This window comes from Acomys russatus, chromosome 1, assembly GCF_903995435.1.
Source record: "Acomys russatus chromosome 1, mAcoRus1.1, whole genome shotgun sequence".
Taxonomy (NCBI): Eukaryota; Metazoa; Chordata; class Mammalia; order Rodentia; family Muridae; genus Acomys; species Acomys russatus.
Window position 1 is genome coordinate 87,933,744 of NC_067137.1, and position 72,089 is coordinate 88,005,832.

The 72,089-nt window shown below is 41.9% G+C and overlaps 1 long non-coding RNA gene across 1 annotated transcript; it reads right to left on the minus strand.

Moving 5' to 3' along the window:
• Nucleotides 1-4,825: 4,825 nt before the first annotated feature.
• LOC127190762 (uncharacterized) lies at nt 4,826-59,778 on the minus strand. Its single transcript, XR_007830800.1, has 3 exons — nt 59,717-59,778; nt 26,783-26,917; nt 4,826-4,896 (listed from the first exon to the last, which is right to left on the minus strand). It is a non-coding gene; the product is annotated as an uncharacterized LOC127190762 (long non-coding RNA).
• Between the last annotated feature and the right edge of the window lie 12,311 nt (nt 59,779-72,089).

Below are 72,089 nucleotides of genomic sequence, written 5' to 3' on the forward strand. Positions count from 1 at the left end.
ACCTAATCATCTGTTCACCAATTCAGCCATGAATCCTATCAGCTTTTCAGGGGGGTATTCGACAAGAGGATGGAAAAGGGCCCTTCTAGCCCAAGGGACAAGAAAGGGTGATTTATTTGGAAGAAACCACATACCTTCCTCTATTTAATTTTTCATTAAATGAAGAGTAAATGGGGCCCAGAATTACATGGCCATCTTTGGTTACAACACAGTCTGAAAGGTTAAGGTGCTTAGCATACAGTGTAATAGAGTAGCCTATGTCTTTACTGCAGAAAGTTTTAAGAGAGATTTGAAAACTTTTGGCCGTCATTGTACTGAGTCCTGGGAGAGGAGCAGAGGAGTACTGTGACTGAGTCTGGCAATCAGAAAAAAAAATGAAGATTAAAAAACCTAAATGGACCTATAATTTTACTGAGTTCCTCTTTCCAGTGTAAGAGAAAAGTGTAGATCTTTTCAAAAGCTGAAATTGCCATTAAAAAGGGATTTTTTTTTTCTTTTTCTAAACATGGTCTTTTTTAAAAACTCTGCCCTATTGTCCTTTAAGCCACTATACTTCCTTTCTAAAGCTGTCCCACTAGGGCACATTGCCCATCGACGGAGAGGGAAGCTCCAGCAGAGAGTCCCCAAATTTTCACATGTAATGGCACAAAACAATGTGAACCAGAAGCAAGATTCACTCAGACTCAGGTTTCTATTGCTAATTCCATTCACATCCCAGGTCGATAATACTTTTAAAAGCCTTGCATTGATTTCTATATTCAATGCTATCTATAGGTGCGCAGTGTTTTGCATGTAGTCCTTCAGTAAATCTATTCCTCCCCCCCACAGAGCAAAGCAGGGGAAGGAGGACAAGTGGATCCAATAGGCACCACCTTTGTACAAATAACTGCAAGGTAAGAATTCTTCGGTTTTTCCATCCAGAGGCAGAGTGAACAGAAAAGGTAATATGCGCACTCTCGAGCAGAACACAGAACCAAAACCACACAGGTCCACATACTCTGAGGGCTGAGTCTCCAAGAGGCCAGGGGGCATGGTAGTGGGGGTGGGGTGTGTATCTGGAGGAGTCACAGAAAGAAGAAACTGACAGAATGTGACATGGGGAAGAAGAGAGAGAAATGGAGATGGCCTTTCAGAAAGATAGGTCCAAAGGGAAAAATCAGTGGCAAAGCAGAAAGAACAGCAGAGGAGGTACTTGAGGGGCAGACCAAAGGAAACAAAGAGGAGAGGACAAAAATAATCACTGAAGTCAAAAGGAAAGATGAAATCAATTCATCAAAGCCAGGGGTCCACAGAGACGCTGAGAACCCATTGCATGAGGTGAGGTGCCTCATCCTTTTCGGCAAGTCCTCAGGGGGCGTGGCAACTGCTAGGCGCTCCCTAGGTTTGCTTCCTAATAACATTGTGAGTTTGGAGGCCAAGCAGATCGTGATTCCAATCCTTGGGCAGGAGACTTATCTCCAGTTTTGCTTTGTACAGTCTGCTTCACTGAATTGATGTGATGACTAAATACGACAAAAAATGAAAATTCTGAGCACAACGCCTGATCTGCTTTGGGCGTTGATACATGCTGTCTTCTCTCTTTCCTCAAGTTAGGCATTGCTATTAAGGATTACTAATTTGATGCTGCTGCTGCTGCCGCCTCTGCCTCCGCCACCCACACCTCCAACGCCGACGCCACCGCAGCCACCACTGCTACCAACGCCTGCCTTGCCCTCTCCCCAGTCTCACTCTGGTTTTCAGTTCTCAGGGTCAAATATGAACTGTGTCTGTCTTAGTTGGGGTTGTATTACTGTGAAGAGACACCATCACCAAGGCAACTCCTATAAAGGAAAACATTTAACAGGGGCTGGCTTACAGTTTTCAGAGGTTCAGTCCATCATCATCATAGAGGGAAGCATGGCAGTGGGCAGGCAGACATGACATTAGAGAAGGAGCGGAGAGGTCTACATCTTGATCTGCAGGCAGCAGGCGACTGCCACACTGGGCATAGCTCGAGCATCGGAGACCTCCTCAAAGCCCGCCTCCATCGTGACACACTTCCTCCAACAAGGCTACGCCTCCCAATAGTGCCACTTCCTGTGAGCCAGGCATTCAAACACATGAGTCAATGTCGGCCATACTTACTCAAACCACCGTAGTCTGGTTCGCCAGAAAGTCCTCAGTTTCTCACACAGTGCCTGGCAGATGGCCAATGTGCAATAACTAAATGGAAAACTAGACACTCATTGGATAGATAGATTGGTACGTAATGTATAAATGACTGAATGAATAGATTAATAGACAATCATCATTCTTTTAGAAGAATTAAAGTATTCTATTTTTTTTATATTGTATGTCTCTATGAATATTTGTGTGTGAGAGTGTGGGTCTGTGTGTGCCATGACATATGCGTGGAGGTCAGATGATAATCTCCAGGTGTCAGCCCACATCTTCCACTTCTTTTGAACCAGTGTCACTTGCTGCTGTGTATATCAGGGTAGCTGGCCCATGGGCTTCTGGGAATTCTCCTGCTCCCTCCTGCTGCTGGAGGAGTGCTGGATTACAGATACACACTACAAAACCCAGCGTTGGTGGGTCCCGGGGATCTGAACTCAGGCCCTTCCCTTGCAGCAAACATTGTATCCATTGATCTGTCTGCCTAGTGCTAGAGAAATTCATTCACTATTTATCATTATGATTGAACGCAGAAAATAGAATCTACTCCAGGCAATTAAAGCAGAGTTTAGTTGTGAATCTGAGACATGAAAGACTTTAAAAGGCATTGATAAGAACATCAGTTGGAGATGCCACTCGACTAATGACATCTAGGTCACTCCAACATGACTCGCTAAAAGGGGAGATTATTGTCAATTAACTCTTTGGTTCATTCACTTACATATTTATGCATTCAAAATGTTGATTGTAAATCTAGTCGCAACAGGATCAGAAAGCTGATGCCACAGCTTGCTTTTACGCCCACAAAGCTGGTGGCTCGACAGGGATCATGGTACCATCCCTCCATCTCTTCCACACTCACATGCTATGCATAGCCTAGCTTACCAACAACAGCATACATAGAAAAATGGCATCTGCCTTCTTTCTTCAAAATTTCATATAAAATGTTCCAAACTGGCAGAACAAAATGTGCATCCATAAATCTGACACACATGGCTTTTTACAGATTTCTAACTACCAAACTAGAAAGAGGTAGAACGAAGGCAGAAAGAGCTATACAACATGGCAACACTTTTCTTTTTATTTATTCATTCATGTATTTATTTATTAAATTTTATTATTCAGGTTACATCCTGATTGTTATTCCTTCACTTGCATCTTCCCATTCCCTCCCTCCCTCCCTCTTTCACCCTATTTCCCTCCCCTAGACCTGTGACAGGAGGGGACCTCCTCTTCCATCATATGATCACAGCCTATCAGGTCTCATCAGGATAGCCTGCTTCTTCTTCTTCCTCTGAGTGCCACCAGGCCTCCCCACCAAAGTGAAGTGGTCAAATAGGGGGTGCCACAGTTCATGTCACAAGCAGTCCCTGCTCTCTCAAAACCATGTAGAATGAGATGTCCATTGGCTAGATCTAGGTTTAAGCATGTATTGTTCTTGATTGATACAGCAGTTTGTGCAGGTTTCTCTGGGTCCAGATCCGCCAGCCTTGACGGTCTTCTTGTAGGGATCCTGGACCTTCTGGGTGCTTCTGTCTCCCCATTCTCCCATACCACTCTCACCTGGAGTCCCAATTGCAAGTCCCAGCATCTGTCCCAATCCCCCGCTGAGTGAAGACTCTCAGAGGACATCAATGTTGGGCTAGTATCCAATTATAAGTAAGTATATACCATGTGTATCTTTCTGGGTCTGGGTTAACTCCTTCATGATGATCATTTCTAGTTCCGTCCATTTGCCTGCAAATTTCAAGATTTCCTTGTTTTTAATAGCTGAGAAGTATTCCATAGTGTAAATGTACCACAGTTTCTTTATCCATTCTTTGACTGAGGCACATCTAGACTGTTTCCAGGTTCTGTCTATTACAAATAAGACTGCTATGAACATAGTTGAACAAATGTCCTTGTGTGGTAGAGCATCTTTTGAGTATATTCAAGGAGTGGAATAACTGGGTCTTGAGGTAGCCCTATTGCCAATTTTCTGAGAAAGCACCAGATTGCTTTCCAAAGTGGTTGTACTAGTTTGCACTCCCACCAGCAATGAAGGAGTGTTCCCCTTTCTCCACATCCTCGCCAGCATGTGCTGTCACTTGAGTTTTTGCTCTTAGCCATTCTGATGGGTGTAAGACGGAATCTCAGAGTCATTTTGATTTGCATTTCCCTGATGACTAAGGATGCTGAGCATTTCTTTACATGTTTCTCAGCCATTCGATACTCCTTTGTTGAGAATTCTCTGTTAAGCTCTGAACCCCATTTCTTAATTGGGTTATTTGGTTTGGTGGTGTTTAATTTCTTGAGTTCTTTATATATTTTGGATATTGGCCCTTTGTCAGATGTAGGGTTAGTGAGCTTTTTCAATCTAACAGGGGAAAAGGCTTCAGTTGTGAGAGCACAGACAGAAGGAGAAACAGGAAAACATAAGAGGCAATCATAGCCACACTATACTCTTTGGGGAGGAGGTTTAGACAGGGTTTCTCTGTGTAGCCTTGGCTGTCCTGGCCTCACTTTGTAGACCAGGCTGGCCTTGAACTCACAGCAATCTGCCTGCCTCTGCCTCCCACACCTGGTTTGCCACACTATACTATTAATTCTCTGGTGTCTTTCCAATTTCATGAACTGAACTGAACTCACATAGTTTTGGGGGCCTATAAAACTTGCCCACATTGATAGAGAAGAGCAAAATTCACCTCATTCTCCAAATGCTGTACCTTCCTGATTTCACCCTTATAGACGGCAGCCTGTGCTCTGTAAAGAAATTGCAGCAATTAGGGTTGAGCTGTCCTACCAACTGTTTCCCTAGAATCTTGAAATGTTTCCCATCTGTTGTACAGAGTATGCATGTTTTTCAAACCAACTTCTGAGTGAACACGTGAGCTGAGGAAGCCATGGAAATGTGTGACCAGGGCATGCAGTGACCAACAATTTCAAGCTGCTGCTGAGCCCAAACCTCCACTGAAATTCATCAGTGCTGTGATGCCAAGGCCACTCTTCCCACAAGCCACTCCTGGATAATAACTAAGCATGTCAGAACTCTAAAGCACACCCTTCCTGGGGTAAAGAGGGTTCCTCTGATGGGTGACTTTGACCACAGGCCTCCTCCAAAAGCCTTATTAAACCTCCCTTTGCTGGGTGAACAGTGTAGACTGTTTCACCTTACCTTGCTTTCTTCTTTTCTTAATTTACCATTGGGTTTGCATCATGATCTGATAGCTCTCCCGTCTTTTCAATTCAACTATCTCTATAAAATGTTATCTTGTCATCCACTTCCTGGAGGACCTGAACTAATATGTGTCATACTGAGGGGAGCATTATGGTCACCTTTAAATGTCCTAGTACAGTGTATGTCAATGGGATGGAGAGGGGGGTGGGAAAGATATGGACAAAAGCATCACTGTAAGACTTTCAGAGTAGATGCTTCGAAAGGCAATGGAGCCATATCTTATATGTGTCTAGCAACAAGGAAGTTTTCCATCATTTGGGAGGAGGAACCCAGAGTAGAACTAGGAAAATTGAAGAATACTGTTCTCCAGGGTTATTCCAATTCAAATATAAAATGAATTATGTTTGTCTATCATCAAACCTAGTTTACATTTTTGTATTTTAAAAACATATTAGCCTCAAAATAAAACCTTATTGCATAAACACCGTGTGTGTGTGTGTGTGTGTGTGCGCGCGCTCACACGCGTGTGTGCACGCGCACACACACATGTATTTGGAACAACTGTTAAAACAAGGACATCCCTACAGTTCGGCCAGTTGAGAGTTTCTGTTGAAACTAACATCCACTGCATAAAGAGGTTTCTTTGCTCTTCCATAAATGGGACATTTATATCATACTCTCTCTATGCCAAGGCTCAGGAATCTCATAAGCGAAATTGAAGAAAGATTGTAAGAGCCAAAAGTCAAGAACGACTGAGTGAAACATGTCCTTTGGTCATGACAGGAGTTCTATGTTCATGAACTCACAGCAGCTTTGGTTGCCTGAACAAGACCTGTATGCATTCCGTGTTCCAGCACAGAGGGACTCAAGCCAAAGGCCAAATGCTCAGGACACCCAGCATTCTCCTTCTAAGGAGTTCTGGGATAGTTTCTGTACCATTGACTCAAGTCTGGAAGAGAAACCTGGAAGTAGAAACTCCTTTCTGCCCAAAGAAGGTTCCGCTTTCTTTAGCTCTGACAACAGCAGTTCCTTTTACCATTGTCACGCTGAACTCTAACCACAAGCAGAATGCAGGGTCTGGCACAAACAGTCCTACAACTTAATCATGACACAGTCAGGTAACTTTGGCTACTCAGGCCAGGAATAGCATTTTTTTTTCTAGTGGCCTAAGATTTGACCAAGAAGAACAAGTCCTTTTGAATAATAAAGATACAAGTGGAGAATGAGCTGTTTCCTTTCTTGTAAATTTTTAATTCTTTGTTCCTCCTACCATCTTCCCTAAGATTCTGAATCTTGACTTTGCCTAAGAACAGTTATGAAGTAGAATGATCTAGAGCCTTGTGAATTCAATCAAAATATCTACTGCCTGCATATTACATTTCATCTGTGAAGTATTAGTCCTCTGCAGACCATGATATGAATAACTGATGTACTTTCTACCATCATTAGAACTATAGGTTTGCAAAGTAAGTTCTCAGTAATTAAACCATCCCACGACCAATATCTAAATATATATTAGAAAATGTGCTCGGAAGGGCAGGAGGCTGTGATGCACCTCAGATGAAGTAACGGACTGAGCTGAGTTCTGAAGCATGAATAACGATTAACTAGGCAGAGGCACTTAGAGAAAAACTGGGGCAGGAATGGGGGCACTGGTTCTAGGCAGGTGGATCAGCATGTGGAAAAGCAGAAAGAACCACAGAGACTTCCAGTAACAGGAAGATGGCCAAGAGAGCGGAGCCCCAAATGTGAAGAGAAACGCAATGAGATGAGACCACAAAAAGAGATCACAGCTGCATCAGCAGGTACTTGTTCATATGCCAGGCCCCTGTGGGCAGCCTTAATCCACTCACATTGAGAGCCTTGTGTTCTCAGAGTCCCTCCAAGTTCGCATGTGACTCAGCTCTGCGTTATTCAGCTCCTGTATCCAGAACTCCTCCCTCATCCCTCTTCCTTCCTCATGAGAATGCTCAGGCTTTCTTCCTGGGCTAGCCTCAGCAAGACTACACCCAAGTATTTTCCTTCATGCTGTCACTTCTCCCTCTTTGTCTCTGCTGCGTTTTAGCTGCAAGAGTCTTGATGCTTTTTTCCCATCTTTGAGTTTATTCTCCGATCCTTCCTTTGATGATGTGACTGCAAGGGAAGGCAAAGTCTCTCCAGTTTTATCAAACACCATGAAATTCCCAATCATGCTCTCCAGGGATGTATTTGGAAAAAGAGACACTTTGTGGCTTGATATTCCTGAAGCTCTTTAAGCCTGTTAGGGAAGCACTTGCCATTTTTAGAAAATGAAACTTGTCTAGCTTTTAGTAGAAATATAAAGCAGAAACTGTCATTACAGTTTCACTCAGCAGACTGGTAAAATGGGGTGATTTTACCCCCAGGAAAACAAGAGGGTATGTCTGGAGATAATTTTTAATTTTGCACAGGAATGAAATGGTGATGCTACTTGGAGCTGAGAAATAGAAGCCAAGAGTGCCAACAGCATCTGAGACATCCTACAGTGCACAAGATAACCCAAATAACAAAGACATATCCAGCCCCAAATGTTCTTAGTGCAGAGGCTGATAAGCCTTGTAAGATATATAAATGACAACTCAAGGTCTACACTGTTCATCACTGATTAGCCCCACTCAGTCACTAACATTTCCACAATGCATTCAAATACATTTGTATGTATTTTTGTTGATTAAAGGTTCATCCTTCTTGTCTCTGCAAGTATTTAAAGCCTTCAAAGAAATTAAGGATCCTTACAATATAGCTAGTGATGCAATAAACTGGCTCAGCAATTGGATCTGACGTTCTTCTATATTGAGAAGTTCTCAATTTCTTAGTTTGTTTTGAATCACCCCAATAGCATTTTTTAAACTGGGTGATTTATAAATAAAAGGATTTATTTCTCAATGCTCTGGAAACTGAGAAGTCCAAGATAAGGGGCTACATCTAGTGCAGAAACTCTTACTACATTGTTTTACGTGACAAGAGCTTAGAGGCATGCAAACTCTGGTTTCTCTCTTTATAACACTACTAACCCCGTCTTGCAGCCCCACACTCATGACTGCATCTAGTCCTAATTATTTCCCAATACTAATACCTCCAAATACTGAAAACATATGAATCCGGAGATGGCATTTCCATTACAAGAACTTTTAGGGTAAACATCTAAACCATAGCAGTCTGCACTTTGCTGCCAGGGATGCCAGAGCAGCTCTGTGGGGTGAAAGCAGGCATTATGCATAGTTAAGATAGATTTGAACTTGTAGCAGTGACAACAACCCCAAGTCTTAATTTCTCTAAAACGGTAAGATTTTTCTCAGTCCTTATACAACCACTTAGTTGTAGACCAGCAAGGGTTCTGTTCTACTTAGTCATCCAGGGGCCCAGGACTCTGCCGCGTTGTGATGAGGCTTCAGAATTCATCTCAAGACACAAGAGATGATGGAGATGTAGAACTCAACCTGGATTTCATACAAGTCACTGCTGCTCATGGCTTATGGGTCAAAATATTCACATAGCCACAGCCAGACCAGAGAGAAGACTGATCAAGTAGACTGTTAGCCAGGTTTCCAGGCAAGTAACCTGTATACAAGCCACCACGTCTTCATCTTTGAGGCAACAAAAAGAATAAGTATTCTGCATATAGTGGCTGTGACACATCAAAGGAAATATTTTACATGTGATCCTCAGCACACTTCAGACATATTGTATAGGCACAGTTAGCGCAAACTGTTATGATTACAGTGATGGTAATGATTATGCTGTTCTTAGGTCACATGGTATATGTGACTCCATTCAATCACAAGACAAGGTGGGCTCAACCAGAACCTTCTCCCTGACTTTTTCCCCTCACCTGTGGTGATGCAATGATTGGTCAAATTTTATTTTGTATTCTTGAGAATAGATAGTATTTAATCTTGGTATAACTATCTAAAATCAATTTTGAATGCCCATGTTTAAATCAATATATGGGTGGGATTCCAGGCTTAAATAGAAAGATAAGTGAGGTCTCAGTGCTCTTCTTCATGAGTTCACAGCCAAGCCAGGTGTGGTGATGCACGCCTTTAACTCAGCACTAGGGAGGTAGAAGCAGGTGGATCTCTGTGAGTTCAAGGCCACCCTGGTCTACAAAGCAAGTCTAGGACAGTCAGGGCTGTTACACAGAGAAATTCTGTCTTGAAAAATCAAATCAAAACAAAACAAAACAAAAAGCCAAAAATCAAGAGTTCACATCCTGGGACTGTGGGAATCCAGAGGAACTCAGGAATAGTACCCAAGAGCTTGAAAAGGGAAGAATCACACTGTTTTGTTTTGGGTTTTGTTTTTTGGGTTTTTTAAAAACCTTTTTGGAGACTTGTTAGCTGTAGTTCAAATGGATGTTATCAAGGAATTGGGTGATCTGACGAGGGGGAACAGTCGAGCAGAGGAAAGACCACTTGTAAAGGCTCAGGATGAACGTATAATTGTGCAATTTAGTAAGGTGGGAATATTGAACAGAAAAGGACAGGAAGTGGGAGTGGAGGGGGTCTTGTATATGAAGAAGTTTAAGCAGGACAGTGTCATGATCAAATTTGGTTTTGAAATAATCTGTTTTGTGTATATTAATCTGCTAATGCCGCTGTAACAAAACAGCCAAGCACTATATAGCTTAGACAGTAGAAATGTATTTCTCACAGGTCATGAGCCTTTATATGCAAGATCAAAGAGGTGACAGGGAATAAGACTACTCTCCTTGGAGTTTAGATGGCTGTCTCCTCTCTGTACGGCCACATGGTCTTCCTTCCTGGGGCTAGTCTACTCCTGCTAAGAGCACTGGTATTATCAGATGAGAGCTCGACCCTTATGATGTGATTTAACCTTAGTTAGCTCCTTAATGGTTACCTCTGGACATAGCTTCACTGGGTGTGAGGACCTTCGTAGGTGAGGACAGCTAAGTCTAACAGTGGCAAACTTGCAGGCAGGAAAGTGGAAGGGGAGAATGCTGCCACATCCAGGGAGTCACTTGGTGACTTGCAGCAATTTAATAGATGTAAGAATGAAGGAGAAGAATCTGAAAAAAAAAAACCCAAAAAGTTAGTAGGCATAGGTATGTGGTCTAAAACCTAGACTAGAAATACAAATAACAGGTCCATCAGCATGGACAGAGTTAGCTAAGGACATGAAAACAGATGCAGTGACCCAAGGAAACTCAGTAGAGTGAAAAGAAGAGGTGGCTCGAATCCAAGCCTCAGAAAATGCACAGAAAAGACTGAATCTGTGGTGGCCCTGTGTGAAAAGAGGAGAAAGAAAGACAAAGGAAACTAAAAATTTCATGATCTGGTTGACCGGGAAGGATATGAAGAAGAAAGGATGGTGAAACAGAGAAGCCGGCTAACGATGTGGTTTTGTTCTGGCGAAAGACTGAAGTACATCTTTCTGCGGAGAAGTACATGCCATCAAGAGGTAGGTTGAAACTCTAACAGAGTATGGGAAAGCAGTGGCCTAGGGATCCCAAAACATCAGAAACCCTGACCACTTAGACGCCCAGTACATAATTTATCCCACGTGGTAAGCTTATGCTGTGCAGAAGTTAAAACACGGGACGATGAGGTTTCTGCTTCCCCCTCCTCTGTCCACAAAGGTCTGGGGCTGAATCTTCCAGGCTTCTTCTGCTTTCTCAGATGCCTTTTCCCTGTTCATACATCTTCTGTTGGTTTTTTTTTAGGGCAAACATATTATTTTTCTGGGTCAGGCTATTGTTACCTAGATATCTAAGGCTTAGCACAGTCCCCAGCACCTAATAGTTCAAAAAATAATTGCCAAGTAAATCATCCTGAGGCAGCATCTTATCCTGCACAGTGAGCATCTTCCTGTGTACATCAGAGAATGGACTGTGTGGTAGTCAGGTGTAGAGGAAAGGCAGACACACTTGCACGGAAGCACTCTAGGAAAGATTCATTATTCATTCCACAAACATTTACTGAGCGTATGGTGCTGCCTTCAGCCACGGAACAGATGGCCCAAGGCAACCGATACACGAAGCCTCCTCCAAACTGGAGGATTCCCTACTCCCCACAAATGACAAATCAGTAGCTGCTACACGCACCCATCTGCTGTGATCTGGAGCCCAGATATTCTCCCTGCCTCTTTAGCATGGAGAAGCAGATCACGATCAAGTTTTCTTTCTGTCAGCAGGAGCTGAGGAATAAAGTACTCCGAATTGACATAAGCAGCTCCAATTGCCTTCAGAATTTGGCCTGGAGCCCAATTATATTTTCCTAGTTTGTGGCACAGCACATGAAAAGTACAATTTGTCTCATTTCCCCTCTCACTTTTAAAAATATCCAAAAAAAAAAAAAAAAAAAAAACTTGGCTGAGTGAAGCCAGCCAAGCACACTCTTCAAGAGTAACTTTGAACGTAATCCATAGCTATGTTATTATAATATAAACTCTAAGACAGATTCAGCTGAAAGAATCTGGATATATTATTTAAAAATTATATGCACATGAATAAAGTGTTTTGCATAAAAATAATTTAAAAATATTGTTGTTAGGTTAAGGATAAATCAAGGTTATAAGTATATTCATATGCACAGGCATGAGTGTGTACTCACACATATATAGAAAGAGACAGACACAGAGAAAGAGACACAGAGAGACAGAGAGACAGAGACAGAGACAGAGAGACAGAGACAGAGACAGACAGAGAGACAGAGAGAGGTTCTCCAATGCAATGTTTTGTGAAAATTATTTTCTAAGCATGTTGTTTGACATTTAGATTGTATGTTTCCAGGAAGGATGTATACACAGTAAGGGGACACTCGAGGGAATCTCCAAAGGCCTACCTCACCAAGTCAGGCAAACTAGGTAACACTGGTCTGGTTTTCAGGGGCAGAATAGGCAGGTGTTGTGGTTCCTGCCTGAAATGTCATCACCAGACTGGCTGAATCAGAAGGATCACCACAGATTTGAGGACAGCCTGAGCTATTAGTGAGTTCCAAGACAACCTGGGCCAGAGAAAAAAACCCTAACTCTGCCTGAGGTGGTGACGTCCCTTCCTCACACTGAGGCCTCTACTCAATGCCATGTTCCAACTGTATTCCCACCTTACCTACAGCTTAGAGCATGTGTCTAACTATATACTATATACTAACTATATAGTGCCACTCCCCATGGGCCTATGGAAGCCATTTTCATTCAAACCACCACAATAATGATTAAAATAGTTTACGAATTACTTGAATTGCGAATTCATCCTGAAGGTCTTTCGTCTTCAGCAACCACCAGTAGGCAGCTAAGGAGCCCAGTTTCCCTCAGACTGAAGCGAGCGCTGCCCTCCTGTTGGCTACAACCTTACTGTTCCCTACCATTGCTTTCTTGTTATTGTATCAATTGCCGCTTTCCATTGTGTCTCTGCTCCTGTCTTTCTTTCTCTTACCCTGATTTATTTGTTTATATTAACTGCCTGGCCCCAGTAGCTTGTGAGACTGCCAACTTTGCTATAAACAAGTCCTATTACTCAGAGCTACCTTTTAATTCCATTTCTAAGCCTTTAAATTATAATCTGTGTGTGTTCTCTCAATTGCTCCCTAGGTAGCTGGAGGTGATAATGGAAGAGTGAGTATTTTCTAGCTTAGGGTTAATAATTACTTGTTTTTCCTATTCGCTTTTAATGCAAAGTCGTAAACACACTTCAGAGGCAATTTAAAATATATGTTGAAAACATAACATTACAAATAAAAGTTTATATCTATTTCAAAGTATTTTGTATTCATGATAATTCCAACATGTAGGTACCACAAACATTATCACCATCTCTTTATTAATAAAAAACTAAAGAAAGATGTAAAAAAAAAAGAAAGAAAGAAAGAAAGAAAAGAAAGATGTACCTTTGGCTCTAGAACTACAGGGGTAAAAAAGAGATAAGATGTATATGTCTTAGAACTCTGAGTTCGTGCCTAAAATTCCTATACTTGGGGCAGAAAGAGGAAGATTCAGAGTTCAAGTTCATCCTGGGCTATGTATACCAAGATTCCAACTCAAAACAAAAACAAAGAACACCACATTCTCTTAATGTATATATTTCTGTTTCCTTGTGGGAAAAATGAAGTTATGTGCTAGGAAGTGGAAATTTCCAAGTCTAGTTTTACAAGTTTTACAAGTCTAGCGTAGACGCTTTATTCTAACCAAAGTTCAATGGAGAAGCCAATCTAGATATGTGGTTCTGCCCTCCAGAGCCAGGGAAGGGACATTTCAACACAGGAGAAAATACAATCCATTCAACTCTCACCTTTTTTGTTGTTGTTGTTTTGTTTATATTAATTTTCTTTTAATTACCAAATGTAGTAGGAGGAATTAGCCTAGCCTCCCACAAAGATCCCTCTCTATCTCTTAGTTCCCAGAGCTATGACTACTACCTATTACTAAATGCTACCTTCTTTGGAAAACAATCTTTGTAGATATAATTAACTATTTTTTGATGATGAGCTGATCCTGGGTTACTTGAGTGGGCACTAAATCCAGATGACTTCTTACAGATGAGAAGACATGGAAAGCAGAAAACAGAAGCATCTATTAGTCACAAGCCAAGGATCAGCTGGAGCCACCAGGAGTAGGGTGAGGAATGGAAAGATCCACTTCTATAGCCTTCTGAGGAAGGTCACCCTGATAATTTGTATGCCATAGCTTCCCAAAGCATTAAACAAAAAGTTTCTGATTTGCAAACTACTGACTATGTGCCTGTCGAAACACCTATCAGAGATTTATATGGCAGGGACTATTACAATAAATAATAAGACAAATAAAATCACCTCTTACTTGACTGCAACACCATTCCAGGGTGAATAATTGAAATCAAATTAAAAGACAGTGATAGTGAGAAGAGTTTCAGTGAGGCTCAGGAATTCTATGCCTTGCTTACTCTCAAATTCTCTTTTTTTACCCATCAAAGCTAAAGACACTCTGGATACAGATATTTACTTTCTTATTCAAGAATAAGATTGTACAGGAAATTTGAGAATTATATTTCTCTTAGAACTTTTGGTAATACATATTTTCAAGTCATAACATTCTGACATAATGCTGGGTTAGGGAGATAAGCCAAATGGTCCTAAGAACCTATACCAGCCTAATTAGACGTCTAGGAAATAGCTTTAACTTTTAAATGTAAAAGTAATACATATACATAAAACTCAAGCAATAAGGCAAGTCAATAAAATAAGTAATAAAAATCATTATACCAGGAGTAGTAGCTGAAATGAATAAATATCAAAGGTTACTATTTATAGATTCTACCTCTTAGTGGGGGTCCTGTTTAGCTCTTTCCTGAGGGCTCTCCCCGCCTCCCTTCTAGCTCATCCCCACTCCTTCATGTGAGTGGCTTATGGCTAGAAACAGCCCCCACACGGGACCCCTGGTAGCCGCACATGGCTGGGACTTAAGTAAATAACTCACACTATCCTTTCTGTCCTCCATGAGTGTCTCTCCAGTCTCACTCTGAGCCCTGTATCAGCATACTTACAAGTATCGCTTCTCCTACTTCAACTGCATTCCCTAGAGACTCCCAACACTTGGTACCTTACCATGGTCCTCCAGCTCTTTCATTAGGGTCTTTCCAGATGTATACTTTGTCCTACTGCAGCCTAATTTCAGGAGCCCCTTCTCCCACCACATCTCCCTGGAGACCTCACTTCTTGGTGTGACCAAGATAACCGAGTTCTTTGCCACAGCCCCTCTCAGCCTTTTCTCCTAGCATTTTTCTATTCTTCTCTGCTGCTCACCAACCTGCAATGGCACTCTCTACTGGGGAACCCATAACCACAACATTTTCTTATTATCTAGAAGGGGCAGCAGAAACCAAGGAATGGACTACCCACCCAACAAAGAAATATCAGATATCAACACCTAAAATCACTTCAATCACCATAACTCCAGATGACTGAATACCAAGACAAAAAATGTACAAAAATTAATAGCCAAAACAATATGCCTATACCAGAACCCAGTAGCCCTACTACAGTAGGCCCTGAAAACTACAACTTAAGTGAATCACAAGACAAGGACTTCGAAATAGAAATTAAGAATATGTTAAAGGACCTTAGTGAAGACTACAAAACCACAAAGAAATGGTAGAATGAAATAATGAAAACAGTTCAAGAAACATGGAAGTAGAAGTAGAATTACTAAAGAAAACCCAAATAGAAGTAAAGCTGGAAATGAAACATTTAGGAAGTAAAAAACCTCAGAGTTAAGCTCTAGGGTGAAAGACAGAAGAAAGAATATCCAGCTTTGACAATTAGAAGGAATGGATGCCTTTGTGAAAGAAAATGTTAACTCTAAAGAAGTCCAGGCACAAAATCTGGGACTAAGAAATACCAAATTTAGGAATAATAGGAATAGAGGGAAGAGAAGACATCTAGGTCAAAGCCACAGAAAACATTTTTGGACTAATCATAGAAAATCCCCCCAACTTAAGAAAAGGTAATACCTATCAAGGTACAAGGAGCATACAAAACACAAAATTGGCAGGACCAGAAAAGAAATTCACATAATAATCTAAACATTAAATGTACAGAATGAAGAAAGGATATTAAAAGCTTCGAGAGAAAAAGACCAAGTAACATACAAAGGCAGGAGCATTAGAGTAACACCCACGTTCTCAGTGGAGACTCTAGATGCCAGAAGGGCCTAGACAGATGTTGTATAAACTGTTGACAGACTACAGATGCTAGCCCAGACTACTATACCTAGCAAAACTATAAATCACTATAGAGAAAAAGAAACACACTTAAAACCAAATATAAGCAATATCTACCTACTAATCCAGCTCCACAGAAGGCACTCAAGAAAACCTTCAGACGAATGAAGTTAACCACACCAAAGAAAACACAAAGAACACCCATCAATGGACAGGTCATCCAGACAAAAAACTAAACAGAGAAGTGTTGGGGTTAAATAATATCATAAAATAAGTCGACTTAGCAGATATTTTCAGAACATTTCACCCAAACACAAAAGAAAATACTTTCTCCTCAGCCTCTGATAAAAATTTCTCAAAATTGACCACATAGTTAAACACAACAAATATAAGAAAATTGATATTAACAACAACTAAAATATACAAACTCATGGCAAATGAACAAATTACTACTAAATAAAGAATGAGTCAGAACAGAAATTAAAAAGAAAATTTAAAACTGTTTATAACTGAATGAATATGAAAACACAACACATCCAAATCTATGGGACACAGTGAAGGTAGTTCATAGAGTTCTAAGTCCATACCAGTAAAAATTGAAAATATCTCATATTGGCAATTGAGTGGCACACTTGAAAGCTCTAGAACAAGAAGAAATAACATTAAAAAATGGTAGACAGCAAGAAATTATCAAACCCAGAGCTGAAATAAATTAAGTAGAAAAAAATAAAAACAAGAAATCAATTAAATTAAGACTTGATTATTTGAGAAAATCAGAAAGATGGATAAACCCTTACCCAAATTACCTTAAAAAAAAAAAACCAGAGTAGAGATCCACATTAATAAAATTAGAGATAAAAAGTGAGACATCATGACAAACACCAAACCAGAAAACCTAAAAGAAATAAATGGATTTCTTATATACAACTTACCTAAATTAAATCAAAATCAGAGAAGCCATGTAAAAAGACCAATAGCCCTAGTGAAGTAGAAGTAATAATTGAATCCACTCTCCAAAAATAAGCTCAGGGCCAGATGGATTCAGTTGAGAAATCTACCAGACCTTAAAGAATTAATGCCAACAATACTTTAATTAGTCTACAAAAGAGATATTGAAGAATCATTGCCTAATCTTTTTATGAGGCTGCAATTACCCTGATACCTAAAACACACACACACACACACACACACACACACACACACACACACACACACACACACACACTAACCAACCAAAAAGAAAAGAAAGAAAAAAAGAGAGTGGGAGGAAAGAGGAAGGGAGAGAGAGAAAGAAATGTACAGACCAATAGCTTTTATGAATATAGATGCAAAATTTCTCAAAACCAGAAAACTGAATCCAAGAACACATCCACTGCAATCTTGTTGGTTTCATTCCAGAGATACAGGGATACATGTCTACCCCAAGGATCCAGCTCTACCACTTTTAGGTATATACCCAAAGGACTCTAAATCCTACATGATACTGGAAGGTCCTCTGCATTCTACCAGAGGGGAAAGGTAACCACCAGCCCAGCTACAAACCATGTGATCCACAATGACATGCCTGCATGACACTCTGGTACAATAGTGGCACGAACGTTGTGGGAGTAACTGACCACTCTGTGGATTTAAAGCCTGTTCCACTAGATCAGTGGTTCTCAACCTTCCTAATGCTGCAACCCTTTAACACAATTCCTCATGTTGTGGTGACCCCCCCCCAACCATAAAAATTATTTGTTGCTACTTCATAACTGTAATTATGCTACTGCTACAAATCTTAATGTAAATATTTGTGTTTTCTGATGGTCTTAGATGATCTCTGTGAAAGGGTCATTTATACCCCAAAGAGATCACAGCACAGAGGTTGAGAAATGCTGCACTTAGATGAAACCAATGCCTGACAATGCTCCAGTGTCAAAGAACCTGAGGATAGAGAGGTCATGAGCCTAAGGGGAAGCCAAATGCCATTGTTCTGCTAAAGGACATAGCAATAAATGACTCCATACGACATCCTCTTAGATCCATGCATCAGTACTTCACTCAACCATGATTCAAGAAGCTTCTTCTTTGTCGTAGGTGGGAACTGACACAGAGACCACAACTGGACAATGTGCAGAGTGAGAGATCTTGGAACATTCAGTCCTAAATGCAATGTCTTCATCAAACCCTTCCCCTTAGTGCAGAAGAAGAGAGATAAAGATTCTAAGATCCAAGGGAGATGGATGACACCACGGAAAATAGTGTCTTCAAACATAACAAGATCGATGCACATATGAACTCACAAAGACTATAGCAGAATGCACAGGCTCAAGTCAGAGTCCTAGTGCTGGGAGTGGGAAGTGGATAGGAGCTCCCACCCCCATGCAAGAAGTTATCTACAGTTGATATCCACTTGTAAAGAAAAACATTAGTTTTCTCCAATGGAGTCTCACTGGGTATATTAACCAAACTTAGGAGTGGGCCCCATGCCCAATAGTAGTTAGCCAGCACAAAACAAATTTAAAGGTATTTTTGTAGACTTTTTGTCTTATATTGCTTTATTTGGGACTTTTTTTTTTATTACTGGTGTTCTGCTTGTATATTAAGGCTTCTGGTATCACATTTTTATGAGTTTTTAAAATTTGGAGGTGTATGTGGGCTTTTTAATTTTTTTTTATTATTAATTTATTCTTGTTACATCTCAATGTTTATCCCATCCCTTGTATCCTCCCATTCCTCCCCCCCCCATTTTCCCATTATTCCCCTCCCCTATGACTGTTCCTGAGGGGGATTACGTCCCCCTATATATTCTCATAGGGTATCAGTCTCTTCTTGGCTACTTGCTGTCCTTCCTCTGAGTGCCACCAGGCCTCCCCCTCCAGGGGACATGGTCAAATGTGAGGCACCAGAGTATGTGAGAAAGTCGTATCACACTCTCCACTCAACTGTGGAGAATATTCTGACCATTGGCTAGATCTGGGAAGGGGTTTAAAGTTTACCTCCTGTATTGTCCTTGGCTGGTGCCTTAGTTTGAGCGGGACCCCTCGGCCCAAATCTGCCTATCATATTGTTCTACTTGTAGATTTCTAGGACCCTCTGGATCCTTTTATTTTGCTGTTCTCCCATGCGTCTCTCATTTGGAGTGTGGGCTTTTTAATTTTTATTCTGCTTTCCTATGGCTTTTTTGAGAGGAGGTTGTTGTTTGCCTGTTTGTTTTCTAAAGAGAGAAAGGGAAGGCATGAAGTTGGATGATTGAGGAGGTGGGAGCATCTGGGAGGAGTTAGGGGAGGGAAAAGCAATGTCCTATTAAAAAAAAAAAAAAAGAATAGCCGTTACATATTATTGCTGATATGTACCTGGGTTTTATGACTTCATAAGACTGACTTGTACAGCTGTGACATGACACATTACAAGGACTGCACCAAAATAAACTTGAATTGAGACAGTTAAGTAAAATGGTCCTACTGTTTCATGCAGAAAACCCGCCACTGTCACTGACCTTCTAACATCCAGAAAGTTCCTTGAAAGACTCAGAGCCTTCTAAGGAGTTCTTTGGGCACAATTTGAAAACCATTTGATAAAAGGTTGTCAACACACCCCTCAGCAGTAAGACTCAATAAACATTTTTGTGTGTGGCTGTGTTTAACAGACAGCCATAAAATACCACAATGCAACAGGAAGCTATAAGAATGGATCCTCATAAACCAGTTAATGCCTGTCAGCAAGCAGAAAACCAGTCACTTCTCCCTCTATTGATACTTATGTTGCAGTTTAATGATGTTTTTACTCAACTGATGGCAGCTGTCTCCATGAAAAACTATTAGCACAGTAGATCTTTATTGAAACTGGCAAAGTAATAAATAATGCTTGTGACTTCTCCTTTGTTCACAAGGTTAATTGTTATTTAATAACAACTGTGATGTGCTAAGAGCTTCCAAGGAATTATATATGCAAATCATTAGACTAAAATAAAAAACTCAACAATGTACTAATTTATAAGTTGTTGGTAGACCAAAGACGTAAAGGTGGCATAGTACTGGACAGCATGATGATTACCCAAGACTCTGTATTGTCTTTGTATTTTTCATTCACACTGACAGATACTCGTTTAGCAAAATAGCAAGCTATTAATCTAGGAGATACAAAGATTTATAACATACAACTTTTGACCTTGGAAAACGTTCAGTGTTGCTAAGGACACTAAATACACATAAAGTGGATTAGTAAATGAGCTCAGTTTAGAAGATACAAAGACAAAACTACTCCAACTTGGTGGCAAAAATCTTTCATAGTTAATGCTGGGTAGGGTTTGCTAAAATTTCTTTAATTTTTCAAAGCTATCCAATTTGATTGAGGATCTGTTAATCGCTTAGGCTCTGACAAACACACACTAGTTTACCTAACCGTAGGCATTTATTTAAACACTACTTCTTTGAGAATAGGATGGAACTTGAGAGATATTAATCTCCTCCTCTCTGTCATACGAAAAAGGAGAGAGGAAGCCAGTGAAAGGGCTTTCTCAAGTCAATTGGCCACGGCAATGCCTGGACCAAGGCTCGGGAGAGCCAGTGTCTTGTCTCTTTGAGGCATTAGAAGATGGTTGTGCCAGCATCATCCTTTATACTTTGCCCAGTTTGAACACGGTACTTGAAATCTCAACATACAAATTGCAAGCGTAAAAATAAACAAAAAGGAAAAGGAAGAATGTTGATAATGGTGGCAGTGGTGATGGAGAATGGAGAGAAGAGAAGGAAGGGGAAGATAGGGAAGGCAGCAGATGTACTTAGTGACACGAACTTCGGGGAGGGGCTTTGAAAGCGCATCTTCTGTAGCCTTTGCAGCATTTCCGGTTCTAAAATCATTTTAACGCCATTAAATGCCTGAGGTCACATGTTAAGTGGCTGCTAGTAAATGCGAAATCCCATACAGGTCAGACCTGAGTCCCAAACGCTAACCCGCAGCACCATGTTGCCGTAGAGGCTGTGCAACCTCTGGTAAACCACGCCCACCCTACAGTGCTGAGCTAGCTGGGCAGGGGCTGGGCTGTATTGACTGCTGCTGGCTGAGAAAGCCCTGGAAAGGGCTCAGATTGTTACAGCAGCCCCCAAATGGCATTTCTAATGTTCCTGCTCTCTGTGATGCATTCAGTTACCAAGACAATCATCTCAAATAAGAATTTCAGTGAAGCTTAGAGCAAATTAATTAGCCATGCTGCAGACAGATTAAAACTCCACAAGCAGTTACCATAGTAGGTAACCTTGCATGTTTTACAAAGTGTAGCATTTTCATTTCAGCTCATGTTTAATAATGAATAATTTTCCCTGCCCCCTGCTAAAAACTGAATGATGAGAAACCCTAGTAATTCGGGCATGTTGAATTAATCTGCTAGTAGAATATTCACATTTCTCCCTAAGGCAACCTTCCTCTTATTCAGGTTATAGCTATCTCCTTACCCTTATCCTCCCCCAACAAGTTCCAGCAAGTGCCTGGAAAGGAGACAGGGAGAGCAATGGGACTTCACAGTGTGGTAATGTGAATAGGAGCGCACAAGAGGATGCCAGGTACTGGCAGGTGGGCTCAGTGCCCACTCTGAGCCATTTTGCAATGAGACATCGTTATCATCTCTTTCCTCTCCCCAGAAAGTGAGTCCAGCAGCCTCCATGTCTCCCAAGCCCTCTGTCCTGTTTTTCGTTGCCCTGGCTTTTAATTCTGTTTCCTTCTATGAATGTAGGTGGCATTATGCCAAGGGCATTGTTTTGTCCTCTGCTGTCCCCCTAGCACCTAAACCAATGCCCAGCACAAGAACGTATTTGTCAAGATGTCCGTTTTACTTATAATTTCCTAAGAAAATAGAGAAAAGAAGAACATCATATCATATAGCAGAATTCCCCCCAGTTTCCCACTAGACATCTGGTCTCTGATGTCACTCCTGTCTTCTTACCACCCAACTTTTTCAATAGTCCCATAGTTGTCTCAAGAATCCAGAAGGTTATCCCCTATCATCAAAATGAAGTCCAGAATTGCTGCATCCTCTCCCACATCCATCTCAGAAATCACTTAGACAAAAGACTCAATATCAACAGTGACCTGACTAAGTACATCATTAAATATTCATAAAATGAATGCCATATAGCCAATACAAAGAATTTGGCTAATGATAGATACATTAATAATGGGTAGATAAATGATGGGTTGGTATGGATATAGACAGAAGATGGATGGGTGAATGATGTACCATTTAATCTCAGTATATCACTAAACATACATATGGGAAACTATTGACTGTGACTGCCTTTTTAGTGAACAGAATCAAGAATTTGTGTTAATAGAAGGAAGGTCCTTGGGGGAGGGAAATTCATGCACACATGTGTTCCCATGCATGTGAAGGACACAGGTCGATACTGCATGTCTTCATCAGTCACTCTCCACATTATTTTTTGAGACAGAGTCTTACCGGTCCTCAGGCATCCATGCCTAGTGTTGTGTGCTGCTGGGGATTGAGCGCAGGTCTTCCTATTTGTGCAGTAAGCACTTTATCAAGTCAGCCATTTCCCTGACCTGAGAGACTACATATTTAGATACATTTTTAGAATCAGAGGTTACAATGCAGGGAAGGAAATAAAACTTAAAGTTATATTTAAGCTTCTAAATAAAAAATTTAGGAAAGGGTTGTTATATTTATGTTTCTAAATCAAATGTTAACTAAACATCATTTTATACTAAAAGAAAGTGTGTGGATGGGTAAGCAGTAAGCCATCAATAAATCCTAACATGCCCCTGAAAGAATTCACCAAAGCAAATGATAATTTCATACCTTAGGATGTCTACTGAGAACATAAAACTTATTTTTAAAGAACTGAATCTTCATCCTTTCATTCTCTGTGAGAGTTAAGTTCTCAACCCACGTAATGACACCTGCTGGATCCAAAGGCCAAAGAAACTCAGTGGACCGAAAATATACTGAAAATGCATTTGTTCTGGAGAAGCTAATTAGATGTGATTTTTTGGATTGGTCTCCCAAGAACTTCTAGTTCCCCAACCATTCTTTTCACATAAAATAACTTTTAGCCCAGAATAAATTAGCCTCTATGATAAAAATACAAAGTAATAAGTGTCCGTAAGCATGGTATACTTATTAAGAACTCTTTAGTCACATCATTTTGGCTTATTGGAATTTATTTCTTGGGGGCATTCTTTATTATCTGATGGTCCTGTTGCCTTATCCACCACTTGCTAATGTGGTCTATACAGGTGTGAGGTTAGTTGCCAAAGGGAGAAGAAATAACCAAGCCAGGATTTTCTGGTTTTGTGTTGAGCCTCTCAGATATTCCTGGCTGTTCCTCTGAAGATACTGAGAAGTACAGTATAATGGTATGAGCTCTCAGCTCCTGGTAGCTGATGGCCACCCTCAGAGGTTGATGAAGTCATGTTTCTGAATCATGATGGACAGATGAGAGTTGAGCTAGCCATAAAATGTTCCATTGGGGCCATCTTCACCAACCACATAGTCCCAGGCTCCTAGCCCACACCTATGTCAAGATCTCCCCTCCTTGATTGAGTTAGTCAAAAGGCTAAGGGAGACAAGAGGGTAGTCAAGAGAAAACTGGGGAATTTCATTCTTAAAAGAAGGGAGCCTTTCTCTTATAGTGGCTCAGCATTACGGCACAGCACTATGGAGGGTGTGGTGGAAAGAAAACACCTAAGAATGAGAAGAATCAGCATTTATGTTTCCAAGCCAACCAAGAAAAGGGGTTGGATAGACCATCCAGCAAGGCCTGTCCTGTCAGATTCTAGACAAGTGGACATAAGCAGCACAAACGCAGGTGGGTTGGGCACTGCAGACAAGTTGAGGTTATAAACTCATAACTTGCTATCTTGCCTTGCCCTAGAAGTAAAGAAAAATTGCTAATGTGATCAGTGCATTTATGAATCACTGACAACTGCAGAAGATAAATTAACTTTAATATAGAGGTTTGTCAGTTGATAAAAGAGTTATTGTCATCTTGAAGCTTTAGAACATCACTCCTCCCACAAGAGGCCCTTGTTATGCTAAAGATAGAACCCATTTTAAACTCATAGCAGCCATTTTGACTTAAAGGTGAACCTATATATTTTGGGTCTCCATTAGGAATTGCTTTCATGAGACGAGGGACAGAGCTCTGTCCTAGGTATTAGAGAGACTTGGAAAGGATGTGCCACAACAGCACAGAGGAAGCATGAAGAAAAGGTGGGGAACATCAAAGACTAGTTTAACGGCTTTTTCTTGGGAGGCAGAGTTCTTAGGCAAGAAACAGCTCTGTTCACCTCACATGCTTTTGTGCTCTCTCCAGTGGTAGAGAACATGGGAGTTTCCTGGCATTTCCTGATGCCTATAACCACACAGTCTGTAGAGGAACCTCATCCTAGGGCATCTACCAGTGGACCGAACAGGAGTCGTCTGGACTGGTTCCTGTACTTCCAGCAGGGCACAGCCCCACTTCTAGTTTCACAGGACCCATTCTCTGAGACAGGGCATTTCCTCTTGCTGGCCAAGCCTCATTCTCTAAACCACAGTGATATATATTTCATTCAATAAATATGGAATTCATGTACATGGTCTTTTACTGAAAACTTCTTGATAAGTCAACCCCAGTTCTGTATGTAACATCATTAAGGAAATTATTAGCTTATAGCTCCAAAAGTCAGAGCCCTGACATTTGAGAAAAATTGACTTTTCCTATAAGCCAAATTAGTATGGCAGACTATGACTTTATTTGAAAATAAGTCTTTGAAGATGACATGATTGAGGTAACAAGGCATCATCAGGGTAGATTCTTCCTAAGCGAAGGCATAGTGGCCATATAAAAAGAGGAAATGGCAGACAAAGATGCATATATGCACAACGGGAAAATATCACATGAATATAAAGTAATGAGCTAGGAAACAATTTTTTAATGCCAGCAAACCACCAGAAACTATAAGGCAGGCACAAAACAGATTCTCACAGCCCTCTGAGGGAATAAGCCCTGTTGACATCTTTACTTTCAACTTCCAGCATTACCATTAAACTGATTAAGTCACTCAGTGTGTGGGTTTTTTAATTTTACTTTTAGTTTTAATTTTAATTTGTTCACTTTACACTCTGATTGTAGCCCCTCCCTTGTTGCCTCCTGGCCTTCCTTCCCCATATGCCCTCCCTCCCTCCCCTAGTCCTCAGAAAGGGGAGCCCTCGTCTCCTAACTAATATCTGACCTCAGCCTATCAAGTCTCATCTGGACTGCTTGCATCCTCTTCCTCTGTGGCCATATTAGGGGACCCACAAGGAGACTGCGCTGCCTATCCACTACATCTGAGCAGAGGGTCTCGGTCCTCACCATGCATGGTCCCTGGTTGGTGCATCAGTCTCTGCCCCAGCCCCTCCTCCATCCATATTTGTTGGCTCCATTGATCTCTTTGTGGAGCTCCAGACCCCTCCAGGCCCTTCTATTCCCCAACTCTTCCATAAGACCCCCTACACTCCACCCCAAAGACTGGCTGTGAGTTTCAGCATCTGCTTCGATCCCATGCTGGGTGGAGTCTTTCAGAGGACCTCCATAATAGGTTCCCTTCCTGTTCCTTCTCTTCAACTGCTTCTGGTGTCTATTCTATTTGTCCTTCTGAATGAGAATTAAGAATTCTCCCTAGGATCCTCCTTGTTATTTAGTTTTTTTAGGTCTGTGTATTGTACTGCAGGTATCCTGTATTATTTAGCTAATTTCCGCTTATAAGTGAGTATATACCATGTGTGTCTTTCTGAGTCTGGGTCACTTCACTCAGGATGATGTTTTTTAGTTTCATCTATTTGCCTGCAAATTTCAAAGTTTCCTTGTTTTTAATAGCTGAGTACTATTCCACTGTGTAAATGCACTACAGTTTCCTTTATCCATTCTTCGACTAAGGGACATCTAGGTTGTTTCTAGATTCTGGTTATTAAATATAAAGCTTCTATGAACATAATTGAGCAAATGTCCTTGTTATACGGTGGAACATCTTTTGGGTATATGCCTAGGAGTGGTATAGCTGGGTATTGGCACTTTTTTTTTTTTTTTTTTTTTTTTTTTTTTTTTTTTTTGGTAGCAGCCTCAAGAAACCATTGTCCTTACCTTGAAGTCCTGAGCCAGTGTCTATGGACTTACTCTCCATCAGTTTCACCCAACATTTTCAGGAATGAATCTTGGGTAGAGTAGTTCCAAGTGAATAAGGTCTTAAGTTTCTACCTAGTTTAAGAATGTGGATTTCATCCCTACTTGTGTGAACACGGTTGTATTTGCATCCCTATAGTATAGTTTCCTGACTGTGATATGGGACGTGTACTCATCACTTTTGCATTGCTGTGACCAAAATACCTGGGAGAAGAAACTCGAGTGAGGAAAGATTAATTTCACCTCCATTTCAGAGGGGTTTCAGCCCATCACAGAGGAAAAGGGTGGGCAGAGAACCTCGGTCTGTGGTAGCAAGTACCAGAGACTTGACACTGGTGTCAAGAAGACAGAGCAGGCCTGAACCAAGGTCCAGTCTATGTGTGACTTTGAAAGACCTGTCCCTGGTCACCTACTTCTTCCAGCTAGGTGCTGCTTCCTAAAGATCCCAGAGGCTCCCAAAAAAGTACCATCAGCAGGGAAACAAGTACTCAAAATGAACCATGGATGGCCAAGGGAACACTTTAGACTCCAAGCATAACAGAGGAGGGATGAAGTCCTTTGTGTGAGCACCTGTTTTAGTTGATTTACAGCAGGAACCCAAAACCTTCTAGGTAGATAGATTCACCATAGCCCTGTGCCCGACCTGTAGGCCCTGCTCACCTCATCAAGTCAGAGTCGAGTGATAAGTGGTTGAAGTGTGGTGTCTCTCACACACTGTGTCCCATGGCCCTGAGGTTACTGTCCTAGCGCTTCAGCTTTGGGATGGCTCCTTGCCTTGATGACCTGGTAGCTTGGCTGAGGAGGAAGAGAGCAATGCCTGAGGAGCTTGTTCCATGTGAGGACAAAATGGGAAACTTGCCATGTGTGAACCAAATGGTCTCCATGCTCTTCCAAATATAAAACCTTCATAATCTCTTTCTCTACTGACCCAGGGGGAAGCTGAAGCATTACCACTTTCTATTGTTACTTTAAATTCTCTTTCCTGAACAACTTCCTCCTCCTCCTCCCCCCCCTCCTCCTCCTCTTCCTCTTTACTCCTCTTCTTTCTCCTCCTTCCAACTCCCTTTTCCTCTTTCTCATTTCTCCTCTTACTCCTTCTCCGATCCCTCTTTTTCTGACACTTCACAGATTTGGTGCTGGAAGAACTGCCTCCTGTAGCCATCACCAGGCAGTGAAAATGTATTTTCCTTTCTGTAATGTCAAATTGGCTAATCCTAAAACCTTCACAGTTGGAGTCAATGGTCATTTTCCTTGGAGTTTATACTATTCCTCTGAAATTTTTTTCAGGGTCTTCAATAGTTCTGAGTAGTTCTGAGGTCTGGACATCACTCCAGTGTACAGGAGAGCCTTCCCAGCACTGGTGATTGTTGACAAGAGGTAAAGCTTTTGTCATGGTTTCCAAAAACGTTTTAAGTGCAGAGTAACAAGCGAAGCCCTGCATTGATCTAGAAGAGCCTTCCATACATTATCCTGCCTGATTTTCTTCCTAATGTGGTGGTGCAGGCGGGACAAGTCCCCTGTCACTCCTAATTTCAATTTGAGGATCAAAAACAGAGTGATTAATTGACTCGATGCCCAGAATGAACATATTTCAACATTTTACTATCTCTCCAATAACTCAACAGATGATTTAATCTCCTTTATGAAGGCATTGTCATATATAAATAGAGACTCTTTAATAACCATCAAGAGTCACCAAATGAGTAGAGTTAGGAAGCTTGGCTGAGATTGCTCTGATTAAAGACCATATTTAATGGTGCCTTAGTCTATGTCCATATAGCTTTTCCCCAAAGTACAAGAATGGCATATATCTAAAGTGCTCTCTTTAAATTACCAGTTTGTTAAAATGTATGCTTGACTCATGGGCTCTTCTTGCCTCATCGGGTAGAAACAAGATAAATTAAGGAAATAAGTAAATTCATTTTACACATGGTTCCAAGTCTATAGGCTCGGATAAGGACCTGTTTTACTCCACACTTTCCCATAGGGGAAATGGGCTTTGAGGTCACTGCTTTCCTTTCTAGCCATTTGCCTTTTTCCATAGTAGGTGAAATGCCCGTGAGCATGTCCTGTTGCCAAACTCACCAAAGAAACAGCAAACATGCCACCACCCAGAGGCAATTGTTCTTTAACTCTTTCTAGGAAATAAATAGGCCATTTATTCTCTTTCCATTCCTCGACACTGGACTTTTCTGAAACACTGTCAAGTAGAAACAATGGTTTTTATTTTATTCTTAATGCTCCTCTGGGCCAACATCTTTAAAAAAACAAAAAAAAAAAGCTGTACTGACAGGTCAAAATAGTAAAGGCTTGTCATGGAGAAACATCCAGTTTAAGATGAGAGATGTGCATTCCCACTGCCTCCTGCTTGTGGTGGGGGCATCCAGCTGAGTTCTGAGTGGGTGAGCAATGAAAGCTTGCCTCCAGAGGTGCAGCTGTGTGCAAGTTTGGAATGGCAGGGAAGCACACATTTGCTCCCTATGTTGCTGAGAAGATGAAGACAAAGTAAGATCGCCACTATCCTTCTAGTAGGAATGCCATCATCCTCCTTCGCTCTTGATGGTCGTTACCCAAATCGCTGGCCAAAAGGACAGAGCAAAGGTTTCAAATAAGCCTTTCCAGTTGAAGTGGCATGGAACTCATCAGATTATAGACTGAAAGGCACCAGGGTGGTTACTGCTGGGCAGGCCTCCCTCACCATTGAATCACTCTCCTGAGGCTGTCCACCCACTCCACTGCACAGTATGGTCATTTATCAAGTGCCTTGGTAATCCATGACACTCCAATACTCAGAAACTTTTTAAGCCTGTTTTGTCAGCCCTGTCCTCACACCCATCACTTGGAACACCCTCTTCTCCTTTAAATGTATGGCTGCTTGTATGATTTTATATTCTCAACTAACAGACACCTCCAACATTTTGCTCAAACCTCCTCCTCTACCTAATGTTTAAACATTGGGATTCCTGAAAGAGCTCTCCTGCACTGTGTGTGCGAGCTCGCATGCATGCGCTCGCATGCACGTGCACACACACACACATAGACACTTTGGTTAAACTTTCTCTTTAAGTTATCTTATTTATTTCCATCACTTTAAACATCATCTGTATACTTGATAATACCAGGTCTTCCCTGTAGAGATTTATTTTCTGAGTCTTCAACTAATGTATTCCACCTCTTTCCTGTTAGCTCACCTTAGGTATGAAGATAATGAAAGCAAAACTGAATTCTTCATCTGACTTCCTGCCTAGATTTTCTTCAAGAAAGACAGACACGTGTCCCAGGAAAGCACTCTGGAAATGATAGAGTAGGTAAAACAGCCCAAGTTTCTCACTGACAACAGTTCAAAAGCTAAGAATATAACTCAAAATCTGTTTGACAGCACCAGAGAACCAACAAGGCAGGCAGCCATTATGAGAGCCAAAATCCCCAAAGAGAAGGAGATGTATCGTGAGCCTGATGCCTGGGAACACCTTTCCCCTAGGGAGATTTCCAGTTCACACAGAAACAAACAGACTTTTCAATGAACTTTCAGGGCAACAGATGTTAGAGTTTGGGGTCTGCTAAGGAAAGGGACTCCTTGCATTTGTGTTTTGGAGACCTTATGTTAGGGTTCTTTAAAGGAAAATAACCAATAGGACACACACACACATACACTACACATATTACACACATATACACATATCACACACATGCACGCACACATATACAACATACATCCAAGACATATACACATGCACACCCACTCACACACACATTGCACACACATCCACTCACATCCACACCACACACATATACACACACACTCACACACACACATAGTCACACACAAACATACACACACATACCACACACCAGCACTCACATACATACCCCCACTCTCACACACACACACACACACACACACACACACACACACACACACGAAGAGTGATTTTTAAGAAAGTGACTGGCAAATACAGAATCTTCAGGGAAAACAAGCAAGACATAAATCTAAGGAAGAACCGATATTTAATCTCGAGTCTGAAGATGATCTGCAGACCTTGGTCTTTTCTCTGAACCAATACTTTTTAAATTTGCTGCAAGTACATCCACACACAGGGAAGCATCCATTAAAGAAAATTCTTTCTAGGAAAATAGGAAGACAATATGTGTAGCACATCACTGACAGCTTTTTTTCAATTCCTGACCTAAAGGCAATCTGCTTTACTTAAAATTTATTGGCTTAAATGCTAGTTTTACCTAAAGAGAGACAAACTCCAGGCAGACACATGGCAACATTTATACTGGCGCTGGTATAATATGATATTTAGGTAAGGTGACCTAGTTAAATGAAAAGATGAAAATAACTATCACAGGCCCTGAGGTATTAAATCCTCAAAGAAGGGTTAAGGGGAAAGGACACCAGTCCATGTACAGAGACTGAAGCTCAAGTCATCCCAGTTCCTGACTAATGTCGGCTGGTCAGGAATTAAGTGTCCCCCTCAGTCCAGGAGCAAGGATGCTCTCTCCATAGGGAAGATAAAAGTATCTGAAGCCTTAAGTACTCTCTACAATTTTTCATATATATATATATATATATATATATACATATATATATATATATACACACTTTTTCATTTTTTAATTAATTAAACATTTTTTACTTTTACATATACATTTATATTATTACACATATATACAATAAACTACCTATAGCAAGAAGAATCATGACACAATAAGGAATTATACAAATGTTACATTCTTAGTGTTTTGGCTATTTGTATCTGACAGCCTTGAAGAAAACATCTTTCCTATCTTGCTGTGTCTAAAATTCTGAATGTAAATCAATCTCCGTCATATATTGTCATTATTGACTTAAAACATCTATTTAGACCTAAAAGCATCTTAACCCCTAAACAACTAAGCTTCATTGTAAAACTAAGCTATCTGATCCTCCATCAGAGACTTGAGAAGGAGTAAACTTGATTACCTGAGTATGCCAGGAGTGCAGGTTAGTAGCTTTCCAAATGAGAAGACAGCAGAGATAGTTTGCTACCTGAATGGTCACCCAAAACTCTCTATAATGTTGAAGCATCATCTTCAGCCTGAAGGCCCAATATATCTGACAGTTATGTTCGTGAAGCAGGAATTGTTGAGGAATTTTTTACTTGGCAGAGTTTGGTCATCAACTATGCCTGCATCCAACCTTGCCCTTTTTAGGCAGAATTCTGTCTGTGGTAGAAATGAGGACATTTTGCCCAGTGGCTTGCTTGCCACATTTGAGGCCATCTCCATAAGGAGGTTCTTTGATGCTCATCATCCTCTTTGAGGTAGGCTGGGTGTTGCAAGGAGTTAATAGTGAATCTTTAAAATAATAAAAGCATTTTAAAATGTCATATTCTGCATGTCTCTGAGGTTTTTGAAGGCCTTATCTAACTATTCTACCTTACTTTTCTATCGAATCATATCTATCTGCCACACCCAAGATGTATATTTTTGTGACAAAAGTAGACTAGTAATTGACATGACCATGATTTGATCAACTAACAATTAACTTGTATAATTTATTTATCCTAAACAGCCTGCAATAGCACTTTCAACGTATTGGATGTAAACCTTGTATTATAGATTCACTAATCTTCCCTATATATTTTCATATTCCCCTTCTTTCTTTTCAACCCCTATCTCCAAACCTAAAAATGTAAGATAAAGGAAAAAGAGAAACGTCGCTTAATCTAACCTTGTTTTCTCTCTACATAAGACCAATCAATAATAACTTGTAATCAACTCCCATTGACAATATAATCCTCTATAGCCCAAGAAAGCAACCAAAAACCTACCCAATCCCCATTAAATGAAATGGAGTGTTGTTCTTTTAAGGTTTCTTCATGCTGATTTGGGACAAATAATACCCTTTGTAGGGGCCCAAATAAAATTGGAGAAAAGGTTAAACAAGCTAGAAGCACCATTTGCGGTCCAGTTTCCAAATGATGAGGAATTCCAGGCTTAGAGTCCTGTGTGGAACAGTCTGAAATGTTGGACCAATTGGGATTGGAGCTTTCTTTGAAAGTGTGCTGGGAGCTGTCTTGTTCTGAGGAGGAACAGCAAGTGAAGCACTTGGTGCTAGAACATGAGGGATACAGGATGTCAGTGTCCAGCATGCTGAGTCGAATGCATCCTGTCGGGTCTGATCCAATGTCAGTGCCCAGTTCTTTCATTCTGAAAGCGTATGATTTCTCACAAGCATTATACAGTCTTAAAACTATACGTGTGTAAGGTGTGCGTGGTACACAGACCAATTAAGGCTGGTTTTATGCTCTTCGTATAAGCAGAAAAGGACGTCTGTAAATTTTCATTCATGCCATGTGAAGAATGGCATCTAGTAGTAATTCATAGGGATTCTGTAGCCAACAAAAAGCATCGTCTATGCCTAGACAGTCATGTCTCAGCCAGTCTCAGAGCTATTCCCGTAGAGTGGGATTAGCAATATAAATTACCTGTTTGTTCTGCCATTTCTTTCTACACATTTTCATATACAGTATCTAAAACATACTTTAAAGTAACTAGGCTTTTAAGATGAAGACAATAATGGCCAAAATCTAAGGGAGATAACAAACAATACAAATAGACATACATAGGATCTAGATAACACAATTGTATTAGATATGGCCAAAGGAATAAAGTGAAAACTTAAGAATTTTGGCAGGATCTAAAATGCCTAGAAAGAATCAAATAAAATAGAAATGAAAGTATAATGTTCAAAATTCAGATCTCAGTGAAGTGCTTTAGTAGCAAACTAAAAGTGAAAGAAGAGAAAATTGGTAAATTAAAAACTAAATCTCTAGGATACTGTGGTAACAAAACTGAGACACAGAAAAGGAATAAAAATTCAGAGCAGAGCATGAGAAATAAACAAAGCCTGGTGAAAGAAGCTATTATGTATGAAAGTCACTGCCTCAAAATACAAGAACTTAGAAAGGTCAGAGGCAATATTGGCCAAACATATTAAAAACTGACTTAATGAGGCCTTTGAACTTCAAGTGCAGTAGAAGAAAGAAAAATATGATAGGCAGATTATTGTAAAACGATTGAAAAGCAAGAGGAAATATTTATAATGGTTGGGAGAGTGCTTATTACACTAACAGGCACAATTAAGATTCACAGCTTCCAAACCAAAGAAGCCAAACTACTGCGGATTGTTTTATTAAAAGTATTGAGAGAAAATAATTACCCCCACTTAGAATACAATACATACTCATGGAAATTGTCCTTTAAAACTAAAGGAGAATAAATGTCTCTGGATGAATACAATTTGTCAAAAAATATTACAGTAAGAAAAGGTGCTAAAAAGTATTTGGGAAGGGTGAGTATGTATGGTATGTGTGACTGTGTGCACATATATGCAACAGATACGCGTGTGCATTCCAGAGGGGAGCATCTTCCTCTACAGCCCTCTGCCTGTTGTCTTGAGAGAAGGTGAGGTTCACTGTTTGGCTTAAGCTGGCTGGTGAGAAAGCTCCCAGGCTCTGCCTATCTCTGCCCCCTCCTCACTCCAGTGCTGAGGTTACAGGCATGTATGGCCATGCAGGGTTTGTTTTTTTTTTTTTTTTTTACAATGACACTGAGGATTTAAATGTGGGTCCTCATCCTTGCATGGTAAGCAGAATTACCAATGCAGCTATCTCCCCAGATCTTAAAGAGTATTTTTTTATAGATATTTTTATTTTATTTTATTTTTTTCTTTTCTTTTTTTTATTAATTTATTCTTGTTACATCTCAATGTTTATCCCATCCCTTGTATCCTCCCATTCCTCCCCCCCCCCCCCCATTTTCCCATTATTCCCCTCCCCTATGACTGTTCCTGAGGGGGATTACCTCCCCCTATATATTCTCATAGGGTATCAAGTCTCTTCTTGGCTACCTGCTGTCCTTCCTCTGAGTGCCACCAGGTCTCCCCCTCCAGGGGACATGGTCAAATGTGAGGCACCAGAGTACGTGAGAAAGTCATATCACACTCTCCACTCAACTGTGGAGAATATTCTGACCATTGGCTAGATCTGGGAAGGGGTTTAAAGTTTACCTCCTGTATTGTCCTTGGCTGGTGCCTTACTTTGAGAGGGACCCCTGGGCCCAAATCTGACATGCTGGCGAGGATGTGGGGAGAGAGGAACACTCCTTCATTGCTGGTGGGAATGCAAACTAGTACAGCCACTTTGGAAATCTATCTGGTGCTATCTCAGAAAAATGGGAATAGGGCTTCCTCAAGACCCAGCTATTCCACTCCTTGGAATATACCCAGAAGATGCTCCAGCACACAACAAGAAAATTTGCTAAAGAGTATTTTTAAGCAGAAATAAAATGGTCCTACATGGAAACCTAAGGATACAAACAGGAATGTGCAATGAAAAGTTGTACGTATGTAAATATAAAATGCATTAAATGGATAAAGCCACAGCAGTATCGTCCTCTGTGGTTTAAAACAGACAAGCATGGTGTATGACTGAAGAGCGTGTCTGCCTATAGACTTAGGTTAAATGGGGTCGCAGTGTCCTAAGGCAGTCCTAAAAGCACAATTCCACAGCAAAATAAGAAGCTTGTTCCAAACTTTAGTTCCATGCACTGCAGTCTTAATTTAGAAAGTTGTCATTTGGGCTGGGGGTGTAGTTCAGTTGCAGAGTATATGCTTAGCATACATGAAGTCTTGAGCTCAATACACACACATGCACAGAGCAGTATCATTTGCAAAAAAAAAAAAAAAACATCAGCTGAAATAAACAGTATGCCCAGTGATGTAGTTGATTTCTATTTTGTTTCAAGCTTCTGAGATCACTGACTAAAAACGGGCCGTAGAACAGCTGCTTGTTCCACAGACCAGGCTTTGAGAGTTGCTATTCTAAGATTCACTCTACTTAGTGTGAGGGAAAACTACTAATACATATTAGACTTTGATGCTTTGGCATACATCATCTAATCCTTAGGGTAAATAATAAAAGGACAGGAAGATAATGTTTAACTTGGGATCATAGAAAGTAATCTAAAGGCAAAGAAAGAAGAGATTTTAAAAAGAACAAAGACTATGTGAGAGAAATAGAAAAAAATAGGAGGATGGTAGATGGAGGCCCACATACATCAAAACTTTCCTTCCATGTAAATAAACACAATTTTTTTTTCTTAAAAAGAAGGCACCCTATTGGGACTCTAAATGAGAGACGCATGGGAGAACAGCAAAATAAAAGGATCCAGAGGGTCCTAGAAATCTACAAGTAGAACAATATGATAGGCAGATTTGGGCCCAGGGGTCCCGCTCAAACTAAGGCACCAGCCAAGGACAATACAGGAGGTAAACTTTAAACCCCTTCCCAGATCTAGCCAATGGTCAGAATATTCTCCACAGTTGAGTGGAGAGTGTGATACGACTTTCTCACGTACTATGGTGCCTCACATTTGACCATGTCCCCTGGAGGGGGAGACCTGGTGGCACTCAGAGGAAGGACAGCAGGTAGCCAAGAAGAGACTTGATACCCTATGAGAATATATAGGGGGAGGTAATCCCCCTCAGGAACAGTCATAGGGGAGGGGAATAATGGGAAAATGGGGGGGGAAGGAATGGGAGGATACAAGGGATGGGATAAACATTGAGATGTAACAAGAATAAATTAATAAAAAAAAAGATTTTCATACTGGGTGTTAAATATATACTTATAAATGCACACACACACACACACACACACACACACACACACACACACACACGTATTTAAACTCTAAACTACATCAAGATTGAGGGTGAGAGAATAGAAGAAGATGCTATGAAAATACTAGGAAAAAAGCTATACTCGCTACATGATTAGCAGATAAATAAGACTAGGAAAAACTTGAGGAAGAACCTAACAAAAATACCGTCAACAGATACAGTGCTAAATTTAAAACTATGTCAATTTTGTTTGTATCTCTTATAATTGTTTCTAAATATAGAAAGCAAGAGGAACAGAACTGACAGCTGGGCACGGTAGCAGCCCTGTAATCCCAGAGTTTACGAGGTAGAGACAAGGGAATGACCACAGTTTGAGCCCCAGACGGTCTATATGGGGAGTTCCAGGCCACATAGGGTTTCATAGTAAGATTTTATAAACAAAACCTCTAAAATATTCAAATCCACACTATAATTTTAAAAATTCAATATGGCTGTCTCATAAGTAGAACAAATAGTAACAAAAGTTAATAGATGCCGGGCATGGTGCTTCATGCCTTTAATCCCAGCACTTGAAAAAATGTCAATAGGGGCAGAGATGTAAAAACATAATTTACCAATTAACAGATATTTCGTGTTTGAATATATAATGTATATATATATATATATTCTTTTTAAAGACAGAACATTTATAAAGGCTGAAATATTTGAAGCTATGAAGGAATCCTCAATACATTTTTTATTGATTAATTTACTTATTTTACATCAGACCACAGTTTCCCCCCTCTCTTCTCTCCTCCCAGTCTCTTCCTCTCACCTGACTTTTGTGCATCCTCCCACATTCCCTTTCTCCTCAGAAAATGGAAGCCCTTCCATGGATATCAACCAGCCTTGGCATATCAAGTTGTAGTAGGACTAGCCACACCTTCTCCTACTGTGGCTAGACAGAGCAGCACAGTTAAGGGAAAGGGATCCCAAGGCAGGCAATGGAGTCACAGACAGCTCCTGCTTCTGCTGTTAGGAATCCCACATGAAGATGGAGACACGCCACTGTTACACATGTGCAGAGAGCCAAGTATGCTCTTGGTTTGGTAGTTTAGTCGTCTCTGTGGGCCCCTATGGGCCTAGGTTAGTTGGTTCTGCATGTTTTTCTGTATAGTGCCCTTGACCTCTCTGATTCCTTCAACCCTTTGACCCCTCTTTCATAGAGTCCCCCAAATAAACCTTACTATTTGGTTGTGGGTCTCTGCATCTGTTTCCATCAGTCGCTTGGTGAAGCCTCTCAAATGACAGTTATGTTAGGTGCCTGTCTGGAAGAATAGCACAATATCATTAATAGTGTCAGGAGTGGGCTCTCTCTAATGGCATCTTGTGTCTTTTTATTGGAGAACTGAATACATTGATGTTGAGAGATATTAATGAGCAATGATTGTTAGATTGATATTTTGATGGTGGTGGTGATGGGTGTGTGTGTGTGTGTGTGCGAGCGCGCACACACACACAGCAGCTCGCACACACACACACACACACACACACATGTGCTTCCCTTCTTTGGTTTTGCTGGTGTGGAATTATTTATTTCTTGTGTTTTCTTAGGTGTAGTTAACCTCATTGGTTTAGAATTTTCCATCTAATATCTCCTGTGAGGCTGGATTTATGGATAGATATTGTTTAAATTTGGTTTTCTCATGAAATATTTTGGTTTTTTCCATCTATGGTGATTTAAAGCTTTGCTGGATATAGAAGTCTGGGCTGGCATCTGTGGTCTCTTAGAAACTGCAAGACATCTGCCCAGGCTCTTCTGGCTTTTAGAGTCTCTGTTGAGAAGTTGGGTGTGTAATTATGATAGGTGTGCCTTTATATATTGCTTGGTCTTTCCTCCTTGCAGCTTTTAATATTCTTTCTTTGTTCTGCACATTTAGTATTTTGATTATTATGTGGCAGGAGGGTTTTTTCTGGTATAATCTATTTAGTGTTCTGTAAGCTTCTTCTTCCTCTTCTTTTTCTTCTTCTTCTTCTTCTTCTTCTTCTTCTTCTTCTTCTTCTTCTTCTTCCTCTTCTTCTTCTTGTTCTTCTTCTTTTCAGTTCTAGAAATTAGAATTTGTCTGCAGATTGAGAGAATATATTGTTTTTTAAATTTATTTATTTATTCACTTTGATCATAGCCCCCTCCCTCCTCTCCTCCTGGTCCCACCCTACCTCTCTCTTCTCCTGTCACCCATCCCTTAGTCCTCAAAAAGGGTAGCCCTCTACCTACCCACCCCAGCTCATCACATCACAGCAGGACTGAGCATGTCCTCTTCCTCTGTGGCCTCACGAGGCAGCCCCGCCAGGAGAAGTGATAAAAAACAAAGCAACAGAATCCATGTCAGAGACAACCCCTGCTTCCCTTACTAGGAGACCCACACAAATCCTGAACTGTCCATCTGCTACATCTGTGTAGGGAGCTAGGTCCAGTCTATGCATGGTCCTTAGTTGGTGTTTCAGTCTCTGCAAGCCCCTCTGGGCCCTGCTTAGTTGGCTTTGTTGGCCTTCCTGTGGAGCTCCTGTCACCTCCATATCCTTGTATCCTTCCCTCTACTTTCACACAAGACTCCCTATGCTTCACCCAGTGTTTGGCTACGAGTCTCAGCATCTGTTTCAATTCAGTGCTGGGTGGAACCTCTCAGAGGACAGCTATGCTAGGTTCCTGTCTGTTACCATAACAGAATATCATTAAGCTTACTAAATTATGTTCATAGCAGCTTCATTTGTAATAGAATCTGGAAATAACATAGATATTCCTCAACCAAAGAATGAATATAGAAGATGTGTTACATTTATGCAATGGAATCAAATATTAAGAACAAGGAAATCATAAAATTTGCAGACAAATGGATGGAACAAGAAACCATCTTCCTGAGTGAGGTAACCCACTAGCGAAAGCTTTGACCCAAAATTTACCCTGCCCACAAGATGTACAGATCCAAAGATAGAGCAGAGATTAAGGGTGCCCAGCCAATGCCTGGCCTAGTCTGAGACCCACCCTATGGGACAGAGCCAACCCTTGACACTATTAATGATATTCTGTAAACTTTTTGTATGTTTATAGGAGTCTCTTTCTTTAGGTTAGGGAAGAATTCCTCTACTTTCTGGACCTTTGATCTAGGAATCTTCTCCTATCATTCATAGGTTTGGCCTTCTCATAGTGTCCCAGATTTCCTGGATGTTTTGTGTCATGACCTTTTTGGATTTAACATTTCCTTTGACTGACGTATCAATTTCTTCTATTGTATCTTCTACACCTGAGATTATCTCTTCCATCTCTTGTATTCTGTCAGTGATGCTTGCATCTATAGTTCCTGTTTTCCTACCTAGGCTTTCCATCTCCAGGATTCCTTCTGTTTGTATTTTCTTTATTGATTCTATTTCCATTTTCAGGTCTTAAACAGTTTTATACACTTCCTTCCCCTTTTTGATTATATTTTCATGAATTTCTTTTTAGGGATTTATTCATGTTCTCTTTAAAGGATCTCTATAAGATTGGGTTTAAGTTCATTTTCTTGTGCTTCAGCTGTGCTAGGGTACCCAGGGCTTGATCTAGTAGGACAGTTGGACTCTCGTGCTGCCATGTTGCCCTGTTTTTGTTGATTGTGTTTTTATGCTGGCCTTTAGCCATCTGAGCTTTGCAATTATAGGTTTAGATGTTGATTTCTAATTTTATCATTGTTGGATGGGTAGTTTGGAGATGTTTTTACCTTGGTTTCTGTTTCCTCTATGTCTACTAGCCAAAGTGGCCCAGTGTTCTGATGACGAGCTCGTCTTCAGGTCCAGTAGGGTCTCTCCTATGGGGTTTTTGTAGCTTGTGTGGTCTCTGGGGTTTTGAGTGCTACCCTTACCTCTGAGGTCCCTAGTACCAGCATGACCTGGGGGTACCTCATACTGGCTGGCCTCGAGAAAATCAGGCTAGGTTATGGGCTACAAAATGGAGTCCAAGGGATGGGGTGAAGTTTATGGCTGATGGGTGTATTTTAGGGGAATATTGTGGGCAAAGGCTTGAGTCAGGATCTTATCTGTTTGTCCCTGGTGACAGCCGCCTTCCAAAAGTACAGGCAGAGTTGTGGGGCATGAAATGGAGCACAGAGCATGGGATGCAATTTATAGCTTCTGTAGGTGCTTTCAGGGGGAGTTGGCAAGTAGAGTCTTGGAGGGAGGAGAGGTTTACCTGATATCTCCATTGCTGGCATGCCTCCAGGAACTCAGGCAGAGTCGTGGGTCAGGAAATGTAGTACAGGGTATGGGGTGCAGTTTACAGTTAAGGGTGTGCTTTCAGGTGAGTTGGATGGTACGGGCTTGGAGAAGGAGGGACATACCAGGTGTCCATGGTGCCAACAGACCTCAGAGAAAGCAGGAAGAGTTGTGGGGTGGGAAGCAGAACACAGGGTATGAAGTACAGTTTACAGCTGTTGAGTGTGCTTCCAGCAAAGCTCAACATATTTTTGAAAGACTAAAATCATAACAGAGTAGATTCTTTGGTCTCAGTGGTAGTAAGTTAGCTAAATAGATAAATGAGATCATTTTTAATATTGTGAATTAAATATATAAATATCAGTAATCCAAAGAATTAATGTCACATATATGTATATATATATATATATATATATATATATATATATATACATGTATCATGTAAGTGTATATGTAAATACATATTCTACATTTAGGTTGAGGGGTCTAGTCCTCAATATGCAATGGAAACAAAAAGGTTTAAAGTCAGTGTGCTAAGCAATCATTTTAAGAAACGTTGTGTAACAAAACTTTTCCTAAGGAGACACAACACACATGTCTGCTCACCCCAGATAGGGTGCCCAAGATAAACCAAAGTATGGGTACTACCAAAGTCTAACAGTGAACCAGTGAGTTTTATTTGGGGTTACTAATAGAAGTATGGCTGATAGGTTATTTACAGAAAGAGAAATGGAATGACTCAGAAACTGCTGTATCACCAAAGCTAACTCCAGCATTGAGGGCAGCTCACAAAAGCTGGGAACCTGGAGCTCACCGCACAGCCTGCAGGCAGCTCAGCAGCTTGGAGAGTGTCCTTTCCAGGTAACTCAGTTAGTCTAGACTTCTTCCAAGCAGCTCTGCTGGTTTCTGCTTCTTCCAGACAGCTGGTCTGGTCTCCTACTCTCCTTTGCAGTTTGGTTTGTCTGAAAGGGAGGAGTCTAGAGATTCTGATCGGTTTCAGGGACTTTCTGGTGCTACTTTGAGTTGCTGCCGTCACCCACTAAAAGGGTTTTCCTGTAGGACAGAATGTTGCAATCTCAGAGGAATCTATTACACAACAAATTTTTAAAAAATAAACAGATCATTGAGCCCAATTAAATAATAAAGATAAAATATTTATCAATTTTGAAAAGTAGGTATTTAATAAAAGGCACCATTGAAAAACAGTTGGCTTATTGGGGAAAAAAACCAAATGTTGGTAAATTGAGTGTTACAGCTCTGAGGGGGAAGATATCTAGGCAATCAAGAAGCAAGAAATACCACAAGTGACCCCACACAACAAGCTTCACACAAGAGATTTTCTGGGGAAAAGACAGGAGAGGGATTGCCTCTGCTAGGGCAAGAGGAGGCAGGGAACTGAGCTGGAGACAGGCTTATATAGGGCTTCTTGGGGGAGCAGTTTTCCAAGGTGGGAATTGGTGAGATTTCAAGTCCTGAGGTGGGAGCAATTCCAGGGTTAGTGGGATTTGGTGGGAATTGGTGAGATTTCAAGTCCTGAGGTGGGAGCAATTCCAGGGTTAGTGGGATTTCAAGCTCAGGGACCGGTGGGTTTGGTAAGTTTCAAACCTGGAAGTGGGCTCAGTTACCCTACAATAAACTCCTGCAGGAGAAGGTAGAAACAATGCTAGGAATGAAAAAGAGAATCATTAGAGATCTCACAAGCACTGAGATAAGACATTACAAAAACTAGCTACATAAAGGATAGCAATGCATGACCAAAACTAAAAATAAATTTTAAAACAATTCACTGTTTAGAACCTTCCCTTTAAGCACACTACAGGTCCAGGCAGCTTTTCTATGAATGCTATAAAAGTTTCCAAGAACAAATACAGTCATGCTCATCCTCTTTCTTTTAGATGAGTGTACAGCAAGCATTACATAAATTATTGTTGAAATAGAGTAATAAATGAATGAATACTTCATAAATGCCTCTGATTCTAAGATCAGATGCAGCTTTCCTAGTAGATTCTTTCTGACATCCTTTTATTATATTTTCAGAACAGTCTTATGTAGCCCAATCTATAGAGACTTAATATTGTTAATGTACATTAATGATAAGATTATACCCCTCACTATCCCAAAAAGTGTAATAAAGTATCCTTTTAAAAAATTGGTTGAGTGTTTCTCAGCCATTCGATATTCCTCTGTCGAGAATTCTCTGTTTAGTTCTGAGCCTCATTTTTTAATTGGGTTATTTGGTTTTGTGGTTTCCTGAGTTCTTTATATATTTTGGAAATTAGACCTTTGTCAGATGTAGGGTTGGTGAAGACCTCCCCTTGGAGTGGAGCCTTGGTGGCACTCAAAGAAAGAATAGGCAGACTACTAAGATAAGGCTTGTTAGCCTGCGACCATAATGTGGGGGAAAAGATCCCCCTTGGACATGGACCTAAGGGAGGGTAATAGGGTGGGTGGGGAGGGTAGGAGAAATGGAAGGATGCAAGTGATGGGAGAACAATTGAGCTGTAATCTGAATAAATTAATAAAATAAAATAAAATAAAATAAAAATTGGTTCAACCAGCATGGTGGCACAGGCCTATAATCCAAGCATCTTGGGAGACAGAGACAGGCGGATCACTGTGAGTCCAAGGCCAAACTGGTCCACAAAGTGAGTCCAGGACAGCCAATGCTACACAGAAAAATCCTGTTTCAGAAAAAGAAAATAGAAAAAACCCAAAAGGAAAAACAAACAAACAAATAAACAAAAACTGCCTGAAAGGCATGGCCAAATTTTGTACTATACTGGAACCAAGTCAATGCTACAGTATGAAAGTCTCAGTATTTTTAATATTAAAAAACTGGCCTGAATCTGCCTATCATATTGTTCTACTTGTAGATTTCTAGGACCCTCTGTATCCTTTTATTTTGCTATTCTCCCATGCGTCTCTCATTTAGAGTCCCAATAGGATGCCCTCCCCTCTGTCCCAGTTTCCTGGTAAGTGAAGGCTTTCGTGAGACATGCCCCTTGGGCTAGTATGCAGATATAAGTGAGTATATACCATTTGATTCTTTCTGCTTCTGGGTTAACTCACTCATTATGATCATTTCTAGCTCAATCCATTTATCCACAAATTTCGGGAATTCCTTGTTTTTAATAGCTGAGTAGTATTCCATAGTGTATATGTACCATAGTTTCTTTATCCACTCTTCTACTGAGGGACACTTAGGCTGTTTCCATATTCTGGCTATTATGAATAAGGCTGCTATGAACATGGTTGAGCAAATTTTCTTGTTGTGTGCTGGAGCATCTTCTGGGTATATTCCAAGGAGTGGAATAGCTGGGTCTTGGGGAAGCCCTATTCCCATTTTTCTGAGATAGCACCAGATAGATTTGGGCCCAGGGATCCCGCTCAAAGTAAGACACCAGCCAAGGACAATACAGGAGGTAAACTTTAAACCCCTTCCCAGATCTAGCCAATGGTCAGAATATTCTCCACAGTTGAGTGGAGAGTGTGATATGACTTTCTCACGTACTATGGTGCCTCACATTTGACCATATCCCCTGGAGGGGGAGACCTGGTGGCACTCAGAGGAAGGACAGCAGGTAGCCAAGAAGAGACTTGATACCCTATGAGAATATATAGGGGGACGTAATCCCCCTCAGGAACAGTCATAGGGGAGGGGAATAATGGGAAAATGGGGGGGGGGGAGGAATGGGAGGATACAAGGGATGGGATAAACATTGAGATGTAACAAGAATAAATTAATAAAAAAAAGAAAAAAGAAAAAAAAAACTGGCCTGTTCTTAAACTCCTGATCCTCCTGCCTCTACCTTCCAAATCAAGAACTGGGATTGTAAGTATGGGCCATCATGCCCAGCATGCATTCTAACTTTAAGCCATCACAGCTGGTAATTGGCACCATGAGCATGAACTTCCCAAATTTTGGCAACCCGGCAAATGCATGCAGTTCCCGTTAAAACCTTGCAATTAATTCTAACTCCTAAAAACCCTTATCTACTGACACTAGTGTTTGCTACACACCGGGCTTATGGGAAGTTATTGCAAATAGGCATAAAAGAGACCAAAGGCAATGTATCAAGAGTTAAAAGCTTTAATTCAGTTAGAAATACGACTTTCTTGCTGAGCAGACTTCAAAGTCAAGCAAAAGCCTCCCTTTTCGTGGTAAGCAAATAAGGTTTCTAAAATAAAATGTGCAGCCGGTGATATTTATTTACATGTGCCCTGTGACAACCTTTCTAAGAAATGCTAAGCGATGATGGTTTCAAGGCCACTAGCACAAGCAGAGCAATCGCTCTGTTAGAAGATCGGCTTCATGCAATGACCCCAGCAATGTGGTCTTTGTTACTCTCGCAACTAATCTTCAACTCCAGCATGAATAAGAATTAATTTGGCCATGCCTTCACATCTTGTTTTCTCTATCAAAAAAAAAAAAAAAAAGTTATCTACTATCCTATGTGAAAATAGAATCTATAGAGACCTCGTATTCTTAATATACATTAATGATAACGTTATCTCCCTCATTAGTCCAGAAAAAGAGCACTAAAGTGCCCCTCCTCCCCCCTTTTTAGTTGGCTGAAAGGCATGGCCAAACTTTGTACTGTCCTGGAACCAGGTCAATGCTAGAATTTAGAGTCTCAGTGTTTTTAGTATTAAACTAGCATAAAAACAGCAAACAAAAGGGCAGTGGCTTTGATATAAGTGAGTATATACCGTTTGTCTCTTTTTGCTTCTGGGTGAACTCACTCATTATGATAATTTCTAGATCAATCCATTTGTCCACAAATTTCGGGAATTCCTTGTTTTTAATAGCTGAGTAGTATTCCATTATGTAAATGTACCACAGTTTCTTAGTCCATTCTTCTACTGAGGGACACTTAGGCTGTTTCCATGTTCTGGCTATTATGTATAAAGCAGCTATGAACATGGTTGAGCATATGTCCCTGTTGTGTGGTAGGGCATTTTCTGGGTATATTCCAAGGAGTGGGATAGCTGGGTCTTGAGGAAGCCCTATTCCCATTTTTCTGAGAAAGCGCCAGATAGCTTTCCAAAGTGTCCAAGGGATACGTACCATGAAAAACTTTACCTTCCAAGAAAGTGGGTCAGAGGAGAGGACATCCTATTGAGACTTTAGGCAAGAGTAGCATGGAAGAATAGGGAAAGAGTAGGACCCACAGGGTCCTGGAAACCTACAAGAAGAACTTTATGACAGGCAGATCTGGGTCCTGGGGTCCTTCTCAAACTAAGGCACCAGCCAAGGAGAATATAAACATTAAACTTCGAATCCCTACCAAGACCTAGCCGGGCGAACATGATATTCTCCACCGTTGAGTGGAGAGTGAGATCTGACTCTCACACAAACTCTGGTGCCCCTTTTCTGACCATGTCCCCTGGACAGGGAGGCCTGGCGGCACTCAGAGGAAGGATAGCAAGTTACCAAGAAGAGACCCGATATTCTAAGAGCATATATAGGGGGAGGAGGTCTCCCTCAATCACAGACATAGGGGAGGGGAGAAGGGGGGAAGTGGGAGGGAGGGAAGAATGGGAGGAAACAGGGGAAGGGCTAACAATCGAGATGTAATGTGAATAAATTAATAAAAAAAATGTAAAAAAAAAAAAAAAGGCAGTGGAAGGCTGCCTTGTAGGTGAGAAGCATTCACAGTGTGCGTCCCTACTTGAAGGTGTGAGGAGACCAAGTGAGTACCAGATAGTGAGTATAAAGACATCTAAAGACTCTAGAAGCCGTACGGAATGAAGAGAGCAACAGGGCTTTGTCCTCTTGTAGTCTTAAGTTCAAATCCCAGCTATGTCATATGTAATTGTGGGACTCTAGCCAAGCTACCAGTCCTTGCTCAGCCTCAGTTTTTTTTTCACCCACCAAAAGAGAGTAGGTTTCATCTCTAAAGTTTCCATGAGATGTCACACAATATCTACACAAATTCTCTGGCCCACAACAGTAACCCAGTAAACGGTATCCAGTCACTGGAGTCTTTCTTAATGAAAATGAAGAAGAATCTATAGAGATGGGTCGGTGAGTAAAGTGTCTGCTGTATAGTTGTAAGGATCCAAGTTTGAGTCCCTGGCACTCACAATGACAGCTGAGCACAGCAGCCCATCCTGTAACTGCAGGGCTATGAGGACAAAGACAGCAGATCTCTGAGGTTGCTCCTTCCCCACCTCCCTCAGCATCATTTAAACCATGAGCTCCACGTTCTATGAGAACAGTGTGTGTGTGTGTGTGTGTGTGTGTGTGTGTGTGTGTGTCCAGTGGAACTTTGGTTTCTGTGCATGCAGAGAACACAGGTGAGTGAACCTTCCCCCCCCCCATATGTGTTGCACACACACAATGAAAAAAAAAGAAAAAGAACAACGAATAACGCATATTCTTAAACATTAATGGCCCTCTCGGGGACACTTAATACATCCAGGAAACCTAAAAACCATCAAAAAGAAATGAGCTCGACAGATGTATGTCTGGTCCCCAGGACTTTATCTCACATTCCCCAAACATCATCATCTAATAAACCAAATGTTAGCAACTTCGTATCACAATAAAAATAATGTTTGAAGCCCCGAGGGAAAAGATAGAAAAGGAGGAGGACGGAAGGGGAAGGAAAAGAGAAAGAAAGAAATGAGGAACTTCATCTGCTTCCAGAAAGGACGAGGTGAAACCATCTTTTTTTTTTTTTTTTTCTAGACTTCATACAAAGGAGTATGTCTGCTTTCCCACCCTCTGTATGCCCAAGAGGTAACGCAGTATCTAAACTCATAGATATTTAATAAGTAATTGTTGAAGGTACAAATGAGTAAGTGAATACATGTTGCAAGTATCTTTGGAATCACAAATATTCGGTCTATAACCAAGAATTTAAAAACACAAAGAATTTCTAACCATTAACTCAGAACCAGCAGATTTCTAGATCTAAGTGACCCTGGTCACACTCAGTAACCACAACTTAACCATCTTTCTGGCCCCACAATGTGGGGGTTTTTTTCTCCAAGTATGTCAAGTGGCCTCACCCTCAGGTCTCACTCTGCCTGTGTTTTCCATTGCATGCATCTTCTGCTGCTAGACATTAAAATTCAGAAAGGCCTGTCTAGAGTCTCTGCAGTGCATACAAATGCAAAGTCAAAAGCAGAGCCAAGTGATTGAGAATCCATCAATATCATGTCTGCTCTCATTACTGGGGGTGCTTAATCTTATTATTCAGTTTCAGGAGAGAACAGGAGGCATGCGGTAAAATTCAACACAGACAGTATATACAGCAGCAGATAGAGTGGGGATAATTATCAACAGATGGTGCACTGCCTCAGTTACCAGTCTCAACAGTATCAATACGTATGACAACTTACTCAAAACAGTGTAAGAGTATCTTATCTGTTTTCATCAGCATTTTGAACTTATGGAAACAGCTCAAGTGGCCCCCATCAAATATAAAAAGGCTACAGTCATTTTGTTGGTTCAGTTTCAGGAATTAGTGTTTTCAAGGAAGAGGTGTAACTCAGGATCAAAACGTGCAAAGCCCTGAGTTCAGTACATAGAATCACCAGAAAACCTTTTTTTTTTTTTTTTTTTTTTTAAAGACAGGGTTTCTCTGTGTAGCCCTGGCTGTCCTAGACTCTCTTTGTAGAGCATGCTGACCTCGAACTCACAGAGATCTGCTTGCCTTTGCCTCTCCATAAGTGGGAAATCCTTTTTCTCAAAAAGATGTAAATCTAGCTGAGCGTGGTGGTGCACACCTGTAATCCCAGCACTCAGGAAGGCAGAGGCAGGCGGATCTCTGTGAGTTTGAGGCCAACCTGGTCTACAAAGTAAGTTCAGGACAGTCAAGATTACACAGGGAAATCCTGCCTGGAAAAAACAAATAAACAAAAACATGTAAATTTATGTTTGGAATGTTTTTCTTAAGCAATTTTCATAAACACGCGTGTGAGGTTAGGAGTTAATTGTAGTGGGCTGAGCGATGGCTCAGTGGAGAAGAGTGTATGCTGCTCTTTCCAGGACTGGAGTTTGGTTCCCAGCACCCACCTCAGGAGTCTCACAACCTGTAACTCCAGTTCCAGGGGGTGTGACATCTTCTTTTGGCCTCCATGGGACTGGCACATATGTGCACATACTCACACAGAGGCGCACATACACATCAAGAGATAATAAAGTAAAAACTAAGGAAGTTAGTTGTGCACATAAGCATGGTTGAATATGCCTGACTGTACACACAATGACAACACTGCTTCTCCGTCTCTACCTACCTTCCTTCTGAGGCAAGACTTTCCTTCTTAAACTAATGAGAATTATGAAGAACAATCTCGTCTCCTGAGCAGCTACTAGCTATCAAAGATGAAGTGATTTAAGGAGGGTAATTACATTACAAAAGTTTATAGATCATTTGTGCATCATGCAGGAAAATATATATATAGTCTATTACCGCTGTTATTAAACCCCAAGGACTCACTGGACGGGAATATAAAGATCAACCAGTTATTTGGGTAATTAACTCACTCTTTCCCATTCAGCCTTTCTTGGCTTCTCGTTCTCATAGGCAACAACTACACAGTGGGAAGGGGCTACTGAAAGGTGATGCCAATTACTTGCCAAAAGTAATTATCATTTTGTAATCACATTAATATCTAATTTGCTGCCAGTAGATCATTAAAGTGCCAATTATACATCTCTGCTTTAATGTATTCATAAAAAAACAATCATCCGTTTATTGCCTTTATAATTCCTGAGATAATTATACAACAGGCTGAAGGTATATTTCTTCAGTGACTCATGCAACTTAGCAATCACATCGAAGGCTCCTCTGGTTAGGAAATTAACGTACCAGAACTGATTCATTAGGGATAAAACTAATTATTCTCTGCTACTTCCTATGAAGGTCCATGGGACCATTCCATAGAAAGCAGCTGTAGGAAGGGGGACTTTGCCACACTATTAAGTTGTGAACACGTTGGAATTTCGGACCAGAAAAGCCATCGAGCACTCAGCGTTTAATAGGTTGTTCTGCAGGCAGTGAGAAGAAAAGCATGCTGACAGAAGTGCAAACAAGGGAGTCACGGCTTGTGCAAGTGTCAGACGTAAGCGAAAGTTCTAAGGTCGATTGTGAAATAGTTTAGATTAAGAATACATTTGACGGTCAGTTGAGGCTGAAGAATCAGCTGCGATGAACAAGAGATGAACATAACTGACGCAAAATCTTCCGGGAATTGTTTTGTCAAGGTCAGCACACAAAAGCCGTGGTCTGATACACACACCAAGGCTGCATCTAAGGTTGGCGACTAAACTTGGTAATGCCTAAGAGTCTCTCACGTGATACTGCTGTTGGGAGCATCAGTCTGCAGGGTTCAGGGGGTCATGGGAAAAAAGCGGAAGCATGGCACCACGTAGCAGGATCAGACTCCCCTGAGAGTCCAGCAGAGGCCATTGGTGAAGGTGCAAGTTTAGTTGAAGTGGACACCCTTAATACTGGGGTTGTCAGGATCATGGACCATCTGCCAAAGACAGTGTGGCAAGCCTCATGGGACATCTTCCAAAAGCAGTGGTGGGTATAGGGTGGAGCTGGCCCAAGGCTGCCACATGAGTTGTGTGTGCTGCAGATGGCAGAGCTGGAGACATCGGGTCACCTAAAGCCCTTTCAATCCCAAAAAGATCATGAGTGTTAGACACTGAGATGCCAGGATTTGGTTTACACTTCCAAATTTTGGATTGTTTTCATTTGATCTTGTGCCCCAGTTCTTCTCTTTTGGAGTAAGAAATTATTTAACTTAGTTTTTTTTTTTGGTTTTGTTTTTTTTTTTGTTTGTTTGTTTTTGTTTTGTTTGTTTGTTTTGTTTTGCAGGAGCCCAAGGTTAAGAAATTGGATATTTTAATGATACATTGAAGTGTTAAAGCATTGGGTTTTTTTTTTTTTTTAACTGTGAGGCTTTAAAAGTTGTATTTCCTATTATGATATAAACAAGAGGCCATGAGGGCAAATAAAAAATGAAAGGTTAAACCTTACAGTGGTGTGTTTGTGTGTCAAGTCAGCAAGGGGTCATTATGCTCACGTTTATTGTCAACTTGACAAGCCTAGAGTCACCTGGCAGGAGGGTGCAAGGCCCAGGCCAGCAGGGCTGGGCTCTAGGTGGCCCCCTTTCTGTCTTGCAGACAAATGCCTTCTCATTTTGTTCTCGTCTTTTAAATTTGCTTTCTTGTTTACTGGGCATGTACCCCCATGGAGAAAGAAAGTTCTCTCCCTTTTCCTCTTTGTTATAATTCAGGATTTTGCCCTTTGGCTCCACTTAACCTTAATTAACTCCTAGAATTTCAGCCTATAAAGTGCGGTCCCATTGGAGGTAAAGGCTTTACTTAAGAATCTGAGGGAGACCAATGTGGACAGAGACTTGGGGTCCAGGAGATTGTCCAAGTATTGACACGTAAAGATGGAAACTGATCAGGAAGGATGTCCCTTGCAGAGAGATGGTCAGTGGTCATGAAGTCCGCGATGCGAGTAAGTTTAACTGCTTGCTGTGCTGTGTGCTCCTGGGAAGGACAGCAGTTCTGAGGGCATCAGAAGTAGCGATGGAGCAAGAATTGGGGAGGAGTAAGGATACTGGGAGAAGGCTAGTTATAAAAACAGTCCCAAAATAAAAGGGCCTGTCAGGACTGGGAAAGAAATGGAATAATCTGCATTCACTGATAACGTCATCTTATACATAAAAATTCTAAGGAGTGCACAATAAAACTATCAGAATTATTAAGCAAGTTGTACAGTTATAAAATATAAGTTCAATATACAAAAGATTATATATATACATATGTGTGTGTGTGTATATATATATATATATATGCAATGAACAATCCAAAATTGAAATTAAGAAAATATATCATCTCCAAACATCAAAGTGACTAAGGTACTTAGGAAGAAATCTTACTGAAATATAAGATGTGTACAATGAAATTATGTGTTGCATGTAAACGAAAATACATGTATGAAAATTCCAGAATCCAATTAAGAAGTTTCAATACTCAAGTGAACACAAAGCAGAGGACAGCCAGAAATGAAGGAAAAAATACTCTCCTTTATCTGAATCAGCTTCGTCCTCTGCCCTGAGGGGAAGAAGTGGGTAGTATGAATCTTCTAGCCTTAAATGACCTGAGCTCAGGTCTCAGCTGACTGACAGCTGCCTATAACTCCAGCTCCACGGGACCCAGAGCCTTCTTCTGACTTGCCTGGGCGCCTGCATTCACAAACACACACCCACATGCAGACATACACATGATTTAAAAACTAAAATAGATCTTTTAAAAAAAAATGTGTCCAAAAAATAAAACACCAAAGAACATAATGGAGAAAGAGAAACTTAGTTGGAATTTTTAATCGCTGTGAGGAGACACCATGACCACGGCAACTCTTATAAAGGGAAACACTTCATTGGGGCTGCTTACAGCTTCGGAGGTTTAGTCCACTATCATCATGGGGGAAGCACATGGCAGCACACAGGCTGACATGGTGCTGGAGAGGTAGCTGAGGGTTGTACACCTGGACCTGCAGGCAGCAGGAAGAGAGAAACACTGGGCCTGGTTTGAGCATTGAAATCTCAAAGCCCACCCCAGTGACACACTTCCTTCTGAAGGTATTGCCTGGCTCCAGGCACACCCCACACATACAGTGAATCCAGAAAGATGGTTGACAGGCAGCTTGGCAACCTGAGTTCACTCTCCAGAACCCACACAAAGACAGAAAATGTCAGACTCTATGAAGATGCCCTCTGATCTCCACGCATGCACTGTGTCACCTGTGTCCCACACACAGAATCATCATCACGCCCACATGTACCATAATAAATAATTTGTCTTAGAAAACCAAAAGCTTAATGACAAAGTGTTGGCTAAGTATGTGTGAAGGCCTGGGTTCGATCCTCAGTGTGACATACATGTAATTGGGTCTTTATCCCACACCATGTACAAAAATCAAGTCGAATGAATGAAAAGCTCCAACATAGGTGTGAAACTGTGAAACAAGCACCAGAAAGAAGACATGAGGAAGACGCTCCTGACACTAGTCTTGGCAATGATCTCTCAGATTCCACAGTAAAAGCCCAAGCAATAAAAACAGAATCTGGACAAGTGAGACTGAATAAAACTCAAAGGTCTGTGAGCAGCAAAGGAACGCAGAGCAATAAAGATGCAGCCTACAGAACAGGAAGGGGTGCTTGCAAGCTGTACCTCAATAAAGGATTAAAGTACAAACCATACCAGGAACTATGATTTTTTTTCACTTTTATTGAATGTCTATGATTTACATGTCATGCATCAAAATCCTTCTCCTTTCCCCCAGTAATATAAAACAGACAACAAAAAATCTTGTCACAGAAGCTGTAGTGTATCCTGCAGTATAGCCTTTTGTCCACATGTGTTTACTTTCAAATGTTCGTTGCTATGAGTAACGGCTTTGGTTGGAGGCCTACACTATCCTCATTGGATCCTCACTGGGACTGCTGCCAGATATCCCATTATTGCCGTGTGTCAAGGAGATTCTTAATCTTTCAACCTGCAGGTCCAGCCCCTTCATGTGTTCCAGCAGGCCATACATGGGGTAGATGTTGGGGTGAAGTCTACTCAGAGCCCTGGATCAAGGCCTGCTCCCTTGTCCTTAAGGCAGGGCCCACTCTCCTGCTCCCCTGTCCTCAGGGCAGGGCCCACTCTCCTGCTCCTGTGTCATCAGGGCAAGGCCAGCTCACCCACTCCCAGGAACTATGTTTTTTAATTTCACATTTTTAAGTTAAGTACTTAAAAAGATGTATCTCCCAAAAAGGTCCATGAGTAGCCAAAATATATCTGGAATGATATAGCTAATTACAGAGGAAACACAAGCTAAAAAATTAAAAGCATAAAGTTCACACCTAACAAAATGATTATTACCAAAAATAATTATAAACATTAATAACTGTTACTTAAAATGTATAGAAATCGAGTTTTCTATATGTACTGGTAGGAAAACTAAAAGAGCATTGCCTCTGTGTAACACAATATGGAGGCTCTCCAAAGTATTAGGAATACTACTACATTTGATAGAGCGACTCCACACCTAGGTACTTCTCCAAAAGAGCTGAAGTCAGACTCCTGAATGGAGATCTGCATTCCCGTGTCGGCTGCAGTATTGTTAACAGTCACTAATGGGTAGAAGCAGGTTACATTTCTATCAGTGGAAAAACCGATAAAGAAAATGTGACATGCCTAAACAGAGCATTAACTCAGATACAGGAAGGAAATTCTGCCACATGGTATAACAGGGATGAATATTAAAGACATTGTTGAGGTAAAGTAAGCCTGGCATACAAAGGCCATGTGATTCCACTCACATAGAGTGTCTGAACTGGCCACACCCGTAGTTTTACAAAATAGAAAACCAGGCTCTAAAGAGGACATAATGAGCCAATAATCAGCCAATAGAGAGTTTCACCATGCAAGACAAGTGTTCTAGACTCCAGTAGGTAATATTTGTAATATTGTCATGCTGTTTCCTTAAAGAGGAGTCCTAGAAAACTATGTCATAGTAATGTTTCTTACCACAAGGAATAGATGTATAGTCTTCCTTGTATCTGTAGGCGTTTGGATCAATGACCCATGCAAAAATGCTTGGCTGCTCCAGTCCCTGTGATAAAATGGTGCAGTATTTACAGGCAACCTCTTCCTGTGTACTTTACACCATCTTAGATGACTTCCAATGCCTAATACATTATAAATGCGATGTGATTATTATATTGTCTTAAGGGAACAAGACAAGAAAAAAATCTGCATGGACTTAGTAGTGTGTGTGTGTGTGTGTTGCAGAGAATTAAACATGGGGCTTTATACATATTAGGCAAGCATTCTATCACTAAGCTACATCCCCAGCCCACAGATGCATTTTTAATGGAGGGGGAGATGGGAGAATAATTTAGTGCCACAGTGTTTGCCCAGTATGGGTCCATTCCTCGATCTGAGTCCTTGCACCATATTTTTTGATCCATAATTGGTTGACTGAAAATGCACAGCCCATAGATCCAGAACACCAGCTATGTATTTACATCTGCTGGCATAGTTATAATAAAAATAAATATATGAACAATAACAAGTGTTGGAGAGGATTATGGAAATTGGAGTTGCCATACATTGCTGATGGGTGTGTAAAATACCTGTTGTTTTTTTTTTAATTGCCTGGCAATTGCTGAAGATGTTAACTATATAGTTTCCATATGACCCATGAAATATACTTCTAAATAAATATGCAAGAGAATTGAAAGCATATGCCCATGTAAAATGTGTGCCTGAGTGTTCAAAGCAATACCTTTCTAATCGCCTAAATGGTCACCAGGTAATGAATGGATAAATAAAATGTAGTTTATACACACAATGAAATACTGTTCATCAGTGAAGGTATTACATGCTGATACAGGTATTAAACCTTGAGAACATTATGTTAAGTGAAAGAAGCCAGATACAAAGTATAACACAATATTATTGGTTGACTTACATAAAATGTAGAGTAGGGAAATTTATACAGACAGAAAGTACAATGGTAGTTTGAGAAAGACAGGAACAGGATGACTGCTAATGGGTACAGAGCTTATTTCGGGGGTGACAAAAATGCTCTGAAATTAGATCAGAGTGGTGATTGCACAACTTTGAGACAATACTAAAAAACCACTTAATAAGCACTGAAAAACATCAGTTTTATATGTGAACTATATCTCCATTTAACATTTTATTTTTTAACTTGAAAACTTTGTTTTATGTGTATGAGATTTTTGTTTGTATGTATGTATGTATGTATGTATGTATGTATATGTACCATGTATGTGCCTGGTGCCCACAGAGACCAGAAGAGGATACCAGATCTTTTGGAACTAGAGTTACAAATAGTTGTGAGCAGCCATGTAGGGGCAGGGAACTGAAGCTGGGTTCTCTGAAGGAATAGCCAGTGCTCTTAACTGCTGAGCCAACTCTCCAGTTCCCCTCCACTTAATATTTTAAAGATTCTTTTTCTCACAAAATACAAGCAGAGGAAAGTCAGCTTATGAAGCGGGGGGGGGGGGGCAGTGGGGGGAGAAGTAAAGCTCACAAGGGAGAAGTTCACCACATTCTTGGGGAAAACACAGCATTGTTTTTAATTCAAGCGAACTATAGACAGTTTCTGAGGTATTCTCATATTTGAAGTACCACAGCAAACAGAAATAGCATCTAAGCTAAAGAGTGGTTTGGGGCAGTTCTGGTTGAAAATAAAGGGAAAGAAACTTCTAAAAACTGTTCGATTTGCAGATATTTTTCTCTTTTTCTCTTTCAGAGTGGCAGGAGTTCAAAGGAGGTGTGTGTTTCCCAGTTGCAGAAAATCCTTTAATCTCCCAAGGCTAGAGATGTGCTCAGAAATAACAATCTGAGTGTGTGACCAGGGTTGTCATACGCACACCCAGGAAGTCCTTAGGGGCACAGTTCTGGATGGCCTGTGAGGTCAGGGAGGAGGGATTCCTTGGGCAAAGGCAGCAGGACACCCCACCCTCAACTCCTGCTTCCCCACCAGCCTTCAGGACCTAATATGGGACATGTGAAGCTGCAGGACACATGGCCACCAATTCCATGCATACAGGTGCAGCTCTGCAGACCTCATCACTGTGGTATAGACCTCAAGCCAACAGGAAGGGGAGAAATTCTACTCTAGTCTAATGTGAACCTAATTCTACTCTCTCGTCAAATCTATTCTGCTAATTCTATCCTTTTACCGTCCCACTTGCAGTTCTCTTTTCACTCAGATTTGTCATCCGGTGTGTCAACATTTACAGTTGAGGGAACTCCAGACTTTAACAGAATGCATTTTCCCTGGTGGCCCTGTTGATGCTCAGGCCAAACGATCTGACCGCCACTTGCCCTCCAAATAAAATAAACGGGTCCCCACATAGAGGCGCTTTGCCCACACGGGGACCGCATAAATGGCTCCATGGTAGGAAAGTGGAATGGACAACAAGCAAGGGCTGTGATTTCTGGCTGCCCTCACCTCTCTGCCACTTGTTTTCATCTGCTCACTGACTTAACAGTCTCTGGGTTCAAGCTGGAAAACCTGAAAGAGAAGAAAGAGACCACAGGATGAGGTTTGGTGCTGAGCTTGTGAGAGTGGTGAAGATCTTCTAGAGCTTGAGAAGTTCCTCTTTCTGAAAGGAAGTAGGTGGGGGGGCAGGTTTAAAAGGACACAGGGAGATGCATTAAGGGGAGAGGATGGCAGACACCAAAGTCAGCAAGACAGAAGCATCCATTGCAGAAAGGCACCAGAGAGCATCCTAAGCCTTGTTCCATGCCCAAGCAAGCCCAGGTGGAAGACCTCACTCCATGTGTAGGAAAAAACAGAAGGTTCTAAACCAAGGGCAGAACCTAAGAACTCCCAAGTCTCTAAAGAATAACAGTAGAAAAGGGTTAACATCTATTTCTGCTTTACCAGCAGAGAGCAAATACATCCCCACCCCCTGAAAGATCTGCCATGACGAACCCCAGTTGTCAAGTAGAGTACATATGGAATTGACTAAATCTCTTTGAGGTGGATCTTTGAGGTGGAAAGACACACCTTTAATCCGGGTCTTTTGAATTGGGATGATCCACCTCTAATCTGATAACACTTTCTACTGGAATCCTATAGAAGGACGTGGAAGAAGAAAGTTGCACTCTGCCAGCTTGCTCTCACCCTCACTACCGAGTCCCTTCCTTCACTGGCATTAGAGATGATTTCTTGAGAATTCACATATATACTGAAGACCAGCTGAAACATTCAGCCTGTTGGGTGGAGCAACCTACCAGATTCTTGAACTTTCTGTTGCTAAGTAGCCATTTTTGGAATAGCTTGATCACAGCCCTTAAGTCATTCTAATACATATAATGTATATAGAGAGATTTGCTCTATAGGTTCTTTTGCTCTAGAGAACCCTGACTAACCCAAGATTCCAGTCCTCTTCCATAAGAGGAGGCCTGCCTCACACAACACTTCTCTGTAGGAGAGGCCTGCCTCACTGGTTTGGCCCTGATTTTTAGGAATCTCTGGAACTGTCTCCTGTTAATGTTACAATCGCATATCAGGGAGGCTATTTTATATACTTCCAGGTGTAGAAATACATCTGTAGAAAGATGGTAGAAATGGCTACTGACCATATATCACTGGAGGGGCTTGAATGAGAGCAGTTCCTATAGGGTCCTATATGGGACCACTTGGTCCTCAGTTGGTGGAATTGTTTGGGAAGGATCACAAGCTGTGGCTTTGTAGAAAGACGTATGTCACTGGGGGTGGCCTTTCAGGGTTCAAAAGCTCACACCGTTCCAACTTCGTTTTCCTTCAACCTCCAACTTTCAGATCGTGGTGTAAGCTCTTAGGTACTGCTCCAGCACCGTGCTTGCTTGCCTGCTGCCCTGCTTTTTGCTCCCCACAATGATGATCATGGAGTCTAACCTTATGGAACTGTGAGCTCCATTAAACATATCCTTTGATAAGTTGCCTTGGTCATGGTGTCTCTTCACAGCAAAATAAGAGTAACTAAGACAAGCCCTGTGAATGAGTTTTGTCCTCCATGGAAATAGTTGATAAGGATCACAATCCCAGGCACTCTCTTTCACTGTTCCTTGGGAAGGTAACCATTCTGGATCCATTAGGACATTCCAAATTTGCTACAGATCCCCAAGTGTCTACGTGCAGCCTTCAGATTTCCTTTTGTCCTGCATCTCCAAGTCTTCATGGGTTAGCAACTGTCATGCCTCTTTTTTTTTTTTTTTTTTTTTTTTGGTTTTTTCGAGACAGGGTTTCTCTGTGTAGCCTTGGCCATCCTGGACTCACTTTGTAGACCAGGCTGGCCTCGAACTCACAGCGATCTTTTATAGTTGTGTAAGAGAGTTTGCTTTTGCCTTTTGGGAAAGTATGCTTCAGCAACAACAAGCCCTAGGGGAAGCTCATTAGAACAGCCTGAGGTGCAGGCTCATTCAACGATAAGATGTCTTCGTCAATGATCCAAAAACAGCAGGTAAAGCAAAACAACAACAACAACAAAAATGGGTTTGTTTTGCTAGGTAAGACTGAGGTCCAAGGAAAGGAGGTGGAAGTCAAGTAATGTTCACTGTTCTCGACCAAACAATTGTCTAACACATAGACCACCCCATGGCTCTGCACCACCCATTCCTGCCCCCAAGACGAAAGGCAGCCTTTCCTCACCAACTCAAAGTACAGTGTGTCTTCCTATGTTCTTCTCTGGGGACCAGGAGACCTACTCAGCTGACATTTAGATAACCAAGGGAGCCCGAGCACGCATTGTTTAAAGAATAGGGAACATTTCCCTTGAAGGTGATTTTTGTTCCCAACTAGACCATAAAACAGATGTCACTAAAAGAAGAAAGAGAGATGCTCAGGTTGAATGTCAGTGTGTCCCTTCTGGTGGAGAGCCCATACCTGCTGTGCTAGCATATTTAGAGGCTGGCCCACTCCACCAGTACAACTCACAGACAGGAAACTGAGGCCTGCAGCTGCCTCTTGTGATTTGTGAATTATTCAACTCCCTCGTGCTTCTCCCGAAATCTGTCTCGGGAAACCCAGTTCCCTTCTTCCCCTCCCTGCCCTCTCCTCTCTGACCTCCAGATAGTCTGAACATAGAAAAACCACTACATTTCCCTCAAGCTCCCAACTCTGGAACGTTCTGAGGGGAGGCGCAGCCTTGGGAAAATCCACACACTCAGACTAGCACTCTTTAAGTACATGTTTTCCAACTTTCAACAGTGTAAGTCAGAGGGTATCCCTTAAAGATGAGGAAAACTTCCCAACTGGCAGCATGAGTTCTCCTTTCTGAGCATCCAAGGGTACATCTGCCTCAAGGGCTGGGTCTCTCACTGCATCTTCTACCATGATCCTGTAAGATGCCTGAAAAGGGGGGTTTGGCTAACAAGCCTGAAGTTTTTTCTGCTCCTCAGGGGGCCTCTTCAGGAAAGTAGCCATGTGTCTAGAGCTGCAGGAGGCTGCAGCCACTCTCATCCCAGGTGATTCCACTTGTCAGCACGACGTAAGTTCTAGTAGGGGTGATGCCCCAGAACACCATCCCAGCAGCCACTGTCTCACTTGCAACCTTAGGGCGTATGGCACAGTATCCTGATGAGTGCTTCTCAGTGTCAGAGTTCTTGGTACCTCTCAAGGAATGAGCACGCCCCCAAATTCAGATGCATTTGGGAATGAAAGCCAGTAAATTAGCTTTTTGCTAACCCCAACAGCTGCTAGCCAAGAACGTTACAAAATGCCGATGTAATTCAAGAAAGTAGCCGCTAGATGGCAGGCTTTAACTTCTAACGGAGTCCCAAACCTCCAGCTCTTTGCTGCCTGCAAGGGGGCAGGCTGGGGGTCGGGGAGGGGAGAGGGGGACCGAGGTGATGAGCTGTCTGTAGGCAGAGGCATCTCTTTATTTATTAATATTCCCAGATACAACTTGAGGAGATTTCCTGTCACTTTAGGGAGCTGATTTGTTTTGGCATTCATTTTCTTTGAGAATAATTTCCTAATCATTTTCAGATAAAGCACTTAAATTTTAGTTCCTCCCCTCACAGAAAAAAAAAAAATGTCTGCCTAAAAATTTCAAGATAGAGAGAATGCATATTTGGACGGAATATGCACCTGTGTGTTCACAACATAGTGATGCTGTTTTCTAGAAAGTCCAGGGAATAAATAATTTACCTGCTGACAAAACAATCACGGATGGACCTCACAGGAATACACACAAACCAGAGGGGTAGAGTCAAATGCTGCTTCGAGTTTCAACTATAATTATGATCTTCACCATCAACCCTGCTTGTTCTTTCTTATAATGACTCGGCCACCAACTTTAAGAGAAAAAAAAAAGTGATGCAGTAATTTGTCTTGAGGTGTCTGGTCCTATCTTCAGAAAGCAGAAAACAGAAAATCTACTCCAATCTGTTTAGAAAGAGGATTACAGTGCTGGTGTGTGTGGAGACTCTGTTGGGGTCAGAGAGCACCACCAAAAAGGGGACAGACAGACAGACTCACACTGGGTGCCGTGGCTACATTAACAGCATAATCTCTTGAACAAAACAGGGAAGTAATTTGATTGCATCTGGATCAAGTAGGTTTCAGAGCAATTAGAACCAGATAAGGGAACAGAGAGAGTTAATGGGGAGCATTTTCAACTCAAATTAAGGTTTCATTTCCTTGGGGCTTTCAAAATAACAATAGCTTGAGGGAGGTAGTTAGCAAGCAGAAGGGGAGAACACTTGGCCCAGCCTGTTCATAAAGACTCACTCCTGGGTCCCAGCACAAGGGCCCGTAATTAGATTCCAGTCCTCTCTGTCCCAAGCAGGCTTGCGGGGTGACCATTAGCCTCTACCCCAGAGGTGGGAGTGGTGATCCAGGGACATCTACACAGGTTAGGGCCCGTGAAGACAGCAGCAATTAACTTCCCTCCAAGTGTGTATCTGCCTGCCAGGGAGGGGAGGGGGGGACAGGAACTCAGCACCGAACATTAAAAAGCACTTATGAATGGGTAGGTCAGAAGAGCTCAGGGAAAGAACCGTGCAATGAGTGATGGTTATTAATGGCCACTGCTCTCCTCATCCTGACCCAAGGACTATTCCCTCAGGTTTGTTTATTTAGTATGCAGAATCGAAGCATCCGACACAAGGGGCCCTGAGACTCTATCAAGCCACTGGTGATAACACAAGCAGAGAAAACGGCCCCATAAAATGTAACTCCCATCCTAAAAATTAATATATATACATGAAAATTTTAGAGGCCCTCCCCCCCGGCCCATGTTCTACCAGCAGAGAAACAGATCGATTCTCTGTGCCGTGAATCACACCATGGGGGTCATCAGCGCAGGCTTAACTTGAATAAGATATTGATCTCGATTGTTACTTGATTCAACTTCAATCCCTTTGGATTGCCAGAGGCCTCTGTGACAGCATAGGCTTTGATATGGAGGGCGACCAAGAGCTATACTTTCTGGTCTTTTATTTATTCATTCAAGTTTTGGACTAACAATATTTCTGCAGGGGGTTAAAAAGAAAAAAAAGAGAGAGAGAAAATTCAGAAAAAGTCCTCACATATGCCAGGCCCAGACGTTGGGAGAGAAGACAGGCAGGCGGGCCATTACAGCATGATTCATGGAGTCTGTTGAGGCTTGGCTATATTTTTCATTTTCAGACTGTCATAGTTCACTAATACCACCTTATTCATATTTAGGTAAAAGCAAATGCCCTCTCTCATCAGCTCATTTCACCTAAATTATCTGTCTTCTATAAATAGCATTGCTAGTGCACCATTGCATGTCCAGGATTTTCTGTGGTCTTTGCATCTACACACACACACACACACACACACACACACACACACACACACATGAGAGTAAATTTTGTTTTTATTTCTTCAGATGAGAGCCAGTCCCAAGATTTACTAATTATGTGGCTTAGGTTGAGCCCAGAGTATATCTATCTGAATTTCCCTAGACCTAAGTCTGGAAAATTCTAGCCTCCATAGAATCTAATCTTCTGTAAGCCTGGACCTTGAAGGCTTCAGTTTCTAGCCTCCATCTCCTGATCTAGGCCTAAATGTTTTCAGCCTCTAAGACTTACTGATGAATAAGCTCACACTTCCTAGTTCTTTCTGAACTCTGGCTGGCTGGTTCAACTCAGTTGTTCTGGCTCAAAAGTCTTCTCCAAGATGACTGATTCAAACTGGATTCTCTCAGCTTCTCACTGAATTGCTCTGCTTGGAAAAACTGCCTCTGAACTGCACAAGGAGTAGAGCAGGTGTGAGATGGCAGGAGCATGTCCTAGAATAGCCCTGTCCTACTCTGGAGCTTATGGTCCCCAAGATAGGCTCTAGACATCCTAAAGTTCTCCTCACTATTCCCTCATCTCACCCATCCCTTATCACTCAAGACAGAATGCACCGTCAGACCAGGAAATGCCTCATGTTTTGGTTGGTTGGTTGGTTGACTGTTGTTTTGCTTTTGTTTTTTTGTAACAGGGTTTCTTTGTGTAGCCCTGGCTGTCCTAGAAGAACTCTCTCTGTAGATCAGGCTGACTTCAAACTCACAGAGATTAGCCTGCCTCTGCGTCCTGAGTGTTGGGATTAAAGGTGTGCACCACCACTGCCCAACATGCCTCATGTTTAAAATGAGGTAAAATTGTCTAATGCAGTAAACTGACAAGGACACCGGCAATGTAGACAGTGTGTGGAGTTAGCACAGCAAACAGAGACAGACCAGCCAAACTCAGAGTGAACCTCTGTCTGGGAACACTACCTGGAGCAGGACGAAGGGGAAAAGGAAAGCCTGAGTGGGCTCAATGTTTATTTTATTTTATTTTATTTTTGTTTTGTTTTGTTTTGTTTTGTTTCAAAGACTGAGTTCAACTAAAGGCTCCTAAATTTGCTTTGAACTGGTGAGGTCAAGTTTATTATCATGAATGAAAAGGAAAAACAAAACAAAATTGAGTGTTAAATTACTGGGCCTGTCTTTCCCCCTGTACAACTTAAATATTACTTATCTCAAAGTGCAAGAGGGCAGGAGCTAGAGATAAGGGAGCCAATAAGATTGGTTTGGGGATCACAGAAAGAGAGAGATTTTCATGCTCCCCCTCTCTAGCTCCTGGTGGTTCAGATGACAATCCTTGGCTTTTTTTTTTTTTTTTTTTTTTTTCTTATAGAAACATTACTCCAATCTCTGGCTATGTCTCGTGATTTCTCCTTGTGTATGGCCATGTTCAAACTAAACTCCCCCCTTTTATTAGTCATATTGGATTGGGGCTCACCCTAGTGACCTCATTTTAATTTAGTTATTTCTGCAAGGACACTCTCCAAATAAGGACATGTTCTGAGATATGAGATTTAGAATTTCAGTGTATCTTTTGTGGGGTGGGGGGCGGTGGGGGTGGCATAGATTTTTAATCCGTAACAAATGTGAGGTCTAAAGAGAAACAAGGTTCTGCTTTTGTACATCTAAATGATGCGCACTGAAATGTGTACCTGCAACACAAATTCACTTGTATCTACAAATAGGAAAACTAGGGGCTGGGGAGATGGCTCAGTCAGTAAAGCGCTCGCCACACAAGCACGGTGACATGAGTTAGATTCCCAGCACACACCTAAAAGCCAGGCACTGTGAAGGTGGGGGGATCCCTGGAGCTCGCTGGGCAGCCGGTTTAGCCTAATTAGCAAACTGGGTTCAGTGAGGCTCTGTTTCAATAAATAAAGTGCAGAGCAATCAAGGAAGATGCTCAGCATAGCTCTCTGGCCTCCTTATGGGTGTGCATGAGCACACAAACACACACATAAAGGAGGGCAGGAGAATAAGTAGAAAACAGAACTGAAAGGTATACACTTTGAAATACATAAATCAACAGAAGCAAAGGACCCCAAGAGTAAGCACAAGAGGCAGAGGCCTACCCAGGACTCACTCAGGACTCCTAGAAAAACACTAAAGTAGAAGCCACAGTAAAAGTCCAGAGGACCTGGTGCCGGCCGGGGCAGGCCCTGTGCATGCTGCTTCAGGCTCTGTGAGTTGGTATGAGTGCTGATTTAGAGGGTCTTGTTTCTTGATGTCCTCCTTCACCTCTGGATCTTACACTCTTTCTGCCTCCTCTTCTGAGAGATTTAATGAAAATATTTCATTTTCTGTTGGTTTGCCTTGTCCACCTCTAAAGTGGTAGCTTTTGTCTTGTCTACATATATATATATATATATATATATATATATATATTATATATTTCCCACTCCCTAAGCGACTGAATGAAAACTTAGCTGTGAGGGTAAAGGTTAACAAACTGAATTGTCACTGAATTGCAGGACAGGCCTCATGTTCAGTAGTTGGCCAACATAAATAGATTCCACAGTTTTGATATGTTTTGTTTTACCTTTTTTCTTCCCTCATGTATTACATCTTGACTGCAGTACCCCCCACCTGCTCCCCCCAGTATCTGTCCTCCCTAGCCTCCCCTGTTTCCCAGATCCACTCTCCCCACTCCCACTTCCCCTCAGAAAAGAGCAGGCCTCCCAGGGGTGTCACCCAAACACCACTTCATAACCAGCTGCACCGGGACCATCACATCAAGGCAGAATGAAACAACCAAGTAAGAGGAAAGCGGTCCCACAAGAAGGCAAGAGTCAGGGACAGCCCCTGCTCCCACGGTTAGGATTCCCATGAGAACACTGAGCTACTCAACCACAGTATATATGCAGAGGACCTAGCTGAGACTCTACATGTTCCCTAATCCTGTGAGCCCCATGGGTCCTGGTCAGTTAATTCTGGGGCCTGTGTTCTGTGACTCCACGGTGTGTGTGTGTGTGTGTGTGTGTGTGTGTGTGTGTGTGTGTGTGTGTGTATTTGGTCACAGTTTGGTTTGGTTTTCTTTTGGGAAGTGGTAATTTTTTTCTTTTTTTGGTTTTGGAGGGTTTTGTTTTGTGTTGGGTTTTGCATCTTTTCTGAGAAAGAACTTAAAGTTGGGTAGGTGTTAGAGGAGAAGATATGGAAGAACTTGGGAGAAAAGTAAAAATATGATCAAAGTATCTTTAAATATAAAATTGTTTTAAATAAAATATAAAAAGAAAGAAATAAAAACTCTTAGGAATTGAATGAAAATGAAAAAAAAAAGTTTAAATCATTGTCATGGCTTGAAACCCACTGCCTCATTTGCTGAGAATTCTAAATTCAGTTCTGTTGCTGCTGTGATAAACACCTTGACCAAAAAAACAATTTAAAGGGAGAAAGTTTGTTTCAGCATATGGGTTACAATCCATCATTGAGGGATCAGGGCAGGAACTCAGCCAGGAGTTCTGAGGGCATGCCTGCTGGCTGCTCTGCACAGCATTACCTCTGACCAAAGGACTGACTTCACAGACAAAGTACAACAGGAGCCACGGAAGATGGTACTTACTAGATAGCTCACAGGCTGGCTTATACTCAGATAACTTTCTTATACAGCCCAGGCCCACCTGAGTAGGGATGGTGCCACCCACAGTGGGCTGGGCCCTCCTTTAGGCATTAACAATCAAGACAGTCTCCCAGAGACATGCCCATGGGCCAATCTGATCAAGGCAATCCCTCAATTGAGGCTCTGTCCTCAAGTGACTCTAGGCTATGTGAAATTGACAGTTAAGCCAACCAGGAGACTGAGATAAGTCTTGCCAGCAAACTCCATAAGAGAAGAGGCAACAAGGTAAGATGCCATGTTCTGGGTCCCAAACACCAGAGTCTATGACAAGCCAAGGCAGCTTCTTGAGGTGCCGGAGAAGATCATAGATTCTGAGAGTGAGGAGAGGTAGAAGCCAGGAGCTCAGGTGACAGATCTATTTGCAATGGAGCCTTCCTGGGACTCATCATCTACTGATTTCACTTGCCTATTTACATGGGAAGAACCAAAGGTCTCTAGGTGCCAGTCCCAGTTGTCAGCCCATGATAGGCCAATAGAATGGTTGGCAAGGTTCATCTCACACTCAGAGGAAGACTTCTCAAAACCTGGCGCTGTCTCACCTGGTCATTGAGGTCAACAACTCAGCAGCAGGAGGTGGCAGGAGGAGGCAGGGCAGTTGTAGAGCCTGCCATTCTCAGCATTGTCTACCAAATTGTGTCTACCTGTGACATTAGCTACAGAGTTCTGCTCAAGAGCAGTTGGTTCTTACATGCCAGAGGTACACGGATGCTTGAAGGTCTGAACTGTTGCGGATTGTCACAGCATAACCTACCAGGGAAGTGCTTATACATAGCCTATGGAGAAACATCAGAAGGCAGAGGGACAGACCCCAGGGGAATTCTGAGTATGGCATCAACTGCTGGACTAAATCAGACTCCACAAAGAAAAAAAAAAAGATGAGTCATGATAGATGATGAGGAAAAGACACCTAAGTTCCCCCATTTCCGACTGGAATAACTTTAACAGTCCTTTTCACTTCTCATCGAAGTCATGAGCTCATCGAAGGCATGAGCATCAGTTCTCCCCACCACCACCACCCCATGGTGGCTCACTGGTAACACCCTTTATCAGCTGTCCTTCCCAGCTCTCCCCTCCTCTCCTCCACCAAGGCCACTACTCCCCCTAATCCTTCCCAGACAGTGACATCAACTGGAGACCGTGTACTCAACTAGATGAGCCTGTGCGGCCCGGTCTCATTCAAGCTACCACACCCAGTGCTGAATCCACAGAAGGATTCTTAGCAAATCCACAGTCAAACTTTAGTTCCTACCTTGGTGAAACAGAAACAATGTGATTGAGCAGGGTGCGGCTCTCCCTGAGAAGAGGATTTGTATGCACACTTACTTCCCTGGGGAAGCCATGCCAGGACACACTAGCCTGGAAGGGGAAGGGAGGCCTGGAAAGACTGACTGTAATCTCTAAAGGATGTTACCACGGAGTCACTATGGCGGGTGATGGGGGTAGGGGTGGGGCGGGACTGGAGCTTATGCCTCAAGATGACTCTGTGAGAAGTCAAAAAAGACGATCAAAGTTATTCCAGTTGTGGCTGACAACTCTCTGGACATACTCTCATCACTGAGGGAGGGCAGGGTAGAACTCAAAAGCAGGAGATGAAGTAGAAGCCAGGGGGGAACACTGCTGACGGGCGTGCTGTTCCTGGCTTGCTTAGTCTGCTTTATTATGCCACCCAGGGCCACCTGCCAGTGGGTAGCACCACCCACAAGGGGCTCAGCCTTCCCATATCAATCATCAATCAAAAATAAAAATAATAATAAAAAAAAAAAGGCCTCACAGACTTTCCTGCAAGCCATTCTGGTGGAGATATTTTCACAGTTGAGGTTTCCTCTTCGGAAATGTCTCTAGCTTGTGTCAAGTTGACTCAAAACTGCATGTCCATAGCCATGTCACTTTGCCTTTCAGAGCATAATAGTCTCTTTTCTCCTTTCTTCTCCCCCAGTCTGCATTGTGAGGCTCCCATGAGCAATCATGCATTTCTCTGCCAGGTCTCTCTTCCAATTGAGCCTGTTCTGTGGCCAGATGTGAAATGTCTCACACCCACACCATCTCCACTGGCACAGATAGTCATCAGACCATCCCGCAGTAGGACTTGATAGGGCTGTGTGTCCAGAACTGACAACACACAGAGCAAGGTACCTCCCTACCTTGAAGTTGTATAACTCTAACTAGTTCCCAGCATGCTTTTGCCTCATATCTACAAAAGCAAGACCCACTTCCCAGCAGGTCCATCAGAAAGAGTTTGGGGAAGCAGAAGACCAAAGAACCGTAGAGTGGGCCTCATATTGCAAAGACAAGACAGCATCATGTGCTGTGTCACCCAGCCTGGGCCGAAAGGCAATGGTAATTAGAAGAGCCAGCCCAACTCTAGGCTTATCCAAAACTCGGCTTTATGCGTGGCAGCTCATCTTGGTTTCATGATGTTAACTTACCCGTATACAGAATCAACTAAAACCCAAGTTGCTGTCACTCCATTAAAGTGTTCCTTCCTTCCTTCCTTCCTTCCTTCTCTTTCTTCTTTGGTTATTTTGAGACAGTCTCTCTCTGTAGACTTGGCTGTCCTGGAACTTGCTCCATAGATCAGGCTGGCCCTGAACTCAGAGATCTGCTTGCCTCTGCCTCCGAAGTGCTTGGATTAAATGCATGCACCACCAAAAACAGCGATTTTCTTGATCACATTATTTGAGATAGGAAAGGCATGGCCTAAACCTTTTAGTGGCAGCCCACACCCACATAAAAAGACATGGAAGAAGGAAGCTTTTTGCCTGCTCGCCCTCACTCTTGCAGGCAAGCTCATCTGTTCTGCTGCTGATGCGTTCCTCTCCCTGTATTAGAACTAACTTCCTCAGGATTATAACACAGACTGAACTGACTGAGTATCAGCAGCTCTCTGGGAATCTGCTAGGACTTCAGCGCCAGATCGGGACTTAAACATCCAGCCTCATTGACCAAACAAGTACCATGTTATCGGCTTTTCTGCCATGAGATAGCCATTGCTGGGTTCCCCAGACCACAGCTTCTAGTGAATCCCTATACATGTTTCTATCGGCTCTACTCCTTTTGAGAACACTGACTAACACACTATGAGGAAGATGAGGCACAGAAAAGAAAAGAAGATGTCTTCACAAGGAGACTATAAAAAACAAATGTCTCTAAGCCCCAGACATTGGCCTATATAACTCCACAGGGGTAGGTTTTTATAGTATCAAGTGAGTCTAGGACATTCATAGGCATAGATTTGATACTGTAACCCCACAGTCTAGGCTTGCCGCTGGGGCAGAGTTCTAGAGGGGACCCAAACACAGAAGGAAGATTGTATAAGTAGAATAATTCTGAACTGGTGGGAAGGAAGCTACCAGTGGGCCCTCCTGCATGAAACAGGGACAAGTTTTCCCTCCTAGGTGGACCTGTCAGTGTGGCTAATGGTTTCGGTCCAGATGTTAATGCCTCCACCCCCACCCCTAGCCTGGGACCTTGAACTAATTCAGTCACCTTTTCCACTGGATTAGACATCTAGACACCGAGGCTTCAGATACTGTTCTCTGAGTGTAGCCACTTGGTTCCTGTCTTACCTCTGTTGTGGTGATGAGGATCCTGGCATGGGGTGGGGGCAGGGTATAGGAACCCTAAGTTTGGTCTTGGCTCAGCCCTAAAAAGAAAGAAATCGCTTACAAATTCTAAATCCCAATTCCCTGCTTCAGAAAATAGATGGCTAAACCAGGACATCTCTCAGCTTCCTTCTATCCCTTAAAATATCTCTACTTTTGTTCATTTAAAGATTCACAATGGTTTAATAGCTTACATAGGCCACATTCAGGAAGTGGGGAAAAGAGGCAGATAGTGAAGAATTAACACCCTTTACAAGACACCATTAAAAAGTAATTTATATTTCAAGATTTCTATTCTGTCTTCTTGGAAAGCCTGAAAGAAATTTCTTCCTTTATCTGGTTGCCAGACAACCTTTCTATCCAGGCTTCCTTCATTTCCCTCTCTTAGAAACGAAATAAAAATCTGGCTCTCCATACCTGCTTAAGAGTAAAAGCCGACTTCAAGTGTCCCTCAGGAAGCATCTGAACTGCAACTGCCCTGTCTGTAGACTCACTGAAATCGACAGGATTTCAAGGAGCACGTTCAAAACCAGCTGCTGAAACTCAAAATTGCTAATGGATGCTGAAAGCTAGAAGAAGCTACAGGAAGAGCAAATAATTAAATAATGTGTTGTATTTTAGTCAGTCTCTATTTAGAAAGAAAATAAAAAGTTTTCCCAAAGAGTCTTTTATCCTCACATGGGCCGTTTGAGTAAGAAGGAAAGGTTGTCTCTTTTTAATTCATGAGCAAATCGCATACAAAAAGATGATTTGTCGCACTAATTTCCAGACTTAAAGAGAAGTTTAAAGGGACTGTTTAGGGGAGAACGGATGCAGCGATGCCCGAGTCCGGTCTCATGATTCTCCAGCCTCTAGCTCTCAGCACTCAGCCTCTGGGCAAAGACGGGCATTTTCACCAGAACGGCGGCTCCCTGGGCCAGCACTGGGAAAGATGGAGAGGCAACTGGAAGATGAGACAAGACAGCACAAGATGAGGAGAGAGCCAGGCTGACTTTTGGGAAAGAAAAGAAAAACTTACTTTCTTCGCCTCAAACCTTTGCCCAGCTCCTGAGAGAACATTTGCTGTGGGAAGCAAGCGCTTCTCCTAGGCAGTACTCGGGGTGATCTTTAGAAGCAAACAGAAATGCCCTCCATGCTTAGGACCCTAAGTTAGGACTCAGCCAAGTCGGCAATATGATTATAGATTTTGTCCTTAACACGGTTGTAAAACTAAAGGCCATTTGTCACACTGTAATCTGTGTGAGAAACAGGGCTGTTTGTTTGTTTGTTGTTTTTGTTTTTTCCCATAAAAGGTAGTTAGCCTCACAAGGGTCCATGTTTCCTGAATATTCCCTTTCCTCCCCGCTGGTTAACCAGTCGTGTCAGACTGTGAAGCTGAGCTCCCACTTAGGGGATGAGGCAAAAATCACTACCAAGTCAGTAAAAAAAGCCAGTGGCCATTTTAGCAAAAATATGTTTGTTTTGGGTTCTAGTACTCCTTTTTATAAAAAAAAATCCCTATGCCAAATTACTTTTCTTGTTGTTGTTCTTGTCTCCTTTTGTACAACATACAGAGCATTCTTTTCCCAGCACCTATTTGTTTAGATGCGCATGCTCCACTGAGAGCAAAGACTGATGACACATTCAAGTAGTTTGAAGTAAGCAGAAGAGAGCACACCCATTTAATCTGCAAGCTGTGGTCTTGTTTTGTTGTGTAAAGAATGGCAAAGCAGCAGGGCTTCCCACAGAGCAGAACAGAGGGAGCCGCCGCCCCCCAGAGGGCCGAGAGGGAGGAGCCAGGCGTCATGATGGCGCCCAAGCTTGATCTTTTCATCCCTGGAACATGAATCATTGTGCAAGAATGTACGCATCCCATCCAAGCTTCTGCTAGAAAAACATCTCCTTACTTTGCCAAGTGTTTGGTTCTTAAGTCATACCCAGCATTGACAAGGCCTCATTCAGAGCTGGAAGTGTGGTGCAGTGCGAGAGCTGAGGCGAAGCGGGTACTTCCCTGTTCCTAGCCTATGTCTCTGCCTCCGGGTGCCCAGCACGCTGCTAATTCCATTTTCCTGCCACACATCCCTCCGCTCCCTGCTGTCTGTGTATGTCTGCTTCATGGCTTCTCCGTTCTGTGTAACATCTGGCCAGTGGAAAATGCACCTCACGTGTATTTGCAAGTGGACTACTGTGGTTCAATCTTGGCTGGGCTCACATCTCAAAACCTTTTTTGTTCCCACCCAAAACATGCAAACCTGAGCCATGGGGACTGAGTAACTGTCACACACACTGGCCCAGCTAGGCAGTGTCATAACCCGGATCTTCAAGCATTAATTCAATCTTTTGCTACTATACTGCGTAAGTCCTCTCTGCTGAAAACCCACAATGGTGTCCTGTGGCTGAGCCCATCAAATTTGAAGTTTTCCCCCCAGCATTCCCACTCCTCTCTCTCCATCTTTTCCAGTATTGACTGAAGATTCTCTCTGCCAGCCAAGCATACCTGCTGGTCATCTGTCCTTCTCATGGCCAAGCATAGCAGTGCTATTCCACCTCTTTCTACAGATTTCTCGTTTTCTTCCTTGGAAATCAGAGCCAGTCTCCACCTCCTACAGGAAGCCCATCCAAATTACAAATACTTCACTTATTCTTCTCTGTACACACACACACACACAACACACAACACACACACACACACAACACACACACACACAACACACACAACACACACACAACACACACAACACACACACACACACACACACACACACACACACACACACAAACCCTCAGTATTTCGCCAGTGTTATTGTTCCCATCAAGTAGTACTGAGCTCACACTGGATAAAGATTTTCTGAGTGTTGGATAAATGAACAAAAATAGATTACATGGACTCAGCCTACAAGTCCTCTCTCAAGGGTGTCACTTCCCCCGCCTTGCTTCTACTGTCACACTCTCAGATAACCCTTGGTCCTAGTTAGGGTTACCACTGCTATGATAGAACACCATGACTTGGGAGGAAAGGGTTTATTAGCGTTATGCTTCCTTATCACTGTGCATCACTGAAGGAAGTTAGGATAGGGACTCAAGCAGGGCAGGACCCTGGAGGCAGGAGCTGATGCAGAGGCCACAGAGGAGTAGTACTTATTTGATTGCTTCTCATGGCTTGCTCAGTCTGCTTTCTTATAGAAGTCAGGACTGCCAGGCCAGAGATAGCATCACCCACAATGTACCAAGCTTTCTCGGATCAATCACTAATTAAGAAAATGCCCTATAGCTGGATCTTATGGAGGCATTTTCTTAATTGAGGTTCTCTCCTCTCAGATGATTTCAGTTTGTGTTAAGCTGACATAAAAGTAGCAAGCACAACTGACCCTGACCCTTGCCAAATTTGACACAAAAACCCATCACTGTTAAGCTACAACCATTCCCTTCTTGTTTATCCCCGAGATCACATATTAACAAAGACATCACAATATAAAACACTTTACAAATTTAAAAGTTCCATGGCCTTTAAATTGTAAGCAC